This window comes from Phyllobates terribilis, unplaced genomic scaffold, assembly GCF_046119375.1.
Source record: "Phyllobates terribilis strain yellow unplaced genomic scaffold, ASM4611937v1 Scaffold_4__5_contigs__length_816908805, whole genome shotgun sequence".
Lineage (NCBI taxonomy): Eukaryota > Metazoa > Chordata > Amphibia > Anura > Dendrobatidae > Phyllobates > Phyllobates terribilis.
Genome location: NW_027362764.1, coordinates 311,208,703 through 311,280,791, shown reverse-complemented (window position 1 = coordinate 311,280,791; position 72,089 = coordinate 311,208,703). Strand labels below are relative to the sequence as shown.

Genomic DNA, 72,089 nt, shown 5'->3' with positions numbered 1-72,089 from the left:
GCAGTGGCTATCAGTAAGTGCTGTGTGAGGCTTGGAGCACTTAATGCCTCATTTGCATATTAATAAAGTGGATTTCCCTGAAATAAGGCAACGGATAGTGGAAATGTATCATTCCATGACTTACGTGCCCATGTAGACGGTTTAGAAGGATTGATCTTAATGACAGATTCTTATTTCAATTATATAAGTATTTTAGGGTATGTGCACACGTTGCATTTTTATTCCATACTAGATTGTGGCCCGATTCTAATGCATCGGGTATTCTAGAATAGGTATGCGGCCGACGGGGCGGAATTAGCAGAGCGGCGTTTAAATTTGGCGCCCAAATCGCTGATTGGTCGCGTTTGCCGAACGCGACCAATCAGCAAAGCGGTGTTTAAATTTGGCGGCAATATCGGTGATTGGTCGCGGGTGGCGGCCGCGACCCATCTGCGAACCATGTTAGTGAGGACTGGAGAGCGTGTTTAAATATGGCACCAAAATCGCTGATTAGTCACGACCAATCAGCAGAGCGGTGTTTAAATTTGGCGCCCAAATCGCTGATTGGTCGCGTTCGGCAACCGCGACCAGTCAGCAAAGCGGCGTTTAAATTTGGCGGCAATATCGGTGATTGGTCGCGGGCGGTGGCCGCGACCAATCTGCGAACCGTGTTAGTGAGGACTGGAGAGCGTGTTTAAATTTAGCACCAAAATCGCTGATTGGTCGACGGCCGCGACCAATCAGCAGAGCGATGCAGAGGGGGGTTTAAATTTGGCACCAAAATCCCTGATTGGTCGACGGCCGCGACCAATCAGAAGAGCGGTGTTTAAATTTGGCGCCAATACTGCTGATTGGTCGTGGCCGCCGACCGCGACCAATCAGCAGAGCGATGCAGAGCGGGGTTTAAATTTGGCCCCCAAGGCACTGATTAGTTGTGTCTGACGGCCGCGACCAATCAGCGATTTTGGCGCAAAATTTAAACAACACTCTGCTGATTGGTCACGGCCGTCAGACGCGACTAATCAGCGACTTTGGGGCCAAATTTAAACCCCGCTCTGCATGGCTCTGCTGATTGGTCGCGGTCGCCGGCCTCGACCAATCAGCACAGCGTTGTTTAAATTTGGCGCCAATCTCGCTGATTGGTCGCGGATGGCGGCCGCGACCAATCAGCAGAGCGGTGTTTAAATTTGGCGCCAAGCTCGCTGATTGGTCGCGGCTGGCGTCCGCGACCCATTAGCACAGCAGTGTTTAAGTGTGGCGGCAAGATCGGTGATTGGTCGCGGCCGCTATTTAAATGTGGTGCCCAAATTGGTGATTGGTCGCGGGCAGCGGCCGCGACCAATCAGCAGAGCGGTGTTTAACTTTAGCGCCAAGATCACTGATTGGTCGCGTGCGGAGAGCGCGACGAATCAGCGAATCGTATTGGTGAGGAGCGAGGAGCGGAATCGTATTAGTGAGGACCGGGGAGAGCCGCTGCCTGTGCGGATACTTCCACTGCGAGAACACGGGACATGAGCGACTGCTCGCAGCAGAAGTATCCCGACCCGCAGCGCCGCTCCCCGGTCCTCCCTTCACACCCTAGCCGCTGATGTCCCCACAGTATCCGCATGGTGTTACAAAGGTCCGGACATTTGTGTTAAAAATCGCTGATTGGTCGCAGGCACTGCCCGCGACTAATCACCGATTTGGGCGCCACATTTAAATAGCGTCCGCGACCAATCAGTACAGCGGTGTTTAAAAGTGGAGCCAAGATCGGTGATTGGTCGCGGCCGATATTTAAATTTGGCGCCCAAATCGGTGATTGGTCGCGGCCAGCGCCAGCGACCAATCAGCGATTTTTAACACAAATGTCCGGACCTTTGTAACACCATGCGGATACTGTGGGGACATCAGCGGCTAGGGTGTGAAGGGAGGACCGGGGAGCAATGCTGCAGGTCCGGATACTTCTGCTGCGAGCGCTCGCTCATGTCCCTGGTTCTCGCAGCAGAAGTATCCGCACAGGCAGCGCCGCTCCCCGGTCCTCCCTTCACACCCTAGCCGCTGATGTCCCCACAGTATCCACATGGTGTTAAAAATCGCTGATTGGTCGCCGACGCTGCCCGCGACCAATCACCAATTTGGGCGCCAAATTTAAATATCGGACGCGACCAATCACGATCTTGGCTCCAGATTTAAACACCACTGTACTGATTGGTCGCGGCCGATATTTAAATTTGGCGCCCAAATCGGTGATTGGTCGCGGGCAGCGTCCGCGACCAATCAGCACAATAGTGTTTAACTTTGGCGCCAAAATCAGTGATTGGTCGCGGGCCAAGACAGCGACCAATCACCGATTTATGCGGCACTTTTAAATAGCGGCCACGACCAATTGGATGTCAGCGCCGCTCCCCGGTCCTCCCTTCACACCCTAGCCGCATGGATGTCAGCGGCGCTGCCTGAGCGGCTACTTCCGCTGCGAGAACCCGGTACATGAGCGGGCGCTCGCAGCAGAAGTATCCCGACCCACAGCGCCGCTCCCCGGTCCTCCCTTCACACCCTAGCCGCTGATGTCCCCACAGTATCCGCATGGTGTTACAAAGGTCCGGACATTTGTGTTAAAAATCGGTGATTGGTCGCTGGCGCTGCCTGCGACCAATCACCGATTTGGGCGCCAAATTTAAATATCGGCCGCGACCAATCACCGATCTTAGCTCCACATATAAACACCGCTGTTCTGATTGGTCGCGGCCGATATTTAAATTTGGCGCCCCAATTGGTGATTGGTCGCGGGCAGCGCCAGCGACCAATCAGCGATTTTTAACACAAATGTCCGGACCTTTGTAACACCATGCGGATACTGTGGGGAGATCAGCGGCTAGGGTGTGAAGGGAGGACCGGGGAGCGGCGCTGCGGGTCCGGATATTTCTGTTGCGAGCGCCCGCTCATGTCCCGGGTTCTCGGAGCGGAAGTACCCGCACAGGCAGCGCCGCTGACATCCAATTGGTCACGGCCGCTATTTAAATCTGCCGCACAAATCGGTGATTGGTCGCTGTCTTGGCCCGCGACCAATCACTGATTTTGGCGCCAAAGTTAAACACTATTGTGCTGATTGGTCGCGGACGCTGACCGCGACCAATCACCGATTTGGGCGCCAAATTTAAATATCGGCCGCGACCAATCACCGATCTTGGCTCCACATTTAAACACCGCTGTGCTGATTGGTCGCGGCCGATATTTAAATTTGGCGCCCAAATCGGTGATTGGTCGCGGGCAGCGTCGGCGACCAATCAGCACAGCGGTGCTTAAGTTTTGCGCTAAGATCAGTGATTGGTTGGGTTCGAAGACCGCGACCAATCATCGAATCGTCTTGGTGAGTACCGGGGAGCGGCGCTGCCTCTGCGGCTACTTCCGCTGCGAGAACCCGGGACATGAGCGGGCGCTCGCAGGAGAAGTATCCCGACCCGCAGCGCCGCTCCCCGGTCCTCCCTTCACACCCTAGCCGCTGATGTCCCCAGCGGTCCTTCCGCTGCTACCGGCCGGGAGATGAGCGCCTCGCGCCGCTCATCTCCCGGCTGCATCTCCGTCCCGCAGATGGGTCCGGCGGTCGGGTTCCTTCCGCTGCTACCTGCCGGGAGATGAGCTCCTTCCCGCAAATGAGCCGCTAGCGGCCGCCATCTTTTTTCAGAAATTCCGCGGCGCTGATTGGCCGCTGGCGGACCAATGAGCGACGCGGGATTTCCTGGACAGACAGACAGACAGACACACAGACAGACAGACAGACAGACGGGATAAGACGATTATATATATAGATTTTTCACACATATCTGTTGCAGAAAATACACAGTGTTATATAGTATCAGCAAAGTGAAGAGATTTCTGATGTCTCATGCACACGTTGCTTATTTTTTCCTTGCAGAATTGAAGCAGATTCATGTCTGCAGCATGACAATTTTTGCAGCGTATTTCACCCATACTAATGTGTCTGGAAAACAACAAATAAACATGAGAAAAACATGTAAAGAAGGTGGCAAATACACAAGTGTTTTATGCAGCGTTTTTCCTGCCAACACCTCAAGATTAACAGTGGACTGTTCCTACAGTGAATGAAGATCCGTTATTACTAGAATAATATAGGTTTATATCCAAAGCAGATACAGTGGGGAAAAAAAGTATTGTCAGCCATCAATTGTGCAAGTTCTCCCACTTAAAAAAAAATTTCTTTCCAAATCAGACAATGTGATTTTCAGGATTTGTTTTCTCATTTTGTCTCTCATAGTTGAGGTCTACTTATGATGTCAATTACAGGCCGCTCTCATCTTTTTAAGAGGGAGAACTTGCACAATTGGTGGCTGACTAAATACTTTTTTTCCCCACTGTACATAAATAACCGCCAAGGTATTAGCTAATAGGGAGGCAAAGATAGTGGGTAAATTAATACATAAAGAACAAATTAGATTTGTCTCAGGAATCTAAACTCGAATATACATCTGTTTTATTTTCGATTATTGTCTTCCATCCAGATAATGAAGGTGCTGGGGGATCTTGTCATTAGATGCTGCAATAGCATTTGATTGCATGGAATGGGCTGATTTCCGGGAAATATTGGATAGACTTGGCCCAGAATGTATTAGGTGGATTAGACTCTAATATACAAATCCCCAAGAGAAGGTGGTGGATATTAGACATTAAATATATCACATAAGATGGAAGCCTATATAGAAGCAAATGTGTTAAATCAACTTAGCAAAATAGTAAAAATGTGGAGGGACAAGGACGTATCAATCTGATTAAAATGTATTTGTTCTTTATGTTTATTTAAAAAAAAATTCCCCTCTTTGCTACCTAGTGACTGATTGTAGCTAGAAATGTATGTTAAAGCGACCTTCCACCCTGAGACTGAAAAGTGACTATACTTTGTTATTGTACAGTCACCCTTCCTGACGCCCTTCTTTTACCCGCGCTACCTCCATTGCTTAGATCTGTGTTCTGTTCCTCCAACCTCCAAGATGGCGGCTACATTGGTAAGTGTAAACCGCGTCTTCCCTGTCTTTTGTGAGATGGGAAAGGAAATGCAGAAGAGGTATGGATTAGATTTATCATTGCACTCTCTGTGCCTCTATGGCCATCAACTTGGAAGCAGGAGGAAAAGAGCGCCGATCTCAGCAGAGGAGGCAGTGGGGAGCAAATGGAGGGCACCAGGGAGAGTGCCTATACATGTGAAACGTACAGTGGCTACCGAAAGTATTCAGACCCCTTTACATTTTTCACTTTTTGTTTCATTGCAGCCATTTGATAAATTCTAAAATGTTCATTTTTTTATCTCATTAAAGTACACTCTGCACCCCATCTTGACTGAAAAAAAACAGAAATGTAGAAATATTTGCAAATTTATTAAAAAATAAAAACTGAAATATCACATGGTCATTCAGACCCTTTGCTCAGTATTGAGTAGAAGCACCCTTTTGAGCTAGTACAGCCATGAGTCTTCTTGGGAATGATGCAACAAGTTTTAATTAAACACAGCTGGACTCCAGAGATACTACAGAGATATCCTGGATGAAAACCTATTCAAGAGTGCTCTGGACCTCAGACTTGGCCCAAAGATTCACCTTCCAACAAGACAATGACCCTAAGAACACAGCTAAAGTAACAAAGGAGTGGCTTCAGAACAACTCTGTGACCATTCTTGACTGGCTCAGCCAGAGCCCTGACCTAAACCCAATTGATCATCTCTGGAGTGACCTGAAAATGGCTGTCCACCAACGTTCACCATCCAACCTGATGGAACTGGAGAGGATCTGCAAGGAAGAATGGCAGTGGATCCCCAAATCCAGGTGTGAAAAACTTGTTGCATCATTCCCAAGAAGACTCATGGCTGTACTAGCTCAAAAGGGTGCTTCTACTCAATACTGAGCAAAGGATCTGAATACTTATGACCATGTTTTTCTTTTTTAATAAATTTACAAAAAGTTCTACATTTCTGTTTTTTTCAGTCAAGATGGGGTGCAGAGTGTACTTTAATTAGAAAACAAATGAACTTTTTAGAATTTACCAAATGGCTGCAATGAAACAAAGAGTGAAACATTTAAAGGGGTCTGAATACTTTCTGTACCCACTGTATACCCACTTCTCAGTCTCAGGGGCAGAGGCCCTTTAAGGCTGTGGCAGGATAATATTAGAGTAGAGCTGTAATTGCTTCCTAAGGCAGTACCTTAATATATGACAATCACTGTGCTACCAGTATTATTCTGCACATAAATGATACTGTCTCCATTTTGTTAGAAAATAATTAACCCTTTGTGCTAAAGTGAATAGTAAATTCTAGGCTGTTTTCAATTAACAACATAGAGCAATATGTTTACATAGATGCAAACTCCAATGCTAATCAAAACTGAATTCTCCGCTACAGTTACAAAATAACCAGCACATTATACATGGACAATAAATTGTTTTCTAATGTATTGTCTTATTTCTGTTTGCCCTTTTAGGAGACAGCGGTGTGCGGCCATCTCTCCCCGGCAGCACAATCTCTGATAACATCAAGAGATTAGATTTTCATCAGGTGCTTGGCCGGGGAAGCTTTGGAAAGGTAAGATCCTACAACATTACGAGCACATATTGTATAGTGTTTGCCATACAATATAGGATGATGAGTGAAGTACAGAATAACACTGTTAATAACCATCTTAGATCTCCAGGTTCAGGTGTTTTTGACGGAGGCAAATGCAGGGTGCTTTCCAAATAAGTTGCTACTTATATCAATGTAATAGTGTTTTTTGGTAGTCAGTGGGTTAAAGTGTTTTTTTTCTGGTGCCTCTAACTTCTGCACTAGTAAGATGGAGGCGCTGCTGATGTTGTACCCACAGGTGCCTGCGCCTTGGAAACTTGCATGGCCAGCTGATAGCAACATGTATTTTTCAATACAAGTGCACGATCCTATTGGCTGTGCAAGTGTGGGACAGGCACCTGTTCAGACAACATCATGCAGAAGTGAGACCTGCTGTAGAAACTCTACGTGTAAATATCTGACTAGAGCACCTCCATCCACATGCTAGCTGTGTCCTCTACATGGAATATGGAAGAAGGAGCCCTGGTCAGATGAGACCAAAGTTAACCTTTTTTGGGTTAAATGTAAAATACTACTTATTGAGGAAAACTAACACTGCAGATCAACCTGAACACACCATCCCCACAGTCAAACATTGTGGCGGCACCATGCTGCGCAGATGCTTTTCTTTAGCAGGTACAGTAAATATGGCCAGAGTTGATCGGAAGATGGATGGAGCTAAATACAGTGCAATCCTGGAGGAAAACCTGTTAGAGACTGCAAGAACTTGAGACTAAGGCGAATGTTCAGGACAACGACCCTAAACATACTGCCAGAACTACAATGGAATGGATTAGATCAAAGCATATTCATGTGTGTTAATGGCCCAGTCAAAGTCCAGGCCTAAATACCCTTGAGAGATTATGGCGAGACTTGAAAATTGCTGCTCACAGACGCCTCCATCCAATCTCACTGAGCTAGAGCGAGATTACAAAGAAGAATGGGAGAAAAATTCAGCCTCTAGATGTGCAAAGCTGGTAGAGACAGACCCTAAAAAACTTTTAACAGTAATTGAAGTGAAAAGTGGTCCTATAAAGTACTGGGTGACTGAATACAAATGCACATCACAATTTTCAGATTTATATTTTTAAAATATTTAGAAACCATGTATCATTTCCTTTACACTTCACAAATACTTGTAACTGTGTTGGTACATCACATAAAATCCCAATAATATACATTTAAGTTTGTGGTTGTAACTTGAAAAAAATGTTGAAAAATTCACAGGGTATGAATACTTTTTCAAAGCATTGTACATATTGTACATCTACATGTATATAGATATGTGTATATATATGTGTGTACTGAGAATTACATTTATTAAACTTAGTGTCCAGGATTAAAACATAATCATAATTAAAAAATTCTAACAGCAGGAATTACATTAAATATACATGACCAATGCTTATATCCCCGCTTATCCAGTGATCTTTGCTTACTTTGCGGCAGTGGTGACATCTCATACATTCTGCTGATTAATAACCAATGACTGGTCTCTATGGTTTTGTCCAATAAATAGAGACATCCTGAATGCCAGGCTCATACTGTTCTCTGATGTTACACCAAAAATGGAATTTAGAACAAGCCTTTTAACCCCTTAATAACATCTGACGTACTAATACGCGTCTGTGCCCTGGGACTTAAGAGCCAGACCCGTATTAGTACGTCATCGCGATCGCGCGCGCACACAGGCTGTGCGGGCGCGATCGCCGCCGGGTGTCAGCTGATTGTCACAGCTGACACCCGGTACTATGTGCAGGGAGCGGTCCTGCACCGCTCCCAGCACATTAACCCCCGAGATGCTGCGATCGAAGTCGATCAAAGTCGATCGCGGCATTGCGGGGGCAAGGGGAGGTGATCGGCGATACTCACCTCCTCTTCCGGCTTCCAGCGCAGTCTGCAAAGGCTTCCCGGGTGTTGCCATGACGACCCGATGTCGTCATGACAACATCCGGGTCACCAGATTGCAGGAAGATTGCTTGGACATGCGCAGTGCATCGCCAAGCAATCTTCACACTGTGCACTTCTGACAGCCTTCATGGCATAACGATGGTGCTCCATTCCTGTGCCATGCAGGCGATCAGAAAAAAAAAAGTGAAAGTCCCAGAGTGGGACAAAGTAATAAAGTGTATAAACTGTGTGAAAGTGGAAAAAAAAAAAAAAAAAGTGCAAAAATATTATAAAAAAATAAAAAAAATAATACACCAAAAATAAAAATATAATGTACCCATCAATAAATATTATTATAAAAAAAATAAAAAAAAAACAATAAAAGTACACATATTTGGTATCGACGCGTCCGGAACAACCTGACCTATAAAACTGTCCCACTAGTTAACCCCTTCAGTGAACACGGTAAAAAAAAAAAAAAAAAACCGAAGCAAAAAACAATGCTTTATCACCATACCGCCAAACAAAAAGTGGAATAACACGCGATCAAAAAGACGCATATAAATAAAAATGATACCGCTGAAAACGTCATCTCGTCCCGCAAAAAACAAGCCGCCATACAGCTCCATCAGCCGAAAAATAAAAAAGTTATAGCTCTCAGAATAAAGCGATACTAAAAAATATTTTTTTCTATAAAATAGCTTTTATTGTGTATAAGCGCCAAAACATAGAAAAATGATACAAATGTGGTACCGCTGTAAACGTACTGACCCGAAGAATAAAGCTACCTCATCAATTTTACCACACGCGGAACGGAATAAAAAAAAAAAAAAAACAATTCCTGAATTGTTGGTTTTTGTTTATTCTGCCTCCCAAAAATCGGAATAGAAAGCGATCAAAAAATGTCACGTGCCTGAAAATGGCACCAATAACAACGTCAAGTCATCCCGCAAAAAACGAGCCGTCACATGACTGTCTGCCAAAATCTGGAAAAATTATAGCTCTCAAAATATGGCGATGCAAAAACTAGATTTTACAAAAAATGCGTCTTTTAGTGTGTGACAGCTGTCAGTCATAAAAACCCCATATGATTCTGGCATTGCTGTAATCACACCGACCCGAAGAATAAAGTCGTCTAATCACTTATACCGCACAAGGAACGGCGTCAAAAATAAACTCTTGGGTTAGGATTGGGCTAGGGTTAGGGCTGGGTTTGGGGCTAGGGTTGTGCTGGGGCTAGGGTTGTGCTGGGGCTAGGGTTGTGCTGGGGCTAGGGTTGTGCTAGGGTTAGGGCTGGGGTTGGGATTTTTTTCAAAAGTAAGAGAAAAAGATGACGATATGGCGACTAGTGTTGAGAGCAAGTGCTCGCTACTTGAGTTTGCATCGGGTGCTCTGGTATGCATTGAGTATCGTGGGTATTTGAGTGACATGCTCGAGTCTCTGCCCCATATGCTTCGCGGCCAAAAAACTTTACGGGGATTGCCTGTCATGCACGAGCGATCCCCGCATGGTTTTTTTTGGGTGTCTAATAACCGTGAAACATGCGGAGCAGGGACTCGAGCATGTCACTCGAGCACACGCTGTACATGGTGCATACCTGAGTACCCGATGCAAACTCAAGTAGCGAGCACTTGCGCTCAAGAATAATGACAACTTATTCAATATGATGACCTAATGTAAACAAATAATGTGCCGTACCTCTGGGTTCAAAATGTTCACTATACACCTTAATAAAATCCTTGAGGGGTATAGTTTCCAAAATGGGGAAACTTGTGGGGGAGCTCCACTGTTTAGGCACATCACGGGCTCTCCAAACGCGACATGGTGTCCGCTAACAAATTGAATGGAAAATCGGATCAAATTGTTAGCGGACGCCATGTTGCGTTTGGAGAGTCCCTGTGTGCCCAAACATTGGAGCTCCCCCACAAGTAACCCCATTTTGGAAACTAGACCCCCCAAGGCACCTATCTAGATGCATAGTGAGCACTTGGAACCCCAGGTGCTTCACAAATTGATTCATAAAAATGAAAAAGTTTTTTTTTTTTCACTTTTTCATTATTACGAATCAATTTGTGAAGCACCTGGGGGTTCCAAGTGCTCACTATGCATCTAGAAAGGTGCCTTGGGGGGTCTAGTTTCCAAAATGGGGTCACTTGTGGGGGAGCTCCAAAGTTTGGGCACAGAGGGGCTCTCCAAACGCAATGTGGCGTCCGCTAACAATTTGAGCCGATTTTCCAATCAATTTGTTAGCGGATACCATGTTGCATTTAGAGAGTCCCTGTGTGCCCAAACATTGGAGCTCCCCCACAAGTGACCCCATTTTGGAAACTAGACCCCCCAAGGCACCTATCTAGATGCATAGTGAGCACTTGGAACCCCTAGGTGCTTCACAAATTGATTCGTAAAAATGAAAAAGTGTTTTTTTTTTCACTTTTTCATTATTACGAATCAATTTGTGAAGCACCTGGGGGTTCCAAGTGCTCACTATGCATCTAGAAAGGTGCCTTGGGGGGTCTAGTTTCCAAAATGGGGTCAAATGTGGGGGAGCTCCAAAGTTTGGGCACAGAGGGGCTCTCCAAACGCAATGTGGTGTCCGCTAACAATTTGAGCCGATTTTCCATTCAATTTGTTAGCGGATACCATGCTGCATTTAGAGAGTCCCTGTGTGCCCAAACATTGGAGCTCCCCCACAAGTGACCCCATTTTGGAAACTAGACCCCCCAAGGCACCTATCTAGATGCATAGTGAGCAGTTGGAACCCCCAGGTGCTTCACAAATTGATTCATAAAAATGAAAAAGTGTTTTTTTTTTTCACTTTTTCATTGTTACGAATCAATTTGTGAAGCACCTGGGGGATCCAAGTGCTCACTATGCATCTAGATAGGTGCCTTGGGGGGTCTAGTTTCCAAAATGGGGTCACTTGTGGGGGAGCTCCAATGTTTGGGCACACAGCGGCTCTCCAAACGCAACATGGTGTCGCTAACAATTTGAGCCAATTTTGCGTTAAATTTGTTAGCGGACACCATGTTGCATTTAGAGAGCCGCTGTGTGCCCAAATATTGGAGCTCCCCCACAAGTGACCCCATTTTGGAAACTAGACCACCCAAGGCACCTATCTAGATGCATAGTGAGCACTTGGAACCCCAGGTGCTTCACAAATTGATTCATAAAAATGAAAAAGTGTTTTTTTTTTTCACTTTTTCATTGTTACGAATCAATTTGTGAAGCACCTGGGGGTTCCAAGTGCTCACTATGCATCTAGATAGGTGCCTTGGGGGGTGTAGTTTCCAAAATGGGGTCACTTGTGGGGGAGCTCCAATGTTTGGGCACACAGGGACTCTCTAAATGCAACATGGTGTCCTCTAACAAATTTAACGGAAAATCTGCTCAAATTGTTAGCGACACCATGTTGCGTTTGGAGAGCCGCTGTGTGCCCAAACATTGGAGCTCCCCCACAAGTGACCCCATTTTGGAAACTAGACCCCCCAAGGCTCCTATCTAGATGCATTGTGAGCACTTGGAACCCTCAGGTGCTTCACAAATTGATTCATAAAAATGAAAAAGTGTCTTTTTTTTCACTTTTTCATTGTTACGAATCAATTTGTGAAGCACCTGGGGGTTCCAAGTGCTTACTATGCATCTAGAAAGGTGCCTTGGGGGGTCTAGTTTCCAAAATGGGGTCACTTGTGGGGGAGCTCCAAAGTTTGGGCACACATGGGCTCTCCAAACACAACATGGCGTCCGCTAATTATTCAAGCAAATTTTACAATCAAAAAGTCAAATGGCGCTCCTTCCCTTCCGAGCCCTGCCGTGCGCCCAAACAGTGTTTTTTCCCCAAATATTGGGTATCTGCGTGCCCAGGGGAAATTGCCCAACAAATTTTGGGGTCCATTTTTTCTTGTTACCCCTGTGAAAATAAAAAAAATTGGGTCTAAAGTAACATTTTTGTGAAAAAAGTTAAATGTTCATTTTTTTCTTCCACATTCAAAAAATTCCTGTGAAGCACCTGAAGGGTTAATAAAGTTCTTGAATGTGGTTTTGAGCACCTTGAGGGGTGCAGTTTTTAGAATGGTGTCACTTTTGGGTATTTTCTGTCATAAAGACCTCTCAAAGTGACTTCAAATGTGATGTGGTCCCTAAAAAAATGGTTTTGTAAATTTTGTTGGAAAAATGAGAAATCGCTGGTCAACTTTTAACCCTTATAGCTCCCTAACAAAAAAAAATTTTGGTTCCAAAATTGTGCTGATGTAAAGTATACATGTGGGAAATGTTATTTATTAACTCTTTTGTGTGACATATCGCTCTGATTTCAGGGCTTAAAAATTAAAATTTTGAAAATTGCAAAATTTTCAAAATTTTCGCCAAATTTCCATTTTTTTCACAAATAAACGCAAGTGATATCGAAGAAATTTTTCCACAATCATGAAGTACAGTATGTCACGAAAAAACAATCTCAGAATCAGGGGGATCCGTTGAAGCGTTCCAGAGTAATTACCTCATAAAGTGACAGTGGTCAGAATTGTAAAAATTGGCCCGGTCATTAACGTGCAAACCACCCGCGGGGCTTAAGGGGTTAATACTGTTACTGCCAACTCTCAGAATTTCAGGGACATTCCTGGAAAAATGGAAGAGTTCCTTAAAGAAGTTGTCCACTACTTTCACATTGATGCCCTATCTGTAGGATAGGGTATCAATGTATGATCGGCCAGGGACCCGCACCCAGCACCCCGGCCGATCAGCTGTCATCGGTGCCGGCAGCTGCCGGCTGGAAGTCCTTACCTGCGGTGCTTGGCCGTCCATCTGTAGTGGCCGCCGCGGGGTACTGCACATCCGCTTCCCATTGAATTGAATAGGAGGCGGATGTGCAGTAACAAGCGCCGGCCACTGCAACTTGACGGCTAAGCACCGCAGGTAAGCACCTCCTGCCGGCGGCCGCCGATGGCTCCAATAACAGCTGGCCGATCGCCGGCTGATCATACCGATCGCCGGCTGATCACCGATAACAGCTGGCTGATCGCCGGCCGATCATACATTGATGCCCTATCGCACAGATAGAGCATCAATGTGAAAGTAGTGGACAACTCCTTTAATGAAAAGCCAGCAAATTTCCCAATGTATACTCTTCAAAATATATTCACCTCTCCTCTTTCCTGCAGTGTTCTTAACTCCCGGGCATCACTGCAACATAAGACCTGACACCAGTGGGGCTGTGGAGTGAAAAGGATTTTAGGATCAGGGTGAAGTGTCTGCAAATGTAGTCTCAGGTCTGTGCTGCAGATTAAGGTGTATTTACACTGCGCAGTTATAAGGAACCAGTGGAAACAGGCTGACGATCGCCCGACAAACAAGCAAAATGCTCTTTCATAGGGTAAAATGATCTTTTGATTTGCTTAAATGATCATCGATCTCGGTAGCACATCGTTTGTGTGAACAGGACTCGTGCTGCTCCCAACATTGACAGGTCAGGGGTCTGTGGTAATGGGGAAATTAGACTTCAAACTAGAGTCTGGAGGATATTGAGACTCGGTGCCTAGGGCAGTATAATTTATAAGTACATCCCTGAATGTTTGACTGTCAGAAGACGCCAATATGAGTGTGCAATGCACTTTATATTTCCATGTTTTCCACAGATTTCTATGGTAACTGTATACATCCTTATACAAAGAGCTCCCCCTAGTGGTGTTTGCTAACAGACATTATTTTTAATGGCTACATAGGAATCTATACACTATTTCTACTGCTAATAAAGAAATGCACAAATACAAAAAATTTATATTAGTTTAGCAGGACTAATGATGATAACACAGCTAATAATACTAGAAACATTGTCATCAGTTCAATAATTTTTGTTGGTAGTCAATTGAAACTTTGTATAATTAGCACAACTTAAGCAGAATCAGGACTGCTTCCATTCAGTTTAATAGTCGTCAATAAACAGTCATTTACCTCCTTGCCTCAGAGGGTAGCGCTCATCAGACCCTCAAGTTTACAGCTTTGTCAGCTTAGATGGACACAGAATGGAATTAACTATTGTACTAACAATTTAGAAGGAACCTGTCATGTGACAAATGCTATTAACCTACAGCTATGGCGTTAATCTGCAGTTTAGTAGTGCTTTATAGCCATGCGGCCGCTGCAGTGAAAGCCTGGCTGCCAGGGGAAATAAACTTTATTCCACTCGGCAGCTTCCAGCCTTCAGTCATAGAGGCGCGGCTTCAGTCATTGGTCAGTATACAGTTAACAGCGGCTATAAGCCCCGGAACTGACTGACAGCCGTCTCAGCAGGTGCATCAGTGCAGTCAGCTGTCAGTACAATTAGTAAAAGTAGATATTTATACAGGACATTTTGTGCATTGGACAACCCCTTTTATTGGTGCTTAGGAAGCAACCTACTCCACCAAACCTCATCTTGGCTGAGCTACAAAACTGCCCACAAGCAGCTACAAAGCTCACAGCTGATTTCACCACTGGGCTACAATAATAACTGTATAATTAGGCAGCAAAGAGAAGCAAATGGCTCTGTGGGGGCGCTGCTGGTGGTACCCAGGTAAAAAATGCATTCCGCATAGGAAATTCAACGCTTTTACACCTGCACCATGGTCTTTGATGCCATCATCTATATACAGTTCTGCACCCCCACACAGTCTTTTTATATTTGCCACGCGTGATAGCGTGGCAAATCAGGGTGGAGACAATTTTTTCGCGCGAACAAGCCGGAATCCCGAACACAAACCCGAATTTGAAATGCCGAGCAAATTCGCTGAACACTAATTACGAGTGCGTGTGCAGGAGCATGTGAGGGACATTGCTGCTGCCCGGACAGCGAACGACACCACAGAACTAAAAACTATCCACCGACACTTCAAGATGCACCATGACTGTAGCCCCAAATCCTTCCAGGTGCGAGGAATTGACCTTGTTCCCCCTCGCATACGGGGAGGAGATATAGGCAAACGTCTGGCCCAGCGTGAGACCAGATGGATCGCCACCCTGGGGACGATGACTACATCAAGTTTAAACAAAGTACTTAGTTTTTCGTCCTTTCTATGATTGATACACTAGCCACCATCACCATCTGGCTTAGTAGTTTGCGTGTTATTTAACTTTGTTTTTAATATTTTGGTCTTATTTTGTTTTAATTACTCATCACTTTTTTCTTGTGAATCTACCTGCAGCTTGTTCCATTATCTCATGTTCATAATCTGTGACTGGTCTCCGTATGCAAATTTTCTGGTGAATTGAGGAATCATATATATACAATTGACATCTATATTGAATTGAGGATTCATAGACATATAATTTAACATCTATATGGAAGATACACGGATGATTTCTGGGATGGACATCGGAGGGCATTTTATACTTACTATGTATTTTGCCATTGTGTAAATGGGCACATTTAATTATTTATTGTATTATCAATGTATAGTCGCAAGAGGATGATGTTCCACTAATTAATGTTGTTATCATTCCCCTTTTTGTTTTTTGTCATCCTCCATCGATTTTCATTTATTTCTTATTTTTCATGATAGTGAGTAATGTTTTATCTTCTAATATTTCATTGAGTGATGACCAGTCTTTTTCTAAATATTATATTTACTTATACTCACCATGGGATCGGTGTGCGTGTGCCCTCTTCCCTGCTCCACGGCGTCTCCATGTTGGTCTCGGCATGTGTGGGTGTCATCAGGTCTCTCAGCCTGCCGTGATTGGCTTGACGGCCGGGGGTGGGCGTGCCGCGGGTGCGGTGATCGGCGCATGCTTCACTCAGTCGCTCTCATTTGTGAATCAGTAACCATGTGAGGTATTAACATTCCTCCCTACCTTCCCCTTGAGAAAGCGTGCAGTGGGCACGCGAAACGTGCGTAGTGTCGCAGCACTTACAGCGTCCACAACCCGGGTCAGACTCTCCTTGCCACTATGGGTAAGGATTACTCCTATCGAACCTTGTAGTGTTAAATTAGGGTGCAATTACTACTCTGGGAATACAGGGCAAAATGGATTAAATATCTATTCTTGCACCCCTCTTCCTGCCCCATGATTATATCATTTTGAGTGATTACCATTTAATTATATTGATTGGGATCTTTGGTCTGTACCTGAACTTTTCATGTTACCATGTAGTCTATCTCCTGTCCACTTGTTTAAACTGCATACAATAAAGTAGATATTTTTAAACTACTCCTGTTGTTTCTCCTGTCAATATACATTTCTTAAGGAGTACTTGAATACTAATCTTGAATAACTAATTATGCCCATGGAATTTTTTCTAATTAACTTATGTAAAGGGGTTGTTTGGCCTCAGGGTACAATGTGCGTGTTGTCAAGATTCTCCGGTGCCAGCGCCAGGAACGGGCGAGAGCATAACTGAAGGTGTGCAATGTGCATACATGTGGTCACGTGCCAACAAGACGTGTGCAGTCTTGCTCTATGCAACTGAATGGAGCGAGGCCGGATAAATGACCACCCGCTCCTGACACTGGAGAATCCTCACTAGTCTGTAGTCACATAAAGTGTCTGCAGACTTTTTACCCCAAGGCCGGACAACCCCTTTAATGAAGATCACCAATAAATGAACATTCTTTTCTAGGTGGTGCTGGCGGAAGATAGATATACCCGCCAGCAATTTGCTGTAAAAGTCATCACAAAGAGGGACCTGCTAGCTGAAGGAGAGGAGCGCGCGATGGTGGAGCGGCGTGTGTTACAACTTGCATCTGGCAGCCCCTTCCTTCTTCATGGCACATTCGCCTTTCAGACCAAGGTAAAATTGTGACCAGTTCATTAATATTGGATAAACCATAAAGTGCACTCATCTCTATACACGGAATATATCCACATTTATATATGGTGTTTAACATTTCAGCATTGACAACATTTTAATGTCCTGCTCCTTGTATGTGTAGCTGTCACCTACTTTGGGAACACTGGACAAACCCTGGGGGCCAGGCAATCTGCCTAGAAATATGATGCTGACGGTTAACTTTTTGGGTTTCTCTATTGAAATTTATGGAAAATCTTGGAGTGGTCCAACTGGCTCCCAAAATCTGAAGTCATTTGTCCACCCCTATGGATGTCATTCTTATTGAGTACCTCACAATGGTGAGAAATGCAGAAGTCAACATTACAGTGAGAAGGAATGCCGTACATTTAGCCCATCACATTCTACATTTGTAGCTATATCCACTATATGTGTATACTTAGAATAGCCAATAAACACATAGTAAAAAGAAGAAAGTATCATTATTGCTATTATTATGTAACTATATCTTCATGAGTTAGTGGAATAGAGCTCGACCACAGCAGAAATCACAGAAGAAATAACTGATTATTGAGTGTTAGTAAATGTATGGACGCTACAATGACTTTATCATACGACTGATCTCTACGTCTTGTCTGACAGGAGCTTGTGCTTCTTGGGATGGAGCATGTCACCTGTGGCGAATTCAACTATCTCCTGATGAGGAAGGGGTGTCTTGACATCCCCAGTGCACGGTACAGTAGTCACAGTCTAAGCAATACCGCTATGTATTTTCCATATGAGACTGACTAGATTGATTAGATTGTTAGCTCTAAGGTTCAGGTAAACTCATATCTTCCATTCACAGGGATGTTATTAGTGAAACACTTAGGAAAATATGGCTGCTTTCTTTTCCACTAAAAATAGCACCACACCTGTCCACAGGTTGTGAATGGTATCGCAGCTCATCCTCATTCACTTTAGTGATATGACGTTATTTTTTTAAAGAAAGCCGCCATGTTTTTCTGATCCTGGATAACCCTTTAACAACATATACATTTACACTGTAATGGTGGAAATTGTGTTTCCTTATAGGCAAAAAGGAACTTAAAGAGGTTCTCCACTACTTTACCATTTATCCTTAGGATAGGACATCAATGTCTGATCGGTGGGCGTGCAACACCCGGTACCTCTGTCAATCATCTGTTTACGGTGTCGGCGGTGGCCAGAACTGACCAGTTACAGAACTGCGCAGCACAGCTCCGTCTACCGTTCAGTGGCCGTGGTCGGGTACTGCACGTCCGCTCCCTATTCAAATCAGTATGGGGTTGATGTGCAGTACCCGACCGCGGACACTGTACAGAAACAGCTATGTATTTGAAGGAGAAGATAAAAAAAAGTGATCGGTAGACATGTTACACTTTTAAGATTTTTCTTTTTTTTTCCTTATTATTGGGATTGTCCATTAATACCTGTGTTCCTAATATTCAGATGAGTAGGTCCAGGTGCACTATAATCAGTGCGATATGTGCGACTCTCCTATTGAACCATAAAAATATAAAATCCTGACAAGTCCTGCCTGTCTAGTCTATTGAGCAGTGTATATTTCTGAGTTTCTCTTCCACTAAATACTATTCTCTCCTCTTCTCTTTCGGCCAGATTCTACGCCGCGGAACTTGTGTGTGGAATTCAACACCTGCATTCTAAGGGCATCATCCACCGGTAACTAGAAATACATCTAATCCTCCACCAGTGATGCCTATAGCTATACTCAGCATTACTGAGAATTATAGAGCAGACACTGATAAGAATCCATTTGTCTTCTTCTTCACAGAGACCTCAAGCCTTCTAACATCTTGGTGGCTGCGACGGGCCATATAAAGATTGCCGACTTCGGTCTGGCAGTTGAGAACATCTATGGAGACCGGACAGCCACCGAATACGCTGGGACACCAGGCTTCATGGCTCCTGAGATGCTGGCTGCGGAGGAGTACAATGCTGGGGTAGACTGGTATGCATTTGGCATCATTTTGAACATCATGATTACCAGCAGGTCCAAATACCATCGAGGACTATTCAACGCTTCCAGCAAGGAGGCGAAGAACATCATTAAAAAGGTCAGTGGTATATATTACGTTTCATGTATTATTGTAAATTTCAGAATAAAAACACTAATATATAGCTTTTTTAAAAAAAAATATTGTTTTTTATTATTTTTTATTTTATTTTATTTATGAAGCTGTTATATTAATTAATTTATTTTTTCTTCTTTTGTAGCTCCTCCGGGAAGATCCTGCCAGGCGTCTCGGAGTCAATGGCAACATCAGAGCCCATAGGTTTTTCCAGCGTATTGACTGGGACTCGGTGGAATCCCTTAGAATGTGTCCCCCACATGTTCCTGTGCCAGTAAGTATTAGAGGAGATGTTTTATACACTCATAGACATATTTCACATAGCTTTAATCTCTTTTCCAAATTCGTAATGTTACTAATAATAGTGAAGGGGGCTGGTCTTAATAATGAATTAAGTAATGAATCTGAGGTCAGATTTGTCAGTGGAGAGATGGGAAGCCCCCATACATGTTAAATAATCGTCAGTGACAAAATCTGCTGATCATTGACTGACATGCAGTTTGCAGAGGGCCTGCAGCTTTCCTGAACTTTACTACATGCTGTTCTCATGTAATAACCTTCTTGTGTTTTCTTTTTCTCTTATAGCCAAGTAACATCCAGCGCAGCTCCAGACCATTCAATCTCCAAATTCTGGAAGCTGCAGAGGCGAACAACTCAGCCCTCTCAGCAGACCACCAGGCCTTATTTACGGGGTTTTCATTTACCAACATCAGCTGGAAAACCCCAAACCATCCACCAGCTCTTTAACACCATGAGAGCAAGCTGTCTGCCTAAGCCCCAAGAAGAACATCAAAATTAAGAAGATCCGGATGGACAAGAAGTACCTGGACATCAAGAAATAAGCATGTCAGGACTCAAGCCAGGATCAGGACCCCAGACGAACACCGAAGGTATCCCTGTTCAAAAGGATGGCCACAAAGATGGATGAGGTAAGGGAGGTAAGTGCCCAGTAGGGACTTTTCTGTGTGGCATTATGATGTGCCTGGGAATATCATGCACACTACATGCCCCCGACAGTCACAACCTTATGATACTATATGTACAGTGTTACGCTATGTATATAGTACATAAGAGACAAGAAATATTCTAGTTATATTTACCGGTGACAACCGGTGACTATAATTACACTTTTCCCCCTCCTCCATAACAACTCATTGAGCTGTTCTGGGTGACGGGGAAATAAGGTGTGAGATGGCTGGCTATTAAGGGGTGGAAGGAGGCCAGTTTTTTTTTTTTTTTTTTTTTTTTTTAAATCATAGCATTTAAAGCTATATTGCTTTGCTATGTAAAATAAATATATTTACTGGTGACTACCGGTGACTATAGTTACACTTTCCCCCCTCTTCCATAACAACTCATTGAGCTGTCCTGGGCGACGGGGAAATAAGGTGTGAGATGGCTGGCTATTAAGGGGTGGAGGAGGCCAGTTTTTTTTTTTTTTTTAAATCATAGCATTTAAAGCTATATTGCTTTGCTATGTAAAATAATTATATTTACCGGTGACTACCGGTGACTATAATTACCCTTTTCCCCCTCCTCCATAACAACTCATTGAGCTGTCCTGGGCGACGGGGAAATAAGGTGTGTGATGGCTGGCTATTAAGGGGTGGAGGAGGCCAGTTTTTTTTTTTTTTAAATCATTGCATTTAAAGCTATATTGCTTTGCTATGTAAAATAATTATATTTACCGGTGACTACCAGTGACTATAGTTACACTTTTCCCCCTCCTCCATAACAACTCATTGAGCTGTTCTGGGTGACGGGAAATAAGGTGTGAGATGGCTGGCTATTAAGGGGTGGAAGGAGGCCAGTTTTTTTTTTTTTTTTTTTAAATCATAGCATTTAAAGCTATATTGCTTTGCTATGTAAAATAATTATATTTACCGGTGACTACCGGTGACTATAATTACCCTTTTCCCCCTCCTCCATAACAACTCATTGAGCTGTTCTGGGTGACGGGGAAATAAGGTGTGAGATGGCTGGCTATTAAGGGGTGGAAGGAGGCCAGTTTTTTTGTTTTTTTTTTAATCATAGCATTTAAAGCTATATTGCTTTGCTATGTAAAATAATTATATTTACCGGTGACTACCGGTGACTATAATTACCCTTTTCCCCCTCCTCTATAACAACTCATTGAGCTGTTCTGGGTGACGGGGAAATAAGGTGTGAGATGGCTGGCTATTAAGGGGTGGAAGGAGGCCAGTTTTTTTTTTTTTTTTTAATCATAGCATTTAAAGCTATATTGCTTTGCTATGTAAAATAATTATATTTACCGGTGACTACCGGTGACTATAATTACCCTTTTCCCCCTCCATAACAACTCATTGAGCTGTTCTGGGTGACGGGGAAATAAGGTGTGAGATGGCTGGTTATTAAGGGGTAGAAGGAGGCCAGTTTTTTTTGTTTTTTTTAATCATAGCATTTAAAGCTATATTGCTTTGCTATTTAAAATAATTATATTTACCGCTGACTACCGGTGACTATAATTACCCTTTTCCCCCTCCTCCATAACAACTCATTGAGCTGTTCTGGGTGACTGGGAAATAAGGTGTGAGATGGCTGGATATTAAGGGGTGGAAGGAGGCCAGTTTTTTTTTTTTTTTTTTTTTTTTTTTTAAATCATAGCATTTAAAGCTATATTGCTTTGCTATGTAAAATAATTATATTTACCGGTGACTACCGGTGACTAGAATTACCCTTTCCCCCCTCCTCCATAACAACTCATTGAGCTGTTCTGGGTGACGGGGAAATAAGGTGTGAGATGGGTGGCTATTAAGGGGTGGAAGGAGGCCAGTTTTTTTTTTTTTTTTTAAATCATAGCATTTAAAGCTATATTGCTTTGCTATGTAAAATAATTATATTTACCGGTGACTATAGTTACACTTTTCCCCCTCCTCCATAACAGCTCATTGAGCTGTCCTGGGCGACGGGGAAATAAGGTGTGTGATGGCTAGCTATTAAGGGGTGGAGGAGGCCAGTTTTTTTTTTTTTTAAATCATTGCATTTAAAGCTATATTGCTTTGCTATGTAAAATAATTATATTTACCGGTGACTACCGGTGACTATAATTACCCTTTTCCCCCTCCTCCATAACAACTCATTGAGCTGTTCTGGGTGACGGGGAAATAAGGTGTGAGATGGCTGGCTATTAAGGGGTGGAAGGAGGCCAGTTTTTTTTTTTTTTTTAAATCATAGCATTTAAAGCTATATTGCTTTGCTATGTAAAATAAATATATTTACTGGTGACTACCGGTGACTATAGTTACACTTTCCCCCCTCTTCCATAACAACTCATTGAGCTGTCCTGGGCGACGGGGAAATAAGGTGTGTGATGGCTAGCTATTAAGAGGTGGAGGAGGCCAGTTTTTTTTTATTTTTTTTTAAATCATAGCATTTAAAGCTATATTACTTTGCTATGTAAAATAATTATATTTACCGGTGACTACCGGTGACTATAATTACCCTTTCCCCCCTCCTCCATAACAACTCATTGAGCTGTTCTGGGCGACGGGGAAATAAGGTGCGAGATGGCTGGCTATTAAGGAGTGGAAGGAGGCCACTTTTTTTTTTTTTTTTAAATCACATCATTTAAAGCTATATTGCTTTGCTATGTAAAATAATTATATTTACTGGTGACTACCGGTGACTATAATTACCCTTTTCCCCCTCCTCCATAACAACTCATTGAGCTGTTCTGGGTGACAGGGAAATAAGGCGTGAGATGGCTGGCTATTAAGGGGTGGAAGTAGGCCAGTTTTTTTTTTTTTTTAATCATAGCACTTAAAGCTATATTGCTTTGCTATGTAAAATAATTATATTTACCGTTGACTACCGGTGACTATAATCACCCTTTTCCCCCTCCTCCATAACAACTCATTGAGCTGTTCTGGGTGACGGGTAAATAAGGTGTGTGATGGCTAGCTATTAAGGGGTGGAGTAGGCCATTTTTTTTTTTTTTTAAATCATAGCATTTAAAGCTATATTGCTTTGCTATGCAAAATAATTATATTTACCGGTGACTACCGGTGACTATAATTACCCTTTTCCCCCTCCTCCATAACAACTCATTGAGCTGTCCTGGGTGACGGGGAAATAAGGTGAGTGATGGCTGGCTATTAAGGGGTGGAGGAGGCCAGTTTTTTTTTTTTTTTTTTAATCATAGCATGTAAAGCTATATTGCTTTGCTATGTAAAATAATTATATTTACCGGTGACTACCGGTGACTATAGTGACACTTTTCCCCCTCCTCCATTACAACTCATTGAGCAGTCCTGGGTGACGGGGAAATAAGGTGAGTGATGGCTGGCTATTAAGGGGTGGAGGAGGCCAGTTTTTTTTTTTTAAATCATAGCAATTAAAGCTATATTGCTTTGCTGTGTAAAATAATTATATTTACCGGTGACTATAGTTACACTTTTCCCCCTCCTCGATAACAACTCACTTAGCTGTCCTGGGCGACGGGGAAATAAGGTGAGTGATGGCTGGCTATTAAGGGGTGGATGGGGCCAGTTTTTTTTTTTTTAGTTTTTAAATCATAGCATTTAAAGCTATATTGCTTTGCTATGTACAATATGTAAAATAATTATATTTACCTGTGACTACCGATGACTATAGTTATACTTTTCCCCCTCCTCCATAATAACTCATTGAGTTGTCCTGGGTGACGGGGAAATAAGGTGTGAGGTGGCTGGCTATTAAGGGGTGGAAGAGGCCAGTTTTTTTTTTTTTTTTTTTTTTTAGTTTTTAAATCATAGCATATAAAGCTATATTACTTTGCTATGTAAAATAATTATATTTACCGGTGACTATAATTACCCTTTTCCCCCTCCTCCATAACAACTCCTTGAGCTGTTCTGGGTGACGGGGAAATAAGGTGTGAGATGGCTGGCTATTAAGGGGTGGAAGGAGGCCAGTTTTTTTTAAATCATAGCATTTAAAACTATATTGCTTTGCTATGTAAAATAATTTTATTTATCGGTGACTACTCATGACTATAGTTACAATTTTCCCCCTCCTCAATAACAACTCATTGAGCTGGTCTGGGCGACGGGGAAATAAGGTGTGAGATGGCTGGCTGTTAAGGGGTGGAGGAGGCCATTTTTTTTTAGGTTTTAAATCATAGCATTTAAAGCTATGTTGCTTTGCTATGTAAAATAATTATATTTGCCGGTGACTATAATTACCCTTTCCCCCCTCCTCCATAACAACTCATTGAGTTATCCTGGGTGACGGGGAAATAAGGTGAGTGATGGCTGGCTACTAAGGGGTGGATGAGGCCAGTTTTTTTTTTGGTATTTTTTTTTTAAATCATAGCATTTAAAGCTATATTGCTTTGCTATGTAAAATAATTATATTTACCAGTGACTACCGGTGACTATAGTTATACTTTTCCCCCTTCTCCATAACAACTCATTGAGCTGACTTGGATGACGGGTAAATAAGGTATGAGATGGCTGGCTATTAAGGGGTGGAGGAGGCCAGTTTTTTTTTTTTAGTTTTTAAATCATAGCATATAAAGCTATATTGCTTTGCTATGTAAAATAATTATATTTACCGGTGACTACCGGTGACTATAATTACCCTTTTCCCCCTCCTCAATAACAACTCATTCAGCTGTCCTGGGCGACGGGGAAATAAGGTGTGAGATGGCTGGCTGTTAAGGGGTGGAGGAGGCCATTTTTTTTTTTAGTTTTTAAATCATAGCATTTAAATCTATATTGCTTTGCTATGTAAGATAATTATATTTGCCGGCGACTATAATTACCCTTTTCCCTTTCCTCCATAACAACTCATTGAGTTATCCTGGGTGACGGGGAAATAAGGTGAGTGATGGCTGGCTACTAAGGGGTGGATGAGGCCAGTTTTTTTTTTGGTGTTTTTTTTTTTAAATCATAGCATTTAAAGCTATATTGCTTTGCTATGTAAAATAATTATATTTACCGGTGACTACCGGTGACTATAGTTATACTTTTCCCCCTTCTCCATAACAACTCATTGAGCTGACTTGGATGACGGGGAAATAAGGTGTGAGATGGCTGGCTATTAAGGGGTGGAGGAGGCCAGTTTTTTTTTTTTTTAGTTTTAAAATCATAGCATATAAAGCTATATTGCTTTGCTATGTAAAATAATTATATTTACCGGTGACTATAATTACCCTTTTCCCCCTCCTCCATAACAACTCATTCAGCTGTCCTGGGTGACGGGGAAATAAGGTGAGTGATGGCTGGCTATTAAGGGGTGGAGGAGGCTAGTTTTTTTTTTTAAATCATAGCATTTAAAGCTATATTGCTTTGCTATGTAAAATAACTATATTTACCGGTGACTACCAGTGACTATAGTTACACTTTTCCCCCTCCTCCATAACAACTCATTGAGCTGGTCTGGGCGACTGGAAAATAAGGTGTGATATGGCTGGCTATTAAGGGGTGGACGAGGCCCGTTTTTTTTATTTTATAGTTTTTAAATCATAGCATTTAAAGCTATATGGCTTTGCTATGTAAAATAATTATATTTACCGGTGACTATAGTTACACTTTTCCCCCTCCTCCATAACAACTCATTGAGCTGGTCTGGGCGACAGGGAAATAAGGTGTGAGATGGCTGGCTGTTAAGGGGTGGAAGAGGCCAGTTTTTTTTTTTTTTTTAGTTTTTAAATCATTGCATTTAAAGCTATATTGCTTTGCAATGTAAAATAATTATATTTACCGGTGACTATAATTACCCTTTTCCCCCTCCTCCATAACAACTCATTGAGCTATCCTGGGTGACGGGGTAATAATCTGAGTGATGGCTGGCTATTAAGGGGTGGAGGAGGCCAGTTTTTTTTTTTGTTGCTTTTTTTAAAAAAATCATAGCATTTAAAGCTATATTGCTTTGCTATGTAAAATAATTATATTTACCGGTGACTATAGTTATACTTTTCCCCTTCCTGCATAAAAAATCATTGAGCTGACCTGGATGATGGGGAAATAAGGTGTGAGACGGCTGGCTATTAAGGGGTGGAAGGAGGCCAGGTTTTTTTTTTTTTTTTTAAATCATAGCATTTAAAGCTATATTGCTTTGCTATGTAAAATAAATATATTTACCGGTGACTATAGTTACTCTTTCCCCCCTCTTCCATAACAACTCATTGAGCTGTCCTGGGCGACGGGGAAATAAGGTGTGTGATGGCTAGCTATTAAGGGGTGGAGGAGGCCAGTTTTTTTTAAATCATAGCATTTAAAACTATATTGCTTTGCTATGTAAAATAATTTTATTTACCGGTGACTACCGATGACTATAGTTATACTTTTCCTCCTCCTCCATAACAACTCATTGAGCTGTCCTGGGTGATGGGGAAATAAGGTGTGTTATGGCTGGCTATTAAGGGGTGGAGGATTCCAGTTTTTTTTTTTTAAATCATAGCATTTAAAGCTATATTGCTTTGCTATGTAAAATAATTATATTTATCGGTGACTACTCATGACTATAGTTACACTTTTCCCCCTCCTCCATAACAACTCATTGAGCTGGTCTGGGCGACGGGGAAATGAGGTGTGAGATGGCTGGTTATTAAGGGGTGGAGGAGGCTAGTTTTTTATTTAGATTTTTAAGCAAGATAGTTAAAATATAACATTTATTAGATATATATTAAACATTTTTTTTTTTTTCAAGTTAAAAAACCATAATGGGCCAAATAGTGAACCCTGGGTCTTTTGAATTATTCTCAATAAACTATGATAGTATATACATGCGAACCACACCTCAACATATCAAATGCCAAGTGTATAAAGCCTAGAAATAAATCAACCTCAACTCATCCTGATTATGGGATTTAGACACTATCCTTGCCAATATTAGTTGGCCTTTTTTTAAATATATATTACATACCAATCATAAAGGGATACCATGTGTGCGCTCAAAAAATAGGTATACAATAAACTCCCATATGCCCTTTAAACGCAGAAGGTACCATGGATTATACAGTAAAATCCCACATGACCTCTATTCAAATAGGTACCGTGGACTATGTCAGGGAAAATCAGCAAAACCCCACTGAAGGAATCCTTCGGGTTGTTGTTATATCAAGCAAAATGAAAGAATCTCACCCAATCCTAAAGTGCATCATGGCTTGATTCATCCTGGTGTAATGTCATCCTCAAATACATGACCAAAACATTCTGGAGGTATCCTGCTCCCAACGCGTTTCCTCCTAAAGTAGATTCATTAGGGGAGACTGAAAAAAGGGGCTGAGGGTCTCCACCATTTCAAACAGCCCTTATCCTCCTTTCAAAAGACCCAGGGTTCCACCTGTCACTTCCTACACCGTGACTCCTTTAAACTGCCGCGCTAACCGACACGCCGCTACGTCACTTTCGGTCACGTGGGCTAGTTTATCCGGTATCTGGAACGCAAACCATCGGGTGGAACGCATATGGAATCCCGCCAACGTCACATCTGGTGACGTCCTTCCTGTTTCCGGTAAATGGAATGCATGCATATAGAAATGAAGTGCATCGCAAAGCACACTAGCGCTACAAAACCAGCCAGAACCGGACTCCAGACAGCGGTGGCCGGGGAGGGAGGGACAACAAAAACCACTCTCTCACACACACAGACTGGGAGGTACAATACCCCTCCTCTCCTGCATTTACAGATATATAATCACCACTACAAACCTGCAGCAATATATCAAACAATGGGACCAGATGATTTATAATAATTCAACTTTTTAGAAAAGGAAATATCCATCGTCCCACCCCTTAAGGGTTAAGCATGGCTTCCCACCATAGGGCTTATTATAACCAAATAACTAGGTAGGCATGAGTAGGAGGCTAAGACAAACACGCATTTGTCCACTAAAACCATTTGGAACATTGTCCAAAGGGCCAAACCAAAGGTCAGCATCTGAAGTACGGGATAGAAAAGATTAATAGATGATACGTTACTGGAGGTATATTAAATATGAGAAACCCTGGTGAGAAAAAAACATGGCCCCATAAAAAGTCCAAAGGGATACAGCATGGCACATATGATCCTTTCTACACTGGCCCTAGGCCCCAATCCCTACCTGGCAGCGGAGGTTGGCACCCTAGACCTGCGCAGTGGCGCCCCCACTCAACGTCGGTTGTCCCTACACTCCTTTCCCTAGATGGTCCCTCAACCAATAGGAAACATTTATACGAGATTTGTTCATTCAGTCCACTAGGTGCCAGCGTACGTAGATAATGTATCCATTTGACCTCTCTCTGAAGTAGAGCCTTATCCCAATTACCACCTCTCAGTGGAAACTTGACCTTATCAATACCTATGAATCTGACCGAATAAACTTTGCCCTCATGCATAGTATTGACATGTTTAGACAGGGGTGTATCCTTCCAATAGGTGGTACTAGAGTTCAAGTCCTCTTCCTCTCTGAAGAGGCAATTTGCACATTTAATTTCCCAGAGGAGCATGCATGGCGTATAAGTCTCCTCACTCTGGCATTTCACTCTCCATAAGGAGAAATCTTACCCCTTGGGTCCTAGTCTTAAGCCTCTCACCCAGCCAAATCAGATCTCTTACTTTGCACTGATGAGAGGCAACACTGCAAAACAGTCTGCAAACTGAGATTCTGGTTTGATTTTATCTTAAGTCATATGGCAAGGCTTGTTAAAGAGTTGATATTGACTTTTAGAATTGCTACTTCCAATAGGTGGAGCTAGAGTTCAAGTCCTCTTTCTCTCCGAAGAGGCAATTTGTATATTTAGTTTGCTGTAACACACCCTTAAGTGTGACACCATGCGGATTGATGGGGATCTGGGTTCCGGAGCCCCCAACGATAGCTCAAAAGACTTTTAGAAAAGTACGGTACACAGGCAGAAGAGCTCGCCTCCTGCAGGAGCAAATGCAGAAAACGGTCTGGGGGATTATAGACTTTCTATGTAGCCCATACATTGTTCCGTGTGCTCCTTCATACAGAAGCTGATCAAATCTGCCTCCTGAGCTCAGCACTTTGAAAAAACATAAAATAATTCTAGAACATGCACTAAAGCACCCCAGAAAATGTAAAATAAATGTATTGCCTTACCAAAAGGCCATAAAATTGCTTAATAAGTACAGATACAACTCGGAGCAGTCTCATACATATAGGAAAGTAGGGTTTCTCAACAGGAGCAGGAGAAGAATTACTACTGGAGCCTTGGCGGAATTTAATATTTGGCGAAAAGAGCTTGATCACAAGAGGACACACGCGTTCTTTCAATAGGAAACTAAATTCTTGATGCTGTAAAATAAAAAAAAATAAAAAAGTGGAATTAGCAAAAGCAAACATAGTATTAGACTTTTCTCTATAAACTTATTACCCACCTCACAGTTTCAGACATGAAGCAACAGCTGTAATTACCTGCAAGAAAACTTGTGGAAAGTCATTAAGGACCGATTCCAGAAGTTCCAAGCCAAACGTCCTTGTCATTTCTGTCATTCCTACCAGCCAGTAGGGAGCATCAGCATTAACCAGCTGACACAAATCCTAAGGAAGTCAGGGGAAACCATTAATAGGATTATTAAATAACAATAATCAATAAAGCAAAACTCTAGGAAACACCGTTGAAAGCTGCACCACTCATCTTTAGGGCTCGTGTAGATGACCATACTATTAGTCAAAACATCAGATCGCACTCTGACCAATGTTAGTCTATGAGGTTGTGCACGTCTGATTTTTTCCTTGAATAGAGCTGGACTGAGGAGAAAAATCACAGCATGCTGAGTTTGATCCAATATTCGGATCGCACTCAGCCATGCAAGTTAATGAGTGCGCAGAAAACATTGAACTGCACTTGGATGACATCTAAGTGCAGTCCAATTATCACAGACTAACAGAATGGAGGAGATGGAGAATATTTTGGGCACACTATTAAACCGATTCTCTGGGATAACAGAATATATGCTTGTGTGACTTACATCTACATGACTAGAAGGATTACCTGAAAGAGCATATACGCATCTTTAGCACATGGCTTCAAAGTGCTGACAGATCTCCGATTACTGTTCCCAGTGACAGGCACGGGCGGCTCCACAACATCTGCATATCATAAAGTGATAGATTTTAATGTTCCAAGATATCTATTAAGCATTGATGTTTTACTGGAATGACCCCATTTTTTAAAAAATATTAACAGGCAAAGTAGCATCTGGATAGTATTAAAGAGAACCAACTAATACATCACATGACACATAGGAATGAACACAGTCGCACAATCCTCAAATAAACTGCCATATATTTGTAGATCCATTAGTGGATAGTTAACCTTGGCTTGCCCCTTGGTGAGGAGACATTCATGTATTGACTCAAGTAAACAGTAAGGTCAGCCAAAAGAAAAGTCCAAGAAGGGCTTTTCACTTCTGCTTCCTACAATTTTATTTTCATTACATTTCTAAATATTGAAGGGGATCTCTGATTAATCAGACAAAACATGCCCATTTTACAATCAGAATAATATAAAAAAATACCCCATGCCATGCAAATTGCCTCTTCAGAGAAGTAGAGGACTAGAACTCTAGCGCTACCTATTGGAAATAGCAATCCTGAAAGTCATTATCGACCCTTAAACGAGCCTTGTCATATGACTTAGGATAAAAGAACCAGAATCTCAATTTGCAGACACATGTTTCGGAGTGTTGCCCCTCCTCAGTGCAACAAATGTCTGCATATTGAGATTTTGGTTTGTCTTTTCTGGTAAGTCATGTAGCGAGGGTTGTTTAAGGGTCAATATTAACTTTTAGATTTGCTACTTCCAATAGGTGGCACTAGAGTTCAAGTCCTCTTGCATATATAATTTCCTAGAAGAGCAACGCATGGCCTATAAGTCTCCTTACATAGGCATGTCATGCATGCCACTCTCCACAAGCAGAAATGTTCCCTCTAGAAACTGCTGTCACATACTTGCTATGGCACCCCCTGGTTCTTTTGATTTTCCTCACAATGTTCTCTTGATGTGTCCAGTGCTTCTTACCGTGTTCAGTTTCTTATTGGCTGGCCTGCACAATAGCAAGAATCAATCTGCCTTCCGTACACAAGAAAGACTGATCGAGTGGCCAAACGTGTCCATGACTGCTTGATACATTAGGTGGATGTTCTGACAGGGAATCACGAGAGATCCAAGGGTGCCATAACAAGTATGTAACACTGATATATAAAGATGGGCTCTTAAAAAAAAATAATAGTTCTAAGCAAAAGAATTGTTTTGTATGATCTAGCAGAGAAACGTGACATGTAATTGAGGAACAATCCCTTTGAGAAAACCTTCATGGTATTGATTTACATTTGGACTACAATGGATGTAAACTCTTTTATGCCTGAACCTGCCTGAAGGAGCCCCAATGCTCTGAAAGCTTGTAAATATATATTTTGTTCTGGTTAGCCAATAAAGGTAGCACTCCGACAATACTTTTGTCATCTTTGGGCATAAAAGTATTTACTTTTTCTGACTAACATGGTACCACAATATAATTTTCCATTGAACATTTAGACTACGGTATGTAAGAATCAGTCACCAGGTTTTTGCAACTCCATTTCAAGCAGCATGATGTAGAGGCTGATTCCAGTGATGTGTCACATACTGGGCTGCTTGCTGCAGTTTGATAAAATCACTGATTAATCTGCTGCTGATTTAGCTCAGCATAACTCCGTCCACACCACTGATTGACAGGTTACTGGGGTCAAGGTCATACAGAACTCATGAATATGGAGGACTACCTGGCAGACGATTTACTAGCCAGCTAGTGATAATCTCCAACTGATAAAACAAGAACTTTTGAAAACTACAGCAAGCAGCCCAGTAAGTGAGGCACATTTCTGGAATCAGGGTCTCTGTCTCCATATTTTGATCAGATGTTAAAAACCTGGTGACATATTCTCTTTAGCGGCCACAATTTTTAGATAGGGAGAGTGAGAGAATCCATTGGGACCAGCGTAAACCCTGGCCAAAAAATACTGGCCAATATGGTTAGATTCATTAAAGGGTCTGTCCACTTCAAAAACATTACCTTTAGGTGCATTTATATAAATATAACTTTCTCATACAGTATTAGTTCGAAGATGTCTCAAATTTCACATATTAGCTCGGTTCCAGCAGAAAAACTTCTGGTTTGTTCTGGACACAGGAAAATAATTTTGTGTCAGCACATCATCAGTGCTATGTGGGAAGGAGAATGGAAACCTGGTTCATTTAATAGCCAAGCCAGACCCTTTCTTTGTCTATGCAACAGCTGTGAATGAGAATGGGGTTGGCTTTGCAGCTATACTGACCCAGTCAGCCAGCCCCCTTCACATGCAGCACTAATGACGAGCTTACATAGTAAATTCTCTTTTGTGAAGTTGAGCTCCCAGGACCCAAAACTTGACGGAAAACTGAAGATCAGGACACCTTTACAAAGAAAAACACATCCGTATGTAGTATAAATGTACAACATATTAGGAACTCATCTAGCAGGGATAAATGCTATGAAGCATGTACCGGATCAATACGTATAGCCCAGGTTTACCTTTGTGCCTTTCATCTTCAGCTACCATCCTCTCAAACACCACGGTGACTACCTGCCGCACCGTCGCTGCAGCCGTGTTGTTCGTTATGTTGTCTTTTGTGAAGTGCAGTCTGAAGCAGAGAACGATTGCCTGCAAAATATATCGATGAAGAAATCATATTAATTGCAAGAAAGAGGGAAAAAGACTACCACTAAGCCTTAAAAGAAGATTGCAGGTGTCCAAAATATAAAAATCATAAACTTTTCTATTCTGGTCACTTTCCTTCAGGTTTCTTGGGTGCCCTAAACCTCTAGGTTTCAAATGTATGACAATAGTGACCACTGAGGCCAATCGATGCTGCCCGCAGGGACATTTATCCCTAAATCACATCCAATGGCAACAATGGACCTTTGGCAAATCTCAAGAAAACGCACATCATGGCTTCAGTAGTAAGAGCTCTGAAAAACTTCAAAAAGCAGTCACTTTTTACTCCGTCTGGACTCCATTCCGGTAGTGAATGACCCTTTAACTGGACACAAAGGTGTAATCTACCATGCGATTGTGCCTGCCCAAAAAAAGAGGTATGCTGCTGCAAAAGATGCCAGCTGGAGTACAAAGTGCCTCCCTGAGACTAAGGGCTAGTTCACACCACTATATTTTCGGTCTGCTAAAAAAAAAACAAAAAAAAAAAAAAACGCAGCATGCACTAGTTTCTTCCGTAAATCAGATGACACTTACCCATTTAAGTCTATGGGTACGTTAAAAAAATAAATAAATAAATAAAATGAAATTGGATGCCCTACGTAGCCACAGTATATAATTCAATTTTTACAATTAATTTCTGTAAAGTAGGAAACTGTAAATGGTTTTATAAGTGATTAATCGCTGCTGCTGTAAAAAAACAGATTGCATTAGCATAACACACGAGAAACAAATTGTCCCGAGTTTTCTGGATAAAACGCTGAACAATTCTGTGTCGGAGGCATGTTCAAATCCAGACTTTCAGGTTCAGACGGAACGGGTCACGAATGGGTGGCCGGAACGTGAAAGTAGAATATCCCCATTTCATCTTTTCTATAAAAACCTCTGTTTGTGACGGCACTGCCACATTGCTATCACATTCACCATACATAATGTTGGTGCTCCGCTTTATTATCAGAATCTCTGCTGCTCATAAAGAGAACAGTGCTGATAAATCTTTTTTGCAACTATATTTCCGTAATTTATAGGCATTAATAAATATATAATTGAATAAATACATAAAATAAAATGTACAGGATAGCATAAATCAATTTGTACAGCACACTTACCTTTGATAAAGCATCATCGTGAACCACCGTGTAAGTTGTTAGAAGCACCAAAACGGTCTGTAGAAGCTTTAATTCTTCCAGTCCATTTTCCATCAGCTGCCATAGCATATTGATGATATTACCAGCAGCAGCCTTTGGAAACAAAAGAACAGAGCTTTAAAAGAGAAATGTATTAAAATGCTGTATGGATTAAGGGGTGTGAACAGGACATGGCAGGAGAGGAAGGTGAACCTGCACATCACTACAGCTGCACAGTCCTCACCCCTGCAGGTCACAGCTGCACAGTCCTCACCCCTGCAGGTCACAGCTGCACAGTCCTCACCCCTGCAGGTCACAGCTGCACAGTCCTCACCCCTGCAGGTCACAGCTGCACAGTCCTCACCCCTGCAGGTCACAGCTGCACAGTCCTCACCCCTGCAGGTCACAGCTGCACAGTCCTCACCCCTGCAGGTCACAGCTGCACAGTCCTCACCCCTGCAGGTCACAGCTGCACAGTCCTCACCCCTGCAGGTCACAGCTGCACAGTCCTCACCCCTGCAGGTCACAGCTGCACAGTCCTCACCCCTGCAGGTCACAGCTGCACAGTCCTCACCCCTGCAGGTCACAGCTGCACAGTCCTCACCCCTGCAGGTCCGGAAACAGGACACCACTGTACACAGGAGCTAATTACTTCCCTAGTTTGTCTCTGTGTAGTGCTTCCTAAAGCACTTTAATGACGCTAGTGATATTGGCGTTACATATATATTGTGTTAACATCAAGGTATTATAAATCAGCCTTTTCACACAAAGTAAACTGAATTGCATAAGACACACAAATAAATAGAAAAACCAACAACTGTGTACAAAATGAATACACCAATAATACGTCCTACTAATGCTGACGGGTTAATACACTGTATGACAGACATAGACTTATGGTGAAGGAAAGGACTCCAATAGTCTAATCCCCTTACCTCTGACACCACTTCATGTGACATTAGCCTCTGGATGGCAGCAAGACAAAGCCGAGTGATTTTCGGTTCTTTTGTTCCACAACCCATAAGGAAAGGTTGGACTACTTCTGAACTGTTCTCTTTCAATGCTTCAGGAATAATAAGAAAAAAGGAAGATAATATTGACATTTTTTGCAGCCAATGTACAAGTGATAATAATACTAACAAAACAGTCTTTTCTCATCATATTCAGGATTTATAATCTGTTCTATTTCTTCTCCTCCTATAAGTTAGGCTTGGTTCACAATGCGTTCCTAGCACCAGAGATAAAACCCAGATTTTTAGCCCTGTAGCCCAAGACTAGATACAGTATCCAAGGCCTGAACGACAGTTTTTGGTTAAATTAACAGCTGATCTGTCATCAGATTTCACAATACAAACTGCAATCATTACTACATATCTCTCAGATCTAATAAGGATAATGTATTCACTTTGAGAATCCACATCAGAATGGCTATTATAATCCTTTCTGTAAGTTTCACTAATTTTCTACCCACCTAGACTGAAAAACAGCTCCTCAGTGTCCCTCCTACTGCTGAGATCTCACAATGCTCAGCACAAGCTTCAGCTGTCAGTCAGACTGGGCAGGTGGAGACTGAATACATTAGGACTAATGACCGCTCACCTTTCAGCTGGCCTCATAAAATGCTCATTTCAGTATGATGATTATACAACAATTAGGACATGGATTTTCAAACCTAATATGCCAGTCTTATCAGGTCTCACAGATCCATGTACTAATGTATTCAGTTTGTATAGTGAAATTTGGTGACAGAGCCACTTACAAGTTTAGCTATTTAGCCTAATAAATCTTTCCCATTGTTAAGGAATATATATACACAGCGGTTAAAATAAGTATTGCACACATCACCAATTTTACATTATTTATATGACTTAATATTGAGCACAATTAAGTATGTGAACATCCCCTATATAGCCCCCTAGATACAGTACGAGGCCGCACGTAGCCCCCTAGATACAGTACGAGGCCGCACGTAGCCCCCTAGATACAGTACGAGGCCGCACGTAGCCCCCAAGATACAGTAAGAGGCCACACGTAGCTCCCTATATCCAGTATGAGGCTGCACATAGCTCCCTAGATACAGTACACATACACGCAGTCTTGTACACACACGCAGTCAGGCAACAGCAGGCATGCGCATGCAGTCACATACACATGCAGACACCAGCAGGCATGCACATGCAATCTTGTACACACACGCAGTCACACACAGTCACGCGTACCCATACAGTCATGCACATGCAGTCACACACAGTCATGGATACACATGCAGAGTTGCACATTACGGGTCGCAAAAATGTGCACACACAAACATATACAAAGACACATACGGACAAGCAGATTTGAAGATGTACACAAAAATACATATAAACAGACATATCACACATACATAGATATACACACAGACACTGTCACACATGCATGACACTCACCATCCCTGCTCAGCTTACTTACAATTCTGCATTGTGTGTGTGTGTGTGTGTGTCATATATACATATAGACACACACACATATACATCTACAAATACATACACACAATTCAACATACATAGATATATTCACATATATACAACCTCAGATACATACAAATACATTATCCCAGCTTTTACATCCCTTGATTGGAGCATCCAGACACATAGCGCTCACCTGCTGAGCAGCTTGCCTCTGTTCAGGTCCGGTCCAGCCCACACTCCTGGTTGGGATCATGTTATTCAAGTCTCCCGCGCTCCGTAACATGGAGGCACGCAGACACGACCGCGCAAAGCATAGTGTGTCACGCTGCTGCGTCTGCTATACCATGATGCCGTCGGCGTGGCACAGCAGCATGTAGAAGTACAGTTTCGGCCGGTGGCTGATAAGACAGCAGGCCCCTCAACAGTTGGTTGGGGACCGGCGCAGCCCTCCTCTGGTCAGCACCGGAGTCACAGGAGATCCGGTGCTCAGGCCAAGAAGGCCCCGGATATTTGATTACAGCAGTGCACAAAACATTATAATGAGGGCAATCTGGCCATGGGCCCCTCCGGAGCCTCGGGCCATGGGCGGTAGCCCAGATTGCCCTCATTATAATTCGCCTATGGTGAGAAGCACCTGTAGATCACAATCACACAGATGGACTGCGTCGCACTCATAGATCACATATAGACCACATTGTCTGGTAGCGCACCCCTCCTTGGTGCCCCTGTATTGCCCTTCTACCAGCTGGAGTTACATTATCGCCATCTGAATATTTTTAAAAAATTCCAAATAAAAGACATTTGTTATTACTATTGAAGTCTGTGGAGCTGGATCATCGTTTTTCCTAATACATATATCATATCACATACATTGACCATGTCACACACACACAGATCACATTGTATATACAGATCACAACACACACGTACTAAGTCGCACACATAGATCACATGACACATGTGCTGCGTCGCACACAGAGATCACATATAGATCACATTGCACACACACAGAACAAATATAGACATTGTATACATATACAGGGCCGGACTGGAACGGAAACTCAGCCCTGGCATTTGGGAGCACACAGGCCCACCCAGTGAGTGGTGAATGGGAAATATTTTCATCGCATTTTTTAAATAAAAATTGCCGCAAACTTCACTTTATTGTTGACAGACAAAACTGAATTGACATAATGTAAAATATAAATTTTCCCTCCATGAAAATGTTAATTTCTTTCAACTGGAGGGATGGACATATTTGTAATACAGAGCTCCATGATCCCAAAAACTCTATTTTTGATAGTACCAGAAAAGTGAAAGAGATGTCTGAAATCTCATGGAAAAGCAGCTTATTTTCCCTTGCAGATTTGAAGCAGTTTCATGTCTGCAGCGTCTTATTCTTTCAGTATTTTTGCGTTTTTCACACTTTCTAAATAACGGGAAAAAATCTCTTAAACGCAGCAATATCAAGGCAATTTTCCTGCCAAGAGACATGTTATTGGTGCAGAAATGTCTGCAGCAAATACTTATCGTGTGCACATTCCCACGTCATTTCATTGTCAGTAAACATTGCAGACTATGGGCTGTTATCTTTACTAGATCCTGACTTCAACAATGATCCTGAGCAGGAGAAAGGTGCATTTACACCGGCCGACTGCAGCTGTTAAAGCGGCTTTCCATCGCTTTATTATGTAACTGTAAGTATGGGATTTCCACAGTTGCAGTTACACGCTGAATAGATTCTCATCATCTTCTCTCAATGACAATTTAGTCAGAATATGACCACAATTTAGCGCAATTCACATTTCTGCAGTGAGGTGACAACAGCTCCAACCGGCAAGCAGAGCCGAATCCTAACATTGTATGTACTGCACACTCCGCTATTCCGGAAGCCGTACTACTTGCTGAAAGTTTCCTATGGGGTGAAAAAACCCTATAACGGCTGTAACCATTTTTAAAAGAGTAGTTACAATACAGCTAAGAATAGATGTGCCGGCCATTCTTCCCTTTTTATGTTATATAGAGTTCCTCAATACATTTATGTCATCCCCCATTAACTTTATCATCTCTCCTTACAAGTATGTCTTGTATCTTAGCTAAAACATGGTAGTAAGTAGCACATTAAACACTTTTATAATGCGTAGTGTATAATCACTGCATATTTCAAGGTTATGTGCTTCTGATGACTAATTCTGCCAGGTAAATAGGAAAGGGTTCTTTACAGTTAGAGCAGTCAGACTGTGGAATGACGACCACAAGAGGTAGTAATGGCAGACACTATAGCAGAATTAAAAAAAGGTCTGCATACTTTAACCACTTCGCACCAGAGCCTGTTTTTGCCTTCGTGACCGGGCCAATTTTTTCAATTCTGACCACTGTCACTTTATGAAGTAATTACTCTGGAACGCTTCAACGTATTCCCCTGATTCTGAGATTGTTTTTTCGTGACATATTGTACTTCATGATAGTGGTAAAATTTCTTTGATATCACATGCGTTTATTTGTGAAAAAATCGGAAATTTGGGGAAATTTGGAAAATTTTGCAATTTTCAAACTTTGAATTTTCATGCCCTTAAATCAGAGAGATATGTCACACAAAATACTTAATAAATAACATTTCCCACATGTCTACTTTACATCAGCACAATTTTGGAACCAAAATTTTTTTTTGTTAGGGAGCTATAAGGGTTAAAAGTTGACCAGTGATTTCTCATTTTTCCAACAAAATTTACAAAAACATTTTTTTAGGGACATCATATTTGAAGTCACTTTGAGGGGTCTTTATGACAGAAAATACCCAAAAGTGACACCGTTCTAAAAACTGCACCCCTCAAGGTGCTCAAAACCACATTGAAGAACTTTATTAACCCTTCAGGTGCTTCACAGGAATTTTTGGAATGTGGAAGAAAAAAATTAACATTTAACTTTTTTCACAAAAATGTTACTTTAGACCCAATTTTTTTTATTTTCACAGGGGTAACAGGAAAAAATGGACCCCAAAATTTTTTGTGCAATTTCTCTTGAGCGTGCTGATACCCCATATGTGAGGGAAAACCACTGTTTGGGCGCACGGCAGGGCTCGGAAAGGAAGGAGCGCCATTAGACTTTTTGAATGTAAAATTTGTCTGAATAATTAGCAGACACCATGTTGCGTTTGGAGAGCTCCTGATGTGACTAAACAGTGGAAACCCCCCACAAGTGACACCATTTTGGAAACTAGACCCCTTAGGGAACATATCTAGATGTGTGGTGAGCACCTTGAACCCCAAGGTGCTTCACAGAAGTTTATAATATTGAGCTGTAAAAATAAAATTTTCACATTTTTCCCACAAAAACGTTTTTCATCCCTTAATTTTGCATTATCATAAGGGTAATAGGATAAATTGCACCATGAAATTTGTTGTGCAATTTCTCCTGAACACGCCGATACCCCATATGTGGGGGAAAACCACTGTTTGGGCGCACGGCAGGGCTCGGAAAGGAAGGAGCGCCATTAGACTTTTTGAATGTAAAATTTGTCTGAATAATTAGCAGACACCATGTTGCGTTTGGAGAGCTCCTGATGTGACTAAACAGTGGAAACCCCCCACAAGTGACACCATTTTGGAAACTAGACCCCTTAGGGAACATATCTAGATGTGTGGTGAGCACCTTGAACCCCAAGGTGCTTCACAGAAGTTTATAATATTGAGCTGTAAAAATAAAATTTTCACATTTTTCCCACAAAAACGTTTTTCATCCCTTAATTTTGCATTATCATAAGGGTAATAGGATAAATTGCACCATGAAATTTGTTGTGCAATTTCTCCTGAACACGCCGATACCCCATATGTGGAGGCAAACCACTGTTTGGGCGCACGGCAGGGCTCGGAAGGGAAGGAGCGCCATTTGACTTTTTGAATGTAAAATTTGTTTGAATAATTAGCGGACGCCATGTTGCATTTGGGGAGCCCCTGATGGGCCTAAACAGTGGAAACCCCCCACAAGTGACACCATTTTGTAAACTACACCTCTCAAGGAATTCATCTAGGGAAGTAGTGAGTATTTTTTAATTTTTTAATTTATACCATTGGGCAGTGAAAAAAGCATAATTATATTTTTACCACAAAAAAATGTTTTACCCTCAGATTTTACATTTTCACACAGGGCAATGGGTAAAAATGGTGCCGAAATGTGTCACACAATTTCTTCTAAAAGTGGCAATACCCCATATGTGGCTGTATCGTACCGCTCAGCCATATGGCGAGATCTGGGGGGGACGGAGTGCTATTTGACAATTGGAGAACAAATTATTGTAGAATAGGCATTTGGATTTGGGAGCACAACATTTTTTGAATTTCTTTTGGGGGGCAAGGGCCATTTCGCTTTTCCAGAGCCTTTCTGCTACCAGTAACTTGGAAGTCCCTTATATTTTTAACAGATGACGGACCTGAGTGGGGACTAGCTTTTTTTGAGGACTGAGTTGAAGCTTTTATTGGGAACATTTTACGTAACATTTATCCGGCGCTCTAGGCTGAGCACTTACATCGGGGTTTCCATCTAATTTTCCAAGTGATGTAATTCAGATGAAACCCCTGCGGGATCCATTCACTGTAATGAGGCAGCAGAGTTACTCTGTACTCCGTCTGGCCTCTGTTTAGCGGTGTCCTTTTTTTCAGAAGTGCACAAAACTGTGGCCAACCGCACTTTTATGCACGCCTAAAACAAATGACACCGTGGGATCACAGGCCAGACGGCATCCACAGTGGCCTATATCTGCCTCATTACAGGGAATCTTCCGTCATGGGTTCCGTCTGAATCACGTATTTCAGAGATTTACACGGAAACTCTGGGGTAAGTGCTCAGCGCAGAGCACAGGATAAATGTGAGCAGAGCCTTACTGCGATCGTTGGGAGACATAATAAACAAATCAGTAGCAGGTGAAGAATTGGTTTTATTTATTTTTTACGCCGTTCCTAGTGTGATATATTACTTTATTCTTCGGGTCGGTGCGATTACAGAGATACCAGATTTATATCGGGTTTTTATGATTGACAGCTGTCACACACTAAGAGACGCTTTTTTTTGCAAAATCTAGTTTTTGCATCGCCATATTTTGAGAGCTATAATTTTTCCATATTTTGGCCGACAGAGTCATGTGATGGCTTGTTTTTTGCGGGACGAGTTGACATTTTTATTGGTACCATTTGTGGGTACGTGACATTTTTTGATCGCTTTCTATTCCGTTTTTTGGGAGGTAAAATTAACAAAAACAAACAATTCAGGAATTGTTTATTGAGGTTTTTTTTTATGCCGTTCTGCGTGTGGTAAAAGTGATCAGGCAGCGTTATTCTTCGGGTCAGTACGTTTACAGCGATACTACACTTACAGTATTTTTTTTATGTTTTGGCGCTTTTACACAATAAAACAATTTTATAGAAAAAATATTTTTTTTGCATTGCTTTATTCTGAGAGGTATAACTTTTTTATTTTTTGGCTGATGGAGCTGTATAGCGGCTTGATTTTTGCGGAACAAGATGATGTTTTCAGCGGTACCATTTCTATTTCCATTTTGCTTTTTGATCGCATTTTTTTCCACTTTTTGTTTGGCGATATGAGGAAAAAGCATAGTTTTTTGCTCCGTTTTTTATTTATTTTTATTACGGTGTACACATAAGGAGTTAATTAGTGTGACAGTTTTATAGCTCGGGTTGTTTCGGACGCGGCAATACCAAATATGTGTACTTTTTTTATTTTTGCATAAATATATGGATTTATCGGTTTAATATTTTATTTATTTATTTTTATTTATTTTGTATTTTTTTTTTAACAGTTTCAAAACATTTTTTTTTACATTTTTACTTAGTCCCTGTATGGGACATTAATTTTTATTTTTCTGATCCCTGATCTCATGTAATGTAATAGACATGTATTACATTATATGAGATCTTCACTGGCTGTTTCACAGTCTCCTGTCTGGCATCAGCTACAGGCTGAAGCCAGACAGGAAGGACACCATATATGGCAGAGCTGGAGGCGGTCATGTGACCTCCAGCTGCCATAGCAACGCCAGGTCCTGAAAGGAATCAAGGGGTCGTCGGAGAGGTAAGTGGACGACCCCCTCTCCTCCTGCTGTCTTCTATATGCCGCGATCACTATAGATCGCGGCATATAGAAGACAGCAAAGGGTTAACATCACTGGGACCTGATCTAATCAGGTCCCGATGATGTTCCCTGTCAGAGCTAACGCTCTGCACCGCTCTCACAGCGCTTGCAGGACCCTGGGGGTCCTGAGCACTGCGAGACCACCCACCGTTTTTAAACGTCCGCGCTGCACAGAGCCCAGGCAGCGCCGACGTTTATCTACAGTGGGCGGTCGGGAAGCGGTTAACAAAACATGACATTGTGAGTTATAAATAATCAAAGTTAGACATTTTCTATTACTAGAAGATAGTTTGAACTTTAAAGTCCTAAATCTTTTTTCAACGTATGTAACTATGTAGAATGTACATTAAGAAAATGCTTCAAATGCAATTCCCTAATATTATTTTACAATAATTTCCTCTTAAAGGAGGTGTCCACTACTTTTACACTGATGCCCTATCCGTAGGATAGGGCATCAATGTATCATCGGCCGGGGTCCCGCACCCGGCACCCCTGCCGATCAGCTGTTATCAGTGTCGGTGACCGCCGGCAGGAAGTGCTTACCTGCAGTGCTTGGCCGTCAAGTTGTAGTGGCCGGCGCTTGTTACTGCACATCTGCCTCTAATTCAATGGGAGGCGGATGTGCAGTACCCTGCGGTGGCCACTACAGGTGGACGGCCAAGCACCACAGGTAAGGACATCCGGCCGGTGGCCGCCGGCACCGATAACAGCTGATCGGCAGGGGTGCTGGGTGAGGGACCCCGGCCGATGATATATTGACTACCTATTGAGCCTGTTCTACGCCCGGGTGGCGAGCAATTTTATTGGTATATGGTCTCCCATGCTGGTATTTGTGCTGCCTCCATCCAGTTATGTGCTGCTCTCACCCCCAATCCTGGTATGTATGGCCCCCCTCACGCCCCAATCCTGGTATGCATGGCACCCCTCACGCCCCAATCCTGGTATGCATGGCATTCCTCACGCCCCAATCCTGGCATGCATGGCATTCCTCATTCCTATCCTGGTATGTATGGTACCCTCATCCTGGTATGCATGGCACCCCTAATCCCCAATCCTGGTATGCATAGCACCCCGCATCCCCAATCCTGGTATGCATGGCACGCCGCATCCCCAATCCTAGTATGCATGGCACGCCGCATCCCCAATCCTAGTATGCATGGCACGCCGCATCCCCAATCCTGGTATGCATGGCACTCCGCATCCCCAATCCTGGTATGCATGGCACTCCGCATCCCCAATCCTGGTATGCATGGCACCCCGCATCTTCAATCCTGGTATGCATGGCACCCCGCATCTTCAATCCTGGTATGCATGGCACCCCTCATCCCCTATCCTGGTATGCATGGCACCCCTCATCCCTATCCTGGTATGTATGGTAGCCCTCATTCTGATATGCATGGCCCCCCTCACGCCCCAGTCACGGTATGCATATAGATCACATATAGACATTGTCTACACACACACACAGATCACATATAGACATTGTCTACACACACACACAGATCACATATAGACATTGTCTACACACACACACACAGATCACATATAGACATTGTCTACACACACACACAGATCACATATAGACATTGTCTACACACACAGATCACATATAGACATTATGTGATCTGTGTGTATACAATGTCTATATGTGATCTGTGTGTATACAATGTCTATATGTGATCTGTGTGTGTATACGATGTCTATGTATACACACAGATCACATATAGACATGGTATACACACACAGATCACATACAGACATGGTATACACACACAGATCACATACAGACATGGTATACACACACAGATCACATACAGACATGGTATATACACATAGATCACAATCAGACATCGTATACACACACAGATCACATACAGACATCGTATACACACAGATCACATATAGACATGGTATATACACACAGATCACATATAGACATTGTCTACACACACACACAGATCACATATAGACATTGTCTACACACACACAGATCACATATAGACATTGTCTACACACACACAGATCACATATAGACATTGTCTACACACACACACAGATCACATATAGACATTGTCTACACACACACACAGATCACATATAGACATTGTCTACACACACACACAGATCACATATAGACATTGTCTACACACACAGATCACATATAGACATTATGTGATCTGTGTGTATACAATGTCTATATGTGATCTGTGTGTATGCAATGTCTATATGTGATCTGTGTGTGTATACGATGTCTATGTATACACACAGATCACATATAGACATGGTATACACACACAGATCACATACAGACATGGTATACACACACAGATCACATACAGACATGGTATACACACACAGATCACATACAGACATCGTATATACACATAGATCACATACAGACATCGTATACACACACAGATCACATACAGACATCGTATACACACACAGATCACATATAGACATGGTATATACACATAGATCACATATAGACATTGTCTACACACACACACAGATCACATATAGACATTGTCTACACACACACAGATCACATATAGACATTGTCTACACACACACACAGATCACATATAGACATTGTCTACACACACACACAGATCACATATAGACATTGTCTACACACACACACAGATCACATATAGACATTGTCTACACACACAGATCACATATAAACATTGTCTACACACACAGATCACATACAGACATGGTATACACACACAGATCACATACAGACATGGTATACACACACAGATCACATACAGACATGGTATACACACACAGATCACATACAGACATGGTATACACACACAGATCACATACAGACATGGTATACACACACAGATCACATATAGACATGGTATACACACACAGATCACATATAGACATGGTATACACACATAGATCACATACAGACATTGTCTACACCAACAGATCACATACAGACATTGTCTACACACACAGATCACATACAGACATTGTCTACACACAGATCACATACAGACATGGTATACACACACAGATCACATACAGACATGGTATACACACACAGATCACATACAGACATGGTATACACACACAGATCACATACAGACATGGTATACACACACAGATCACATACAGACATGGTATACACACACAGATCACATACAGACATTGTCTACACACACAGATCACATATAGACATTGTCTACACACACAGATCACATACAGACATGGTATACACACACATCACATACAGACATGGTATACACACACATCACATACAGACATGGTATACACACACAGATCACATACAGACATGGTATACACACACAGATCACATACAGACATGGTATACACACACAGATCACATACAGACATGGTATACACACACAGATCACATACAGACATCGTATACACACACAGATCACATACAGACATGGTATACACACACAGATCACATACAGACATGGTATACACACACACATCACATATAGACATGGTATACACACACACATCACATATAGACATGGTATACACACAGATCACATACAGACATGGTATACACACACAGATCACATACAGACATGGTATACACACACAGATCACATATAGACATGGTATACACACACAGATCACATACAGACATGGTATACACACACAGATCACATACAGACATGGTATACACACACAGATCACATACAGACATCGTATACACACACAGATCACATACAGACATGGTATACACACACAGATCACATACAGACATGGTATACACACACAGATCACATATAGACATGGTATACACACAGATCACTGCAGGGTGCCGGCTCACACTGGCAGCACAGATTCCGAATGGCAAGGAAGCACACACTTGTGATGAGGGGCTTGATCTCTGCTCTCGTTACCTCTTTGACAGGAGGGAACTTCTTCTTGCACTCCATGGACAGACCCCGCAGGTCACTCTGCATGTTCTCCAGGAGCTTCTTGATGGCCTCGGGGCTGCTGGTGGAGGAGGACATGGTTCCAGCTTATGACTTGGTAGCACAGAGGAGAAGCGGCCCAGGAGCTGTCCTCGGTGCGGAGCCAGCAGCCACCCTTCGGTTCAGGCTCCTAGAACATATCCCCGGCCGGGCACAGAGCTTTCAGCCCCTCGGCTCGGCCATCAGCCGGACTCCCAGAATCCCCTGCTCCCCGCACTGACACGTAACAGCCGCTTCCGTAAACACAAGCTGGCCGCGCAGGCGCAGTGTGGCTTTCCCGCAGACCTGTCAGCGTCTCTTTTCGAATCACAAGTGTTCGTGAGTGTGGTCGTGGGCTAGGAAACATGACGGCTGCCTACTAGTCTTCCTGTTACTCACTCTGCCATGGCCATTCTAGTATTGCTAGTGACGCACCCCCTGGGTCATATTCTTTAGGGGAATACCCGGAGCCGGATCAGATGGGAGTTGTAGTCGCCGAGTGGCAGTGACCCGGTCCGTGCCCAGGGTGTCAAGCTCAGAGTATGTGGCAGTCCTACAGATGTTATAAAGTTCTTTATGTCGACTACGCCACCCGTTGTATTGCGGTCACTACGGCCGCCGCTGCAGCAGGGTCTGCTGAGGCTGATGGTGTTGGTGCAGCTTTTGATAGTATAACCCCCAACGGGTGGGGTATAGCCTCAGGGGGTCAGGTGCAGAGGATGGGGGTTGTGGTGGTGCAGCATAGATGATAATTAAAGACAGAGTCGGGTTGTGCAGTTTAGGGTATTTACTTACTGCTGATGTTCCGGTCACTCCAGCTTCAAGTGACCACCCGAGCCGTGCTGCGTCCACCAGGTCCTGGATTCAGCCAACCCCCAAGCAAGTCCGGAGCGTGACCCTGAGCCCTCCTTCCTGTCCTGTCTTCTGGCCGTCCCCACCAGGGATCCACCTAGGTCCAGCTCCCTCGGGCCTTCTGTTGGGAAACCCTTGGCCTTGGGTTCCCTGACCCTACACGTGGTTTGCCTTCAGGGTGGATGTGGTGGGTGGCCGTGGCAGATCCTGCCCACGGCCTCCGGTCTCTGGCTGAGGTGTGCTTTAGCCCCCACCAGTTTGGGATCCGGTACCCTTTTGCCAACTCTTCACCCTGTGTTTGTATGTGGGTTCTCAGAGTTCCTTCTGTTTCCCCCTCTGGGTCTTTCTTGCTCCACTCTCACTCTCTCTGGGGCTTGGAGCTGCTCTTCTCCTCTGCTCTCTTCAGGTTACACTCTGACAGACTGACCCTGATCTTAGATGGTGCCCACCTTAAATACTCCCTCTATGTGTGAGCTCAGGTGACCAGCACCCAATGAGCTCCTATCTTTACCCAGGCTGCTCCCCCTATCTGCCCCTACACTACTGGGATGTACCACCCCCCTCCCACTCCAGCCAGGAACAGACTCGGTCGTACCTGCACATTTCTAAGTGGGAGTACCGTTGGTCTGTTCCTCGGAAATGGGATGTGTGTAGTGCATGCAGCTTTCTGGGCTCAGTTTCACACTCCATCCTTACCCGGGAGTGGAATACCACACCTCTGGGTTGAGGTGCAATACCCCTGTAGCAGCCGAATCCTCAGGGTGCTACATTCCCCCCTGGTAAACCACAGCACGTCCTCGGGCTGTAAGATATGAAACACCAAAACATACATTTTTTTTTTTTCATATAAACAACATAATAAAAACATATAAAATATCATATATATATCAGCATCATCATAAAACTTTTCATATTAATAACATTCTCGTCGCCTCTGGCTCCTCCTCCGGTCACTGTGCAACGTGTGACCGGGTAAAGTGCGACAGTCTTTGGAACTCGTGGCTTTCCTATAAAACCAGTAGGGGGCGCTTTAGGACACGCAACTATTTACAAGGAATATGGCCGCTCTCAGTCCTCGGCCAGGTATTAGGGAGGAATGACCGCTCTCAGTCCTCGGTCAGTGGGATTTAAGGGATAAACGGGTAAACAGTTCACACTTGCTGGTCCCAACGGGGACTATATTATCAGCAACAGTTTCTTTGGTACCCCTACGGGTAACTATATACAGCTTCTACTCTGCCGTACTCAACGACGACGTCCTCCTGCTCTTTCTTTGTGGTTACCTTTAGCTTCAGACCCGTCCGGGTCCTCTTGTTCTTCCTCCCACCGCAGCTCTTCCTCCGTCAGGCGATGCACATGGAGGGCGTAGGGTCCTTTGGCACACTTGTGCCGGGTAAAGGTGACCTCGTCCCCGATGTAAAGGTCACGACCTCTGGGTCCCTCCGGTAGGTGGGACTCAACGTCTCTCCTGGTCACGAAGACGTCGCCTGGGGTGCGGTGGTCTCGGATGAAACCCCACCCATGCTGCATGTTAAACTTGATCACAGTCCCGGTGGAAGGGGGACCATGAGCTGCACGGGGACTCCTCCTGGCCCGGCTCTTCTGCTCCGCGCTCCTTATTTGGGCTTGTTGTTCCCGGACCCGCCTCTCTCTCCGCTCCCTCTCAAAGACCTCGAGCTGCTGCCGGCAGCACTCTGCACGCTCCGCTGCAGCTGCCCGGGTCTCCTGAGTGAACCCCATGAGATCTTCTCCGGTGGGGTCCCACTCAAACTGTGCCTCCTCTAGCGGGGGCGAGGTCCTTTTTACGGGCTTTGGAGCCGGGATCAGGGGTTCATCTAGGAGTCTCTCTTTCCGGAGTCGGGGATGGTGAAACTCCGGTGGCCAAATAAAGGGCTGCCCATCCGGGCACGTATGTTGGGCAAACAGATCTTCTCCCAGATGCGGCACTCTTGGTTTTATGGGCGCGGTGGTGGTGGCGCCCGGGTTGCCCAGGCCTTGCGGCCAGGCCTGGGGCACCTGGAAAGTGAAGGGCACCGTAAGGACGGCGGCGCCCTGGGCTACTTGGCCCTGCGACCAGGCCGGTGGCTCCGCGGAGGTAGGGGGCGCTGTTGGTATTGCGGCGCCCGGGGGTACTAGGCCTTGCGACCAGGCTGGTGGTACTTCCTGCTTGGTCACGCTCGGGGTCGAGGCGTGTGACGTCACAGGGGTCGCGGCTGCGGCTTCCGGTTGAGGCCTAGTCTGTGGCGGTGACGTTGCGGTTACGGGCACGGCAGGGGGTACTTCGGGCTCTGCGACGGGGAGCTGGGGCAGGTACGCAGTTTCCCGGTTTGGGGTAGAGACGTTCCCTTTACCTGCCTCCTTTCGTTCGGCTCCCTTCTCGGCGCCGTCTCCGGCCTTGAGTCCTCCTGCGCCATCCTCAGAGGCGGTCTGTCTCCTCGTCTCGGGTGGCGTGCTCCGCTGACGAGTCTCGGTCCGCTGGGCCATCTCTCGGCTCCACTGCGCCAACGTCTCTCGTTGCACCCGGGCCATCCTCCTTGCGAGGCCCTCCAGAGCGGTCTGCGCACACTCCCGGTCTCGGGGGAGCTGTGCTAGGACCTCCACTAGGCCTAGTGGGGTCGTTGCTTCTAGCAGGCTCCTGACCAACGGGTCGGTGCTGCTCTGCTCTCCTTCTGCTGTTCCCGGCAGGCTCCTGGCCAGCGGGCCGGTGCTGCTCTGCTCTTCTCCCATCTCCGGGTAAGCTTCTTCTGGACTCAGCTCTAGGCTTCTTGTCTCCGGGTGCGCTCTCTCCAGACTGCTCCAGGCGACACCCATCTTTGTTCTCTTCTTCTCAGTCCTCCCACTTCGAGGGCGGTCCCGGGGCCACTTGGTGATTGTCAGCTCCAGGGGCAGTTCTTTCACGCTGACAGACACCTCTAGCATCACAGTCTCTGTTGGTGGGGGCGGTTTCCACTTTTGGCGCCATTTTCGGTCCTGGCCCACGATGGGAGGTGGCCTCTTGCCACCCTCTGGTACGCCCATAATGGCGTCCGCTCTTCCAAGGCGGGAAACCTTTGGAAATGGCGGGAATCGTCTCCCAGTGGCGGGAAACTCTGCAGATGGCGGGAAAAAGCTGTTAATGGCGGACAACCGGCGGGAAACGACCTGTGATGGGGTCCGATGGCGGGGACCCTCCGGAACCGGCAGGAGACTTCTTTTTGAGGTAAACTTGTTCTTTTCTTCAGGCACGCAGTACCCGGGTGTTGCGGGCACGAGATCCTGCCGACTACGCCAAAGTTGACGCACCCCCTGGGCCATATTCTTTAGGGGAATACCCGGAGCCGGATCAGATGGGTGTTGTAGTCGCCGAGTGGCAGTGACCCGGTCCGTGCCCAGGGTGTCAAGCTCAGAGTATGTGGCAGTCCTACAGATGTTATAAAGTTCTTTATGTCGACTACGCCACCCGTTGTATTGCGGTCACTACGGCCGCCGCTGCAGCAGGGTCCGCTGAGGCTGATGGTGTTGGTGCAGCTTTTGATAGTATAACCCCCAACGGGTGGGGTATAGCCTCAGGGGGTCAGGTGCAGAGGATGGGGGTTGTGGTGGTGCAGCATAGATGATAATTAAAGACAGAGTCGGGTTGTGCAGTTTAGGGTATTTACTTACTGCTGATGTTCCGGTCACTCCAGCTTCAAGTGACCACCCGAGCCGTGCTGCGTCCACCAGGTCCTGGATTCAGCCAACCCCCAAGCAAGTCCGGAGCGTGACCCTGAGCCCTCCTTCCTGTCCTGTCTTCTGGCCGTCCCCACCAGGGATCCACCTAGGTCCAGCTCCCTCGGGCCTTCTGTTGGGAAACCCTTGGCCTTGGGTTCCCTGACCCTACACGTGGTTTGCCTTCAGGGTGGATGTGGTGGGTGGCCGTGGCAGATCCTGCCCACGGCCTCCGGTCTCTGGCTGAGGTGTGCTTTAGCCCCCACCAGTTTGGGATCCGGTACCCTTTTGCCAACTCTTCACCCTGTGTTTGTATGTGGGTTCTCAGAGTTCCTTCTGTTTCCCCCTCTGGGTCTTTCTTGCTCCACTCTCACTCTCTCTGGGGCTTGGAGCTGCTCTTCTCCTCTGCTCTCTTCAGGTTACACTCTGACAGACTGACCCTGATCTTAGATGGTGCCCACCTTAAATACTCCCTCTATGTGTGAGCTCAGGTGACCAGCACCCAATGAGCTCCTATCTTTACCCAGGCTGCTCCCCCTATCTGCCCCTACACTACTGGGATGTACCACCCCCCTCCCACTCCAGCCAGGAACAGACTCGGTCGTACCTGCACATTTCTAAGTGGGAGTACCGTTGGTCTGTTCCTCGGAAATGGGATGTGTGTAGTGCATGCAGCTTTCTGGGCTCAGTTTCACACTCCATCCTTACCCGGGAGTGGAATACCACACCTCTGGGTTGAGGTGCAATACCCCTGTAGCAGCCGAATCCTCAGGGTGCTACACTAGTGTCATTTATAAACGAAGGTATCTGCAGTGCTAGATAATGTATATACATCTATATATATATATATATAGCATCTGACGGAGGCTCTGCCACACATTCTGTAGAATGATTGAAACGATCGTGATTGGATGATCTGCTTGTATTGTATGTGTGGTACTGAGATCCATCACAGGTGATGAAACATTGCAGCGTGATTTGCTCTCCGGGCTGGACCCTGACTGCCCCCATTAGTTCATGTTGAAAGTCAGAATGTTGGTGTGAACAGAGCCTTAAAGGGATTGTCCGGCCTTAGGGGACAAGTCTGTGAGGTTTCTCCAGTGCCATGAATGGGGGGCACGTGACCACATATTTGCCCATTTTCTGGAGGATATGGAAAGAGCGGATAACTTACTATTTGGGGAATCACCCTTTAACACTTGTAAAACCAAAAAATACTTTGAAAAAAGTGTGTCCTACTCTTCAGATATTATCTTCGGTCCTGCAGCTTCAATTTTTGTGGGAAATAAGTGCTGTGTATGAAGGGGGCTGGCTGACCGGCTCATTTTAATACATAAAACTGGCCTCTTCTCTCTCATGCAGATGCATAGACACTAGACAGAAATAACTTGCTCAGCTACTGAAATGAGCAGTCAGCCAGCCCCCTTCATACCCAGCGCTGATGACACGCTAACGCAGTTGATGGAGAAACCTATATGGAAAGTTTTAGGAGAAACTCATAAGGTTTCACATGTTTGCCAGTTTTGATCAAATGAGGGAGTCAGTCGATTGATCGGAGACAAGAAAAACACAACCAATTCTGTCTGTGTCCCAGACTTGTCTGCACTCAGATGCCTGGTTACAAGTTTTATTACAAACCACAAAGATATGGAAAGTGGAAATGGCTTACATTACGTTACCTAAAAAGGAAGATAAATTGGGAAAAACAAAGTCGTAAATTATGTATTCTGCTAAATTCCTTAGACTGGTTATAGCTAGTTTAACTATAGTTTCAGAACAAAGGAAAGCTTCATACAGAAATAGCTCTGTATTAGATACAACGAAATAACACTTATAAAGCTAATATTAAAATACAAAATTATCAATTAGATGTATATGTATATTTAATCGTCTAAAATAATAAAGTATAAATATTTACCATAACACAGTAAACTCTCTCTTGTGCTGGGGTTGTTGAGCATTTTTAACCCACAGGTGCTTCTCAGAACTTCATAACATTTAGATGTTGAACAACAAAATAATTTTTTCTAATAAAATGGTGTTTTAGTACCAAATTTTTAATGGAGAAAATAATATTTTAATAATTTGTTAAAAGGAACCTGTCAGGTCCCCTGTGCCCCCAGAACCACCAGCAGTTGTGTCTGCATAAATAAACACCCTGCCTAACAGACCCAGAAGTCTTCTTCACTTCCGATCATGAGCAGAGGGCTTCTCTGAAGCCGTCACTGTTACATCCGACTACAAAGGGATCAACGCAGTGAGGGAAAGAAGCCCCGTGCATGCGCGAGGTATGTATAGCGCTGGCGATGACACCGACACTTGTAACAGGGACATGATAACAGGCTAAGTGGGCATTTTTAACCCACAAACTACATTACAGAATTTTATAAGATTGGGCTGTGGAAAAGTAACATTTCAGTGGTAAAACTGTAATTTTTTATTAGCTGCAAATTTTTCACTTACATAAAGGTGGATGAAAATGGAACCCACAATTTATTGCAAAATTTCTCACAAACGTGCAGTGATATACATGTCGTCGCAAACTACTGTTTGGCTATATGGCATGGCTGAGCAGGTAGGAATGTAATTTGCGCCATGTTTTTTTTTTATGCAGAAAATTGCAAATATGCCAGTGTAGTGCCCGTCCATTGTGCCCAACTTGTGCTTCTAGAGACACGCACCCTATAAGGCACTGATACCCAACCAGTCTTACTTTGAGAGCCACATTAAAGGGAACCTGACAGTGGATACATTCTGCCCGATGCATGAGCAGCATGTATCTGACACTGGCTGTATGATTTCAGCTATTTATGTCTGACTTGGGAGACTAGTTGGAAAGGTGGTTCCCTGGCAGAGAGCTGGGATGTGTGGTAGACAGGGTAGGCACGCACTTAGGAGGTGCCCGTTGAAAAAAAAAGAAGAAACTGACATAGCTGTGCCTGCGGCTGCCTGCTCCTTCTTCCGACCATAGAAATTCAGCACACTGACCACCTGTGCCCCGTCCGGCTTTCCCTCCCTGCACTCAATTGTATATTGAGAGGATGTGTGGGGCACCGTGTTGGGATGTGCTGCAGAAGACCGGAGAAGATGTAAGTCTGCAGAGACGAGCTGTAGCTGTGAAAAGTCATCAAAGTGTCTGGACAAAATGGAGGCGAAAAGAAAGAGAACCACTCAGAGAAGATGTCACCTATAAGATACCTGGATGTATATGTTTATTTGTAATTCTGACTGCGTCTCATCACTACTGTGGTTCCTGTATAGTCTACAGTATGATGATGGCTGGTAACAAAACTTCCAGTAACTCCTTAACATTGTTTTAGGAACATACTGGAAGTTGTAGGGTCATTTGACACAAATGGCTGACCTGACATTACAATTGACTGCTGTACTAAGCTTGGTTCTTGTCAAGTAATTATACTGTTTCTGGTAGTGTATTCTTGTACTGATGGGGGTTCTGGTTCCGTATTCATGTACTGATTGTGGTTCTAGTAATCTATTGTTTTAGGAACATACTGAAAGTTGTAGGGTCATTTGATACAAATGTCTGACCTGACATTAAAATTGACTGCTGTACTAAGCGTGGTTCTTGTCAAGTAATTATAGTGTTTCTGGTGATGTATTCATGCACTGATGATGGTACCTGGTGTCATATTCATGTGCTATTGATGGCTTTGGTGTTCTGTTTATGTACTAATGATTATTTTGTTTTTATATTCATGTACTAATCATGGTTCTGGTGATGAATACATCACCAGAACCATTAGAAGTAGGCGAGTACAGCACCAGAACAACCATTAAAACATGAACATTTCACCAGAAATATCATCAGTACAGGAATTTGAACCATTAATGGTCCCCATTATAGTTAAGCTAGATTAGTTTTCCTGACTATCCTTGGGGCTGACATTTAAAATACAGGATGTCAGGGATGAATGTCTCTAATTTTGAAATTGCACTGCCTGTTAAGTCACACCCATAAAGTACACTTTTTATTTTTACTTTTGCTGGCAATTTTTTGGTGAAAAGGGTAACAATTCTAGTGGATGTGGTTGTCAGAACTTGATAACTGACGCATGCTTTAGCTTGCTCTCTGTCCCATTCCTTTGCTTGGGGGTGAGGGAAGGGACGCCGCTGGCTTCATCTGCTTAAGGCACAAAAATACCTTGTCCTGGGCCTGTCCACGGCTATTATACTATGTTTTTCTTTGATATGCCTCAGCGCTTCACAGTTAAACATATATGGCTGACATGATACAGGGAGTGTCTGATGCATGCTGCCCGTGGATCGGGCCGAATTTATTATCTGTCCGGTTCCTTTTTTTTGTAATAAAAACCACCCACTTTCTTTGTTAATATTAGCAAGTTTAGTAGATCTTACACTAACGCCACCCAAATTCCCCATTGTAAAAATAGCATAACATGGAAACAATTTTAACTTTGTTTGAAAAACTCCTCAAAATGTATTAATTAAAAAAATCTACCAATCTCCGTAATGGAAATTGCAATTCAAAAAAATTCCTTACTAATTTGTAAAAAAACTAGAATTAACAATTTATTGGAGATAATAAATAACTCATTTATTTCATTTGAAGAAATATAAACAAACTACAATATACCGACTCCAAATCTAAAAAAACTTTAAGAATAAATTTAAACTTCCTATATCCTTACGAAAATAGGAATTTGTAATCTTCTCAATTAACCTTCTAATGACCAAATTTGGAAAATAAATTTTATTAATTTAAATTTCATTAAAAAGTCCAATATTAAAAATTGGGAAAAAATTCTTGATGTTATATTTATAGAAACACCATGGTTGAAAGCTTTAAATTTGACATATACAAATCTGGGAAATTTAATATGCAATTGTCTCTTCAGAGAGGAAGAGGACTTGAACTCTATAGCGCCACGTGTTGGAAGCAGCAATCCTACAATCAACCCTTTAACGAATCTTGCAATATGACTTAGGATAATAGCCAAATCAGAATCTCAATGTGCAGACTATAAGAGAGAAACATTTTAAAGGATACTCTATTAGATGGTTACTGTGATGGTGTGATATGGTGTCTGGGACTTCATTCTGTCTATAGTCATATTTTATTGATTTTAGGAATGTTGTCTTGTTGCTCTGTATCATTCTGTGTATTCCCTGTATCATCTATATGGAGAAGTATCTGGAGCCACACTGCCATATCGATCTCTAAGCGGAGGATTGTGACTCTCATCTCCCGGAGCATTTATCCCATTACTGGACTGTATCCGTGTTCCTGGTCTATTTCATCCTCTGGGTGGTATAATGTTTTATGGACCTTTCGGTTTGCATGTAATAAAGATTCTTGAGACTGTTCACTCATCTCTTGCTCTGTTGATTGTGCGATACTGGAGTAGGACCCCGTGACAGTTACCATGGTATAAATCCTTTCCAACCAGGTTAAATCTCTATTTTTTTCAAAATATACAATTTGACTTTAAAATTCCATATACGTAACCTCATTTTTCCTCTTTAAAATATACATTTTGTTATGTTTTTGTAACAATAAAAATTTCTATAAAATATTTGTTCAAAGTTAAGCCTTTTGAAAATGGAAACTTGCCTTGAGATTTCCCTTCCCCTTTTACTTTATTTTTCCACTCATTTACCACCATGTTAATATATCTTTTTCTATGTTATAAGAAAATGTTTTAATAAAAATGGTTGGAACAAGAAAGATTTTTTACTTTTTACGCCGTTCAGCTTGCGGTATAAGTAATAAGACATCTTTATTATATGGGTCAATTAGGTTACAGCAATACTAGATTTATATATTTTATGTTTTGCTTCTTTTACACACTAAAAATGTTTTTTTAATAAAAAAAATAGTTTTTCTTCACCATGTTTTAAGAGCTATGACCTTTTTTATTATTAGCCAGCAAAGCTGTTAAATGGTGAGTTGAAGATTTTATTGGTACCATTATAAGGTACATCAAATTTTTGAATGCTTTTTATTCAGATTTTTAAAATGCAGAATGAGTAAAAAAAGGAAACTCAATTATTGTTTTTAGATTTTACCATGCAGTAAAAGTGCTAAGACGTATTTATTCTTTGGGACAGTATGATTACTGCGATATCAGAATGATACTAGTTTTTTATTCTTTGCTACTTTTGCACAAAAAAACTATAGTTGTAATTTTTTTCATCCACAGAGCGACATGAGGGCTGATATGTTATAGGAAGAGATGATGTTTTCATTAATACTATTTTTATTTTCATATGATTTTTTATCACTTTTTATTCCATCTTTTGTGTGTCAGTATGATGAAAAAGCTACATTTTTGGCGTCTTCGGATTGTTTCGGACTTGGCGATACCAATTATGTGCCTTTTTTAATTTATTTTTGCTCTTACACAAAAGCTGTATTTTTAGTGGTGCAACAGATTTCCTTGTTTTTTTTTGTGTATCTTTCGGTTTTGTTTTTTACATTTTACAGAAAAAATGTAATCAATTTGATTGGCGAAATAAAAATAACACTAAAATAATGTGAGCACATAAGTGTGAACACCCTCTTAGAATTGGGTATTGTGGTTATGTTCAGAATAAGTCAATCACATTTAAACTTATGGTAAATAGTATTCAGTACACAGCTGCCATCATTCTGATTAACCCCATATAAAGTTTAGCTTTTCTAGCAGGATTTTCCTGTCATTCCTGCATATTACAGCAAAATCCATTTTCCACAAACAGCTTGCAACACATCAAAGGGATCTCATTGTTGAAAGTTATCAGGAGAAGGGTACAAAAAAATTCTAAGCCATTAGCTATACCATGGAACACTGTGAAGATGGTCAACTAGGAGTACAGGAAAATAGAAGACAGTGTCCAGCAGGTGATGAATTTCAAAACATCTTTATTCTGCCATGCACAGGATGCAACGTGTCGACCTATCACAGGTATTTTTCAAGCATACAGAACAATGCAACACTGCAGAATTAAATAGTATACCCAATTAGATGGAACACCAATCAAAATTCACGGCACCACCCCCAAATCACACACATGTCAAAAACACCACATGTTAAATGCAAAAGATGGCACTAGTCCTAGAGTCAAAAGAGTTAAAGGGAGGATCAAAGTGGTGATGCTCCAATCATGAGGAAGCATCATTAAACATTAGCTCAAACTACCTTGAGCAACCCAAGAACGGGTAATTTCCCAAGCTTGGGTTGCACATGGTTTGGTTACATATTGAAAGGCAGTTTTTGTTCTCTCGTCATTGAACTGGCAAAAGATATCAGATTAGGAACAGGTATTCATGCTTGTCTAGTTTTGTGATCTATGTGATTTCTTGCCCTTGTGGGCTGCTTTATGTAGGCGAGACCACCATGGAGGTACGGGCACGTATAAGTAAACATAAAAGCATGATCAGAACGGGCCTAGTGGAGTTGCAAGTCCCTAAACATTTATAGACATTCGGATAACCAATTAAGGTTTAGGGTTATTGACAGTGTGTCTTTACAGAGACGGTGGAGGAGATAGATTGACGTTGCTTAGGATGACAAAATTACGTTGGATTCATAACTTGCTAATTTGCAGACTAAGGGGTTAATATTGAATATAATATACATAATTGTTGTTTTTAATATGTGATCTAACTTCCTGTGAATTGACTGCATTATTTGTCAGTGGTTTGTGTTTAATATGTTGTTTTCATTTAGTTTTTTTCAGATTATTGATTTTCTGAGTGAAGGGTTTGAATGAAGATAAAGAATTGAGGCAGACTTGATGGGCACAGTTCTTGAATTAATTTGATATTTGATATGAATGTATTGTTATATACCTTTTCCACCTCTTTGTCTCTCCTCTTTCTCCCCTCTTAACACCTATTTGTTTTTGTTTTTCTTTTATATTTTATATATTTGGTGAAAGTGTCATGTGATCCTCATTTACATATCACATACTGCTGGACAGAGGTCATGTGATAGTGGTAACTATGATGCTATATTAGTGCACTTTGGTCACATGACTGGGTCCGAATGATGCTGCGGTCATGCGTCTTCTGTTGCCATGGTGCCTGAATGCTCTGACCTGGATTGATCAGTATTTGTAATACCCCGGCTTTGCAGTCATACGTTTGTGGCCGCGTGACAGCACCATCACCAAGCATTGTTATTGGATTACTTTCGTGCATGCTCAGTGTGGCATCTTTCTGATTGGGCCACTGTTACCATGATGTCTATGATGCTTCCTCATGATTGGAGCATCACCACTTTGATCCTCCCTTTAACTCTTTTGACACTGGTACTAGTGCAATCTTTTGTATTTACATGTGGTGTTTTTTGATATGTGTGTGATTTAATGTATTCATATGTGTGTTTAGGATATGTGCTCAAATGTAAATTGTGTTTTGTACTTTTTTAATAGTCCAATGTCTGTAATTGATGGGTGGATATTTCTGGGGGTGGTGCTGTGAATTTTGATTGCCTAGATTGGATGCCCCTCAAAAACTGATGAAAAGACAAAATGAAAATTGATCATGGAGACTGACAAGAGCCTTACAACAACTTTAAAGGAACTGCAGGAATTTCTGGCAAGTACTGGTTGTGTACTGCATGTGAAAACAATCTCCCATATTCTTTATATCTCTGGTCTTTAGTGGGAGGGTACCCTTCTCATCAGAAGAAGCTCCTGTTTAGGTGTAAACTTCTGCAGTCGGTATGGAAGTCTCTATTTGATTGTTGCAATTCCATCTTTGTAAAATTTTTGTTTTACTTTTGCTACAGTACTCTTACTGATGAGTAAAGCTTTGCTGATCTTCTTGTAGCTGTCACCTTTCTTGTGCAAAGAAATTAATTCCTTTCTGAGGTCTTGTGACATTTCTCTTCCATGTGGTGCCATTGGTGACAGCATGAAATGGGAAGGGGTTTTGTTTATTAAGTAACACCATTTTACAGTTAACTGTATGCTGGACAACACTTTTATTGGGGTGTACTCATTTTTGCCGCATGGTCATGAATAGATGTTAAGAAAATTACTTTTTTGTGTTTGCAAAATAATAAATGTTCTTTGCAATCAATGTCTCACATTTGTGGGAGTATTTTGTAGTATAGTATCCCATAGAAAGTGTTTATTCTGAAAGAAAACTAAAGGATTTCTGACATCTGTTGAGGTGTACTCATTTACGCTGAGCACTGTGTATATGGGGCTATATCACCACTTCAAGGACTCTTTGTCATTTAGAACTATCTTCAGTATAAAGGAGAACAAGGAGTCCTGGAAGTGATGATATGGCCCCCACAGATTTCTGATCTCAACATCATCATATCTGTCTGCAATTACATGAAGAGACATAATGATTTGTGTAAACCTACATCCACTAGATAACTAACCCAAACAGAAGCAGAGGGATTCCATTGACTGGAGTCCATTTGGATGAAACTAAAATACTTACCAATCGCCATCTTCTCCAGTTTCCAGCTCTGATCCGATCTTCTTTTGTGCCAGGTAACCACTCTGCAGTTTTGCCGGAGCACACAGTCGTTGTTTTTTGACTTTTAGGATTGCTACTTCCTATAGGTGGTACTAGAGTTCTAGCCCTCTTCCTCTCTGAAGAGACAATTTGCATATTTCCCAGAGGAGCATTGCGGCTTAAAAGTCTACTCACCTCGGCATGTCAGGCTTGACATGTCACTCTCCGCAAGGAGAAACGTTACCCCTTGGACAAGGCTCCTTAGAGAGCCCTCCTACATCCCCCTCCACGTCTCCTGGTGTACTGGCCTGTCTCCTGGTAACGCCTCCAGCCTCTGGACACTACGCTGACAGACACAGCAAACCTTCTTGCCACAACTCGCATTGATTTGCCATCCTGGAGGAGATCCCACAGGAGACCATCCGCAACTTCATCAGGAGCATGCCCAGGCGTTGTAGGGAGGTCATACAGGCACGTGGAGGCCACACACAATACTGAGCCTCATTTTGACTTGTTTTAAGGACATTACATCAAAGTTGGATCAGCCTGTAGTGTGTTTTTCCACTTTAATTTTGGGGGTGACTCCAAATCCAGGCCTCCATTGGTTAATAAATTTGATATCCATTGATGATTTTTGTGTGATTTTGTTGTCAGCACATTCAACTTTGTACAGAACAAAGTATTCAATGAGAATATTTCATTCATTCAGATCTAGGATGTGTTATTTGAGTGTTCCCTTTATTTTTTGAGCAGTGTATAACAAGACATCTAGTGGCCTTTAAAAGTATCAACCCCACAAATTACACTAATGTGTTCTAGCATTTTATACTACAAGGCAATAGTCTCCAAAATGTTCATATGCATTATATGTCTGCAAACTTTCTTCATAAAATTCAAAACTGACAAATGCTTCTTGCAGGAGTACTCAAACCCTACAGATTAGTATATGGTGGAACCACGTGTTGTAGCAATTACAGCCTTAAGTTTATTGAATAAAAATAACTACCAGCACATATAAATCCCCCTATTAGTAATAATTTATTACACATAAAAAATAAATACAGTCAGTAATATGATATCATGGGGTCCCGTGTAAGAAATATTGATAATCAAGATAAAATACGAATATCAGTGATTCCAATACACAGCAGTAGGATGTGCGAGCTACCGCTACATTAAAGCGACAATACACTTGCATTTTTTTGTTGAGTGCGTGTTAACATGTGAAAGTGAAGAAGTTATACTGTATATTTAATTCAGGGCCCATGTTCAAAACAATATATTAGCAGGACACTGAGCCCTCTTCAAAAAGGAGACAGAACAAATGAATAATATAAAACATTTTTCGTTAAACATGCACTTTCCAATCATTTCAAAACAGCAATTCAAAAGCCTATTTCTATATATAGGAGGAAATTATCTATCACAAATGTTGGGAGCTGAATCTAGAAAGAAATTAGGTTAAAAAACACAAGGGCCCAAAAAAGGGGAAGGTGGGGGGTATTGGTGAAAGCTGCTGATAGATCAGCGGGTCCTGTGTGAAAACTGGTAAGGGAGAATAGCTACTAGATAAAGGATTGATACTATCGCCCTACACACCTGCTGAACAGAGTGGGAAGAAAGAAAGGAATAAAAGACATAGAAATAATGTGTGAGCAAAATGTGAACATGTATGTAGATGAGCACAAAAGAAATAAGAAGCAACAAAGATCCTGAATTTACAAAGTAGATAAATAAATAGGTAATTGCTAAAAACAGCATCCCTCCATATGTTAATAGTACACTGGAAATGTCAGTTAGTGGTAATCCTGTGTGAATGGAACAGCAGAGCTATTTCCAGCTAGAGATATTGCATGTATATTATAAGTAGTAAAAGTATAAGTGGTGTCAGGTAGACATATAGGTCGCAGACATTGGTTCCTCTTTATGGTGGTCTCCAATCACCTCCTGGAGGGTAGGAGCTCTCCTTCTACCTATGTGCTCTCCTGAGATCACGTTTATCCGCTGTAAGGATCCAAAGCCCTGGGATGGCTGGATGTGGGTAGTGTGCAACGTGACGCTGAAAATCTTCGGAGCAGTCGTTGAGACCAGGGCGCTCCAGCCGGTAATGTCCCCGGTAACCACGAGGGTGAATGCTGTGTGTGACATCACTAATGCTAGGTACGGAGTCCTGCAGTGTCCACAAACCTACGCGTTATGGAGAAATCTCAGTTCCCCTTCGTCAGGTTAGCTGATTAGGGACCGCAGGAAAAAATTTTGAGCTGCAGATTGTGCCCACATAGATTATTACTCAGAATAGACAGCAGAAAAGGCTTTTTGGGATACAGAGAGACCTTAATTTATGGGGTATAATACAATATGTAAAAATGTATACAAACATTATTAAATAAAGGATAAAAATGCATATATGCTTAAGGAGGGAAAACATATACATAAGTATATACATATGTACCGTATGTATAAAAATACTTAAAAAAATGAAAATGAATTAATAGACTTTAAAAAATAATTTATATGAAAGTAATATATGTATGTAAAATGGATGTTTATCCATTCACTATGCATTGTGCCTATCAAAAGAGACTCTGCTGGTGGGTATGCAGTACTTCCAAGAGCCTAATTCAGAGACATATTTGTAGGACTCAGAAAAAATATAGTGTGAATCCCTATTTTTTCCAGACTAACAGTCCTAGTAAAAAAGCAGAATTAAATGAATTAAAAAAATATACAGGATTATAGGTAGACTTTTAGGAATGTTGTATCACTTTTTTAAAATACTCTTTTCTTTTTGAAATTACATACTGTATATACAAAGATAGAGTTTATGTGTCTAGTAATAATGTTGTTATGTCAATGGAAGGGTGAAAAAAACATTGTAGGAGGAGGATGTATAGATGGAAAACGTCCAATCGCTATTTACCTCTATCTGCATGAGAAGCTAGTCCCATTACCCCAAGCCCCAACAGAGGTACCACCTGACCAATTATCCATAGACCCTCACAACCCAGGGAGTCATCTATTAACTTTCATAACACATAAACTCTATCCTTGTATACACAGTATGTAATATAAGGGAAAATAGTTTTAAAAAAGTGTTATGCAAATGACACAACATTCCTAAAAGTTTACCTATACTCCTGTAGTCCTGTAGTGAGGTGTATACTCCTGTCTAATGGAACTAACTGTCCTACGTATACCTATCCAGTCTAAGAGCAGAAACACAGGACCCGTTGAAGCGCCGGAGCGCGAAACGTCCGTCGTCCTAACAGTGCATCACATGCTCCCCTGCCCGTCTGTTTTTACCATGGATCAAGAATAAAGAGTGTTTTTTACATTTGCCGGTGAGTGCTACTCTTTTTTCTCTTGCAAGGATACTACATATACCTACTGTATGTTTATCCATATTTTATTGTGTTACATATTAATTTAGTCTTTTTTTATTTTTTATATATATTTATAATATTTTAATGACATATTGTATTATATTATTTTGTATATTGTTTTAGTGCATTATACCTCCTATTTCTTATTTTTATGCTTTGTGGTGACATATATTATATACATCCACTCCATAGGCTCCACACGGTCATTGGAACGCTATTCAGCTTTCAACCTCAATTTGCTACTGATCCACTTCATATTTTGCTACGATCTTTATTTGGAGTTAAAATGGAGTTACACAAGAAAGCAACTCAGTATTGAGAAAGGAACCTGGGTGGTTTTGAAACGCATCTTGTGACTTATACGACGCCATTGATTTCCAGGATATATTTGCACTTACACTACCCTCTTTCTGAGCATATGCCCGGCTGAAATACTTTTGAGTGTCAATATGTTACATCTTTGTATACCAACTTTGTCATGATGCATAAAGGAGAACACGTGTGATGTAAGATTAGGCTCCACGTCTATCTTCTCACTGTCAAACAGACAGCAGGACGGCAGCCAACACACCGTGGATTATGAAGTACAACCATCAAGTACGGTGGGAGACAGCTACCTCATAACCATTGAGGTGCCTATATCGATACAACCCATCTGAATGATAAGCCACTCCAGCTGTATTGCTGGGACCTGGACAGCAGGAGCACTGGGTTCATTTTTGATCTAATACAGATGTTACATCGAGGAGAGTGGTGAGAGACTCCTACATCCACACATGGCCATTTGAACATCATTTTATTTGTAATTTTCTTCATGGATATATTCTTGGACATTTATCCAAATATATAAAGTGGTGTCACACAAAACACACTGAAATCGCAACATAAAAAGCTTTTTTTTTGCAATTATCAGATATCTTTAATATAAGGGTCGATCACACACTAATTCCAAGTGCTGTGTATTGGAATTACTGACATTTGCATGCTATATTTCTTCCACGAGGGCTCCATGGTAACTTTTATTTAGGTTTCATATTTCTGATTGTATTTATTTTTATGTGTAATAAATTATTACTAATTGGTTTATATCTGCTGGTAATTATTTTTATTCAATGTAACTGCCTTTTTACTGGATGTTGGAGGTCAGGGATTACCAGAGCACTTGAATCCATTAGACATTGTGTCTGCCCTATAGTGATACCATATGCACTTTATTATTATTATTATTATTATCTTTAAGTTTATTAAACTATGTTTTACCAGCTTTGCACACATTTTGTGAGCGACTTTCACACATTTTACCAATCAGATTGGTTCTAGGTTGCATAGATGATGACTGTATATTAAAATTTCTATATAATATTACAGATTCTAAATAGGAATGGGATCTTGACTTTGATATGGTTTTGTGGAATAATTACTTTTTTGTTGCTCAATCACTTCTGTATAGCTTTGGTACTTCTTGATATGGTTGAGTGGCATTCCTACACTCCGGTCGAGGCCACTAAATTATTATGTGCCGTACACGTACAGCACATGTAGCGTCTCTCCCTTCAGCGCCATGAGCACGCAACTTTCTGGTGATCTGATCAGCTGTCATGTGCCCCTAACAGCCGCAGGAGGAATCACGATCCACCGGCAGCTGTTAAGATGTTAAATGCAGCTGTCAATCTCTGACAGAGGAATTTAACATGGCGCGGCAAAAGGACGTCACTAGTCCCGCCCATCGGTGCGATGACAACCCAGGGTCTGCAGGAGACCCCTGCGGTTGTGATTGCCTGGATGCTATGAGCGCCACCCAGCGGTTGGCACTCATAGCAAGTGAGATTTTCTGCTACACAGGTGATTTGATGATCACAGCTTCTAGTCTCCCATGAAGACTATTGAGTCGTGTAAAAAATAAAACGTTTTTAAACATATTAAAAAATTGAAAAAATATAAAAGTTTAAATGAACCCCTTTTCACCCCATTCAAAAAATCATAAAAAAATCAATTATACACATATTTGGTATCACAGCATTCAGAATCGCCCGATCTATCAATATACACTGTGTTCCAAATTATTATGCAAATAATATTTTCTCAGATTTTCCCAAATTGCCTATATGAATAGCAGTCATTGTAATTTTCCAGTCAAATAACTATTAGAGTACAATTGAAAGGTTTTTGTACAAACTGCCTATGATAACAGTATATTTTTTAAAAAATAAAAAACTCAAACTGCACTCAAAATGCATGTTCCAAATTATTATGCACAGCAGAGTTTTCAACCTTTTCATTTTAATAAAGAACAAAAAAATGGTCATTTTTGAAATTATAAGCATTTAGCAGGTTATTCCAAACTGAAATCAAACAGTTTTCAACTCAAAACTTTATTCTAGGTGATGTTACATTTGCACATAGGACCGCTTGTTCGAAAGGAGCTTCTGAACTCTCTCGTCCATTGAATTTGTCAGGTTTTGGATGGTTTCTGCTTCAATTGTTTTGCATGAGGACAGAATACCCTCCCAGAGCTGTTGCTTAGATGTGAACTGCCTCCCGCCATCATAGACACTCCTTTTGATGATGCTCCAGAGGTTCTCAATGGGGTTGAGGTCAGAGGAGCATGGGTGCCACACCATAAGTTTGTCCCCTTTTATGCCCATAGCAGCCAGAGATGCAGACGTGTTATGTGCAGCATGAGATGGGGCATTATCATGCATGAAAATGATCTTGCTGCGGAATGCACGGTTCTTCTTCTTGAACCATGGAAGGAAGTGCTGTTTGAGAAACTCAACATACATTATGGAGTTCATCTTTACCCCTTCAGGGATCCTAAAAGGGCCGACAATCTCTCTCCCCATGATTCCAGCCCAAAACATTACTCCACCTCCTCCTTGTTAGCGTCGTAGCCGTGTTTGCATGGGGTGTCCATCAACCAGCCATCCTCCACTCCATCCATCTGGACCATCGAGATCATTTCATGCATGATAATGCCCCGTCTCATGCTGCACATAACACATCTGCATCTCTGGCTGCTATGGGCATAAAAGGGGACAAACTTATGGTGTGGCACCCATGCTCCCCTGACCTCAACCCCATTGAGAACCTCTGGAGCATCATCAAAAGGAGTGTCTATGATGGCGGGAGGCAGTTCACATCTAAGCAACAGCTCTGGGAGGGTATTCTGTCCTCATGCAAAACAATTAAAGCAGAAACCATCCAAAACCTGACAAATTCAATGGACGAGAGAGTTCAGAAGCTCCTTTCGAACAAGGGGTCCTATGTTTTCCTATGTTTTTTACATATTTTCAAAACTTGCAGGTTCAGTTATAAAATGAGCCATTTCCCAATGATTTTGGCCACCTGAATTCAAATCTGACAATGAAAATTTTAGTTGGCTCTTCTTTCTATGATATCAAAGAGTTTTCCTTTTACTGCTACATATAATTTATGCATAAAAGTTTCAGTACTTTGAAACATTATTATTTTTGCAAATATAAAGATGCAGAATATTTCGCTATGTCAATTTTCTGATATTTATTTAGAGGAAACTTAGCAACAATTCAAATAACTAAAACATGTCTAAACACTATTGCCAATTATAAACAGTTACTGAAATTGCACTACAAAATGTTGTCCTCATTCAGTGACAACTCTTTTTTCCTTCTCTCTTCTACTCCTGCATTGGGTCATCTCTTACTATTGTCCAACAGTAATCTGCAAGCATTGATGGAATCCATTTCCTTTTCTCCATAGCCACATTATCTTAGTAAAATCTCTCACCATGCTTGTCGCACACTGCTCCGAAGTTTGGTGGAAAATAGTTGAGATGCGAATATAAGAAATTACTCTTTAAGGACATGTTATAGCCAAGATCCTTATATAATTTGAGGAGATTTTCCACCAACTCTTCATAGTTATCGGCTCTTGAGTTTCTCCAAAAATTAGTTATCACTAATGCGATTGCTACCCATGCAGCCTTTTCCTTGCCTGCATCAAATGGATGAACTCCTCACCTTATAGAAGCTTACGAATCTGAGGTCCAATAAAGATTCCTTTTTTTATCTTTGCCTTACTCAACCTTGGACATTTATCAATGAGATTCTTGAATGCTTTTGCATTTTTATCCATTGCCTTTTCAAAGTTCTTTAGTTGGCCCAACTTGGTATGAAATGGTGGTAATAAAATCTTCTTTGGTCAGCAAGTGCTGGATGCAGGACATTTTTACTCCCTCACTGAAGGGAATGTTGGAGAGTCCAGTCTTTTATTGTATTGATATCCTCTTGCATGACTATCCCACTCACACAGAAAGCAGCAGTACTTTGAATATCCACCCTGGAGACCAAGCAAGAAGGGCAACCACTTTTAAGTCACCACAGAGAGGCCACAAATGTTGTTCACAGTTCATGTTGATGTTGTTGCATGCCACAAGATCGCCCTTCATGAAGAAGTATCTTTATCACAGTCGTGGAACAAAGAAATCAGAACATCACTCGCTAGAAGATTCCACTGCTCTAGCCTGGAACCTAAGAGCTCATCCTTACTCTTGGGCAGATTCAAATCTCTAACAAGATCGTTTAGTTCACCTTGTGTTATAAGGTGTGGTTCAGTTGAGGTTGCTGACAGAAAGCCTGGGTTATGACAGGAAGATGCTTCATAATACCAAGCGCCCTTTTTTTCCTCACTTGACTCAACTGAAAATGTTTCTGGTACTTTTGGAACCAGCAGTTCTTCTGTATGTGGTAGTGGGAGTATTGCAGGTGGAATGCAGGTGTATACTGTAAAGTTCACTTCTTCCTTGAAACTCCTTTCCTAATGGGAGGCACCATGTAGAAATAGCAATTGGTAGTGTGATAGGTTGTTTATCCAGATCATTGGGACTGCAAAAGAAATAGATTGCCTCTTCCCATGCAGCCACTGGGTAAGATGTGATGCACATCTTTTGCAGCATATGTGTGGAGCCCAACTCTTGTCCTGATCTCCTATTCTGGAGCCAAAATACATTTTGTAGGCTTTTCTTATCATTAGAAAAACCAAAGACAAGAAAAATACCCAAATAACTGGAAGTAAATGGATAGATCGCACAGTGCAAAAATAATATATAATAAAGGGTATTTAGTTAACATAATTTTGATCAAAATAATGTAAAAGCTATCCCGCAACGTCACGGCAACCCTAATTGGACAGTCCTAACTCTAATATTAAAAACCTTACCATTTGTCAAGTGACATACATATGGACAAGGGCAGAGAGACTGGATCCCTAGTATAAGCATAGACCCGAGGCAGAATGAGCATCTCAGCTCAGACAAAGGGCGGCCACACCCTTTTATATGCACTAAAGCACACTGAACTACAAAGAAACCTGGAGGTCTGAACTGAAACATAAATTGATGTGCATGCAAAATGTACATGCATGTTCACACAAGGCCATTAGACAGAGAAAAACCAAAGACAAGAAAAATACCCAAATAACTGGAAGTAAATGGATAGATCGCACATTGCAAAAATAATAATAAATAATAAAGGGTATTTAGTTAACATAATTTTAATCAAAATAATGTAAAAGCTATCCCGCAACGTCACGGCAACCCTTATGGGACAAACCATGCGGCAGTAGCCTGGTATTGCGCCCCCCATAAACCACAGCAGCCTTTTCAATGATATTTCAAAACCCCACATTAAATATATGTAAACCTATTTGAGATAAATGTAACAGATCATTCCTGTACAATCCTAGCACAAAACCTACTAAGTCAATGTGTCTGTAAGACCATCCATTAAGCGATGACAGAAATTTTGCCTAACTTCTATTTATTCTCGTTCTAATTTTTTTTCAAAAAGAAAGACTGGGCATTATTCCAAAGAAATTGTAACACAGGCGCCTGTGCCTCTTGTCTCCCTCCCCCGGCAGAGACGCCGATCTACTCACCACCGCGGCTCCGGTCCGGCGTTCCCCGCTCCTTCCCCTGGCCTCATTGTAGCGTCTGTCTGGGGTGGGCGCACCGCGCGTAGATCCCGGTCTCTGTACTTAGGGCAAGCGAGTGCTCCCTTCCTCTTAAAGGGGACTCGCGTGCCGTCCTAAAAGTCCCCGGCCAATGGCCGGTGGACTGCCCCTACTTAAGGCACCTCCTCCATAATGGAGGTGCCTGTGCAAAGTTGTTGTTTGTGTGCTAACACTCTCTCCAGCCCTCAGGTTCCAGTGCCCACCTGCCTGTCTATCAGCCGTGCCCGCCTGCCTGTCTATCAGCCGTGCCCGCTTGCCTGTCTATCATCCGTGCTGGCCCGCCTGTCTATCATCCGCACCTGCTTGGCTGTGTACCAGCTGTGCATGCCTGCCTGTCTGTCTATCTGCTGTGCCCACCAGCACCAGCCCGTACACCGGTCATGTGTGTCTGGCGTGCCAGTCACTATACCAGAGGTATCTGCCAATCTACCATCCTTGGCTGACCCTGCCTCCTGTCCCTTGAAGGACAGCTGCCACCCACCCGAGGTCAGTCCCAGAGAAGCACCTGGTCCTGCCTCCCTTCTCTCGCCTCGCTGTGCATCCGAGGTCGGACTTGGTGAGGTCCCTAGTCACGCCCCTTCGGTCCTTCCTCGGATCACGGAACAGTGGTTCTACCATCCACCCCGTTACAGAAATCTTGTAACTACACCAGTGGCCAAAATTGAGGCAACACCTGCAGTTTTTCACCATCACCAATATTTAATGAAAGTTTTCACTGACATACTTACTTGAACACACGCCCTCTTCTGCGATATGTATTCTATGTTTGTTTATCGTCACCTGAGTGTGATTTAAGATCGATATTGTGTGATTAAAAGGCGGTTTTTATATTTTAAAGCCAGTCTGTCATCAAAAGGTAAGCAATTCCATGTTTTTATTCTGTTATACTGTCTCTGAATTTTATGATTGACACACATTTGCTTAACTTTTATTTCACGTCCAGCATTAAAAGGGTTTTCCCACGAACAAAAGTTCATTTTAAAAATTGTCTGTGTCTCACCGTGTAGGGAACATACCACAGCTCCTGGGCAGGGGAGGAAGCAAAAGACAATACAGATATTACAACAGAGGATCACAGAGGTTTTGTGAGGTAAAACATTTCACTGCCTGTTTTTAAACAATGTTTTACCTCACAAAAGGAATCCTCTGCGATCCCCTGCTGTAATATCTGTATACTCATTGGCTTATTGGCTTCCTTCCCTGCCCAGGAGCTGTGGTATGTTCCGTACACGGTCAGACATAAACAATTTTTAAAACAAACTTTTGTTCGTGGGAAGACCCCTATTAGCCAGCTAATAAAAATTAAGCTGCCATTTAATTAAATAATTAATTAATTCAATTTGCGATTTAACAGTGTGATATAATGATATATTAAGTGATTTTCACAATTTTTTCGTTTAAATTTCAGATTTTTCAAATGGCCAGCAGTATTAGACAGGAGTGGTCACCTAAGAAGAGAGCCCAAGGCTGTTACTTTAAGAGAAGAAGGGTACAGTTACCGGGAAATTGCAGCACGAAATGGAAAAGGGATCTCACCGGCCAGCGTTCTCAAAGTGTGGAAGCGGTTTCTAGAGACTGGTTCGATAAAGAATAAACCAGGAAGAGGACGGAAGAAGGCTACAACTCCTCAGACTGATAGAAGAATTGTTAGAATCACCCTAAATAACAGGAAATCAACTGCTGTTGACATCAACAAGGAGCTTGTCAACACTGGAGTGACAGTGTCCGGTCGGACGGTTCGACGACGATTGGTAAACGCAGGGTTAAGAGACAGAACACCACATAAAAAGCCATTTTTGAATGCCTGACAGCATCAAAAATGTCTGCAGTGGCCAAAGAACATTCTAAATGGACCATTGAACAATGTAGAAATGTTTTATGGAGCGATGAGACACGCATATCCATCTTTGGCAGCGACAGTGTCCTCTACGTTCAACAACGACCTGGAGAGGATTGCTTGCCAGAGTGTACAGTACCCACCATGAAGCATCCTCTGAGTGTTATGGTAAGGGGCTGCATAGTTACATAGTTACATAGTTTATAAGGCCGAAA

The 72,089-nt window shown here is 42.5% G+C and overlaps 1 protein-coding gene across 1 annotated transcript; it reads right to left on the bottom strand.

Moving 5' to 3' along the window:
• Window positions 1-19,375: 19,375 nt before the first annotated feature.
• On the bottom strand, window positions 19,376-46,868 carry LOC141265373 (protein MON2 homolog). Its single transcript, XM_073678379.1, has 8 exons — window positions 46,632-46,868; window positions 35,071-35,198; window positions 34,118-34,249; window positions 32,828-32,957; window positions 30,268-30,365; window positions 29,688-29,813; window positions 29,373-29,567; window positions 19,376-19,590 (listed from the first exon to the last, which is right to left on the bottom strand). The coding sequence occupies exons 2-8, from the start codon at window positions 35,155-35,157 to the stop codon at window positions 19,567-19,569; spliced, it is 792 nt and encodes a 263-aa protein (XP_073534480.1). The 5' UTR covers window positions 35,158-35,198; window positions 46,632-46,868; the 3' UTR covers window positions 19,376-19,566.
• Between the last annotated feature and the right edge of the window lie 25,221 nt (window positions 46,869-72,089).

Bases quoted from the DNA above. Each gene is read 5' to 3' on its own strand.
- LOC141265373 (XM_073678379.1), bottom strand. From the start codon at position 35,157: ATGGGTTGTGGAACAAAAGAACCGAAAATCACTCGGCTTTGTCTTGCT. The intron at 29,568-29,687 runs GTAATTACAGCT...TTTATTTTACAG, and splicing joins TTCCACAAGTTTTCTTGCAG to CATCAAGAATTTAGTTTCCT. The intron at 19,591-29,372 runs GTAAGGCAATAC...TTACTGGCACAG, and splicing joins AGCAATTTTATGGCCTTTTG to GAACATGTGGGGGACACATT.